Here is a 66075-nt window from a genome sequence, read left to right as displayed (position 1 = left end):
AGGTATCCCTCTTCTATTGAGCTCGGTGATCAGTTTAGGGATGGTCCAACTCCTGAGAGAAGTGACGCTGGCGTGCGCTGAGGCGAGGGTCTCTGGAATTGAAGAAGTCTCCCCCATGTTGTCCAGATGAGACATGCTGGAATTTGGAAGGATTACAGTTACTGTCTGAAGGATTTTACCCGGGAACCGTGCGAGTGCTGTGGAGCCGATGCTTGTGGAAAGAAAAAACGCCCGGAAGAAGGGAGGTGTGGGGAGCTATGTCACAGCGTGTGCCCGGGGTTTAAGAGACTGACGTACCTGGTGGTTTGGAGCTCCTGGATTTGAGACCCGTCTTGGGAAATTTCTGTTCCGTAGGAATGGACCGTGATCGAGCTTGAAGAAATCAAGACAAGTAAATGGCTGGTCGAAAGTAGAAGTAGTGAAAAAAAAAAAGGGGTGGGTGGGCCGTGCCCCGATGGAGGGGCTTCCCCTGACAGAGTGAACGGGACGAACCTGTAACCTTACAGAAAGAGGGTACGCAAGCCTGCGGGACGAGACCGGGCGAGACCTGGACCGTGAAACGGAAGACGATTTAGACAGAGGTGACCGGCGAGGTACATGAAAGACGCAGGGCCTGGTTGAGTGCGGGAATAAAACATGGACGGAAAGGAGGCCTGGGTAACGTGAACAGGCGTAAAACATGTGACAATGGAGACCTGAGTAACGTATACAGGTGGAAATCATGAACGAAAGGAGGCCTGAGTAACGTAAACAGGCGTGAAACATATACGAAATGGAGGCCTGAGAAAGGTAAACAGGCGTGAAACGTATACGAAATGGAGGCCTGAGTAACGTAAACAGGCGTGAAACATATACGAGATGGAGGCCTGAGTAACGTAAACAGGCGTGAGACATATACAGAATAGAGGCCTGAGTAACGTAAACAGGCGTGAAACATATACGAGATGGAGGCCTGAGTAACGTAAACAGGCGTGAAACATATACGGAATAGAGGCCTGAGTAACGTAAACAGGCGTGAAACATATACGAGATGGAGGCCTGAGTAACGTAAACAGGCGAGGAACATGTAGGAAAAAAGACCTGAGTAACGTAGACAGGCGAGAAACATATGCGAAGGGGAAGCCTGATTGGCGAAACAGGCGTGAGACATGTACGAACAGGAGGCCAGAGTAACGTGGACAGACATAAACATGTACAAAGGAGACCTGGTGGCGTGAATGGACGTGAGACATGTATGAACGGGAGGCCTGAGTAAATGAAACCGGGCGTGAAACAAGTACGTGGAACATGTATGAAAAGGAGGCCTGAATGACGAAAACAGGCGTGAAACATGTACAAGAAGGAGACCTGGGAAACAAACGGCGTGAAACATGTACGAAAAGGGAGGCCTGAGTAGAACATAACCAGGCGTGCAACAAGGACAACAGAAGGCCTGAGGGACGAAACAGGCGTGAAAGAGAGCTGAAGGAATGAGGAGGACGAAGGAGACAGAGGAAGGTAAGTCTACGTGAAGCGTGAAAAGAGAACGAGAAGATGAAGACAGACGTGGAAATAGAGGGCGACGGGGTCTGGAAGGAACACGTGAAGATGATGCTGCGAATCGGAGATAAGCGACTTACCGTGCTGATGGAGGAATCGATGAAGAAAACGATAGCCCGGGTAACGCCGATGGATACCGGAGGCGCTGAAATTGCCTGGTTACATGAATAATTATGAAATGACAACCGAAGTAAATAAAGTTAAATTAATAATGGAAAGGGAAAATAAAATAAAATAAATAACTTCCCCCCCCCCCCCCCCGTATATTATTATTATTAATATTTTCCTTTCCCTTCCCCTTCTCTGCCCTCCCCTCCTCCGAACTCTGTCCATGACGTGAGATGAAGATGCCGACTGGACAAAAATACGGACCTGGAAGTTGATTTTCAGGCTTCAAGCAGATGGAGGTTAGCAAGGCTGAAAAACCCGATGGCGAATGTGACGGACTGGCGACGGAATGACTGGAGTATTGGAAAGAATTTAACAACATGTGAATTATATATATATAAAAAAAAAAAATATTATTTTTTTTTTTCATTTTCCTCTGCTCTCTCCCCCCTCTGCCAGCAGATGGAGCCTCCGGCCCGGATGAAATGCCGTGAGCGTGGGGCCTGGGGCAGGAGGAGGAAGGGATCCGGAGGTGGATGTGCCCTGAAATGCTCCCAGAAGTGCTGGCAGCCGCACCGGGAGGGATGTGGGGGGTGGGGCGCGGAATGGAGATCCTGCGGGATGACAGAGGCGGCCGGGCGAAGTGGTGCCGGCAAGTACATTGTCCTGGCGACGGGTGGTGGGCGGAAGCCCTGGAGGGTAAAGAGAGCGCAGCGGCAACGGCGGCTGCGATGCCGGGGAGCGCGTGGACCTGCGGCCAGGTAGGGAGATGGCATGGTGGAAGACTTACCCAGACGGGAACCGGAAGTGACGACGTAGGACGAACGAAACGGCACCGCTAGCACCCGCAATGGGAGGGGGAGGCTCAGAGAATTTATAAGCCTCCGCCCCTCCCACAATTACAGGCTGTGAACAGCCTTAATATGTATACAATTTTTTTATTTATGTAAGTTTTACACAATTATTTCATTTTTGAAACAAAAAAAATTATGTTTGAGTGTCTCCATAGTCTGAGAGCCATAGTTTTTTTTTCAGTTTTTAGGCGATTATCTTAGGTAGGGTCTCATTTTTTGCGGGATGAGATGACGGTTTGATTGGCACTATTTTGGGGTGCATATGACTTTTTGATCGCTTGCTATTATACTTTTTGTGATGTAAGGTGACAAAAAATGGTTTATTTAGCACAGTTTTTATTTTTTACGGTGTTCATCTGAGGGGTTAGGTCATGAAATATTCTTATAGAGCCAGACGATACGGATGCGGCGATACCTAATATGTATTCTTTTTTTAATTTATGTAAGTTTTACACAATGATTTCATTTTTGAAACAAAAAAAATCATGTTTTAGTGTTTCCATAGTCTAAGAGCCATAGTTTTTTCAGTTTTTGGGCGATTATCTTAGGTAGGGTTTCATTTTTGCGGGATGAGATGATGGTTTGATTGGCACTATGTGGGGGTGCATATGACTTTTTGATCGCTTGCTATTATACTTTTTGTGATGTAAGGTGACAGAAGATGGTTTATTTAGCACAGTTTTTATTTTTTACGGTGTTCATCTGAGGGGTTAGGTCATGGAATATTTCTATAGAGCCAGACGATACGGATGCGGCGATACCTAATATGTATTCTTTTTTTAATTTACGTAAGTTTTACACAATGATTTCATTTTTGAAACAAAAAAAATCATGTTTTAGTGTTTCCATAGTCTAAGAGCCATAGTTTTTTCAGTTTTTGGGCGATTATCTTAGGTAGGGTCTCATTTTTGCGGGATGAGATGATGGTTTGATTGGCACTATGTTGGGGTGCATATGACTTTTTGATCGCTTGCTATTATACTTTTTGTGATGTAAGGTGACAGAAAATGGTTTATTTAGCACAGTTTTTATTTTTTATTTTTTACGGTGTTCACCTAAGGGGTTAGGTCATGTGATATTTTTATAGAGCCGGTCGATACGGACGCGGCGATACATAATATGTATACTTTTTTTTTATTTATGTAAGTTTTACACAATAACAGCTTTTTTAAAACAAAAAAAATTATGTTTTAGTGTCTCCATATTCTGAGCCATAGTTTTTTTATTTTTTGGGCGATTGTCTCAAGTAGGGGCTCATTTTTTGCGGGATGAGGTGACGGTTAGATTTTGCTGTTGCACTTTTTGTGATGTAAGGTGGCAATTTTATTTTAATTTAGCACAGTTTTTATTTTTTACGGTGTTCATCTGAGGGGTTAGGTCATGTGATATGTTTATAGAGCTGGTCGATACGGACGCGACTATACCTAATATGTCTATGTGTCTTTTCCCTATTTTTACAATTTTTTTTACTTTCTTTTTGGAAAAAGACGATTTTTTTATTTTATTTTTTACTTGAAACTTTTAATTTTTTTTGTAAAACTTTAATTTTATGAACCTTTTTTTTAACTTTATTATTTGTCCCACTCTGGGACTTCAACATTACAGGGTCTGCTCCCTGTTTCAATGCAGCACGATACATCTGTATTGAACTGTTAGGCCCCTTTCACACGGGCGCGATGCGTGAGTTGAACGCATTGCACCCGCACTGAATACCGACCCATTCATTTCTATGGGGCTGTTCACATGAGCGGTGATTTTCACGCATCACTTGTGCGTTGCGTGAAAATCGCAGCATGCTCTATATTCTGCGTTTTTCACGCAACGCAGGCCCCATAGAAGTGAATGGGGTTGCGTGAAAATCGCAAGCATCCGCAAGCAAGTGCGGATGCGGTGCGATTTTCACGCACGGTTGCTAGGAGACGATCGGGATGGAGACCCGATCATTATTATTTTCCCTTATAACATGGTTATAAGGGAAAATAACAGCATTCTGAATACAGAATGCATAGTAAAATAGCGCTGGAGGGGTTAAAAAAAATATATAATAATTTAACTCACCTTAATCCACTTGCTCGCGCAGCCCGGCATCTCCTTCTGTCTCCTTTGCTGAACAGGACCTGTGGTGATGTCACTCCGGTCATCACATGATCCATGACATGATCTTACAAAAGGAAGCAAGATGGATCATTAGGCCTAAATGATTTAAGTGTATTCTTATAAATGTTAATTCTATGTATGTATGTGGGGCTTGTTTTGTATTTGTACGTCTGAAAGTAGATCAACAGTAGTAACATTAGTTACTATGACTACCCCGCCATACGATATTTAAAAGCGAGCACGCAGTGGCGTGATGACGTTGGTTGGCCTGAAGAAGCACGAGAGCGTGAAACGGCCGTCGGCGCTTACCTGTCTGTATGAGAGCTGTTCCGCCCCTGCCTTTTATTGGAATGTCTTTATTGACAATAAAGAAGTGTGTTTTTCTACATTGGTGAGTGCCGACTACTATATTCTATATATCTATGGACTTTACCATGACTTCCTGGGATGGAAGACTCTCTGGCTCATATTCACCCTTAACCCAAAGAACGATTCAACAATGTGACTTGGTGTAAAGGCCGTAGCGGCAATTTATTAACAACCAATAATTACCATGAATTGTACATTTACCTTGTAACCATTGTAACATTAATACATGTAAACTTTTTCCTCACTTCCTGTCCCCGAATAGTCCTACATGACGTGAAGGTATCCTAGAAGGAAATCCAAGTAAACCATATTCGCCCCTCGCGAACCTCCACTTATGATCAAGATTTTTAATCCAACTTTACCCTTGGCCGCACTCTCCAACCCAAGGGCACCAACTCCTGCAAATTATACCCCTGCCAGGCTATTAGCCCAAACAGGATCCTCTGCCAGGCTATTAGCCCAAACAGGATCCCCCAGCTTTCCATTCACCACAACCTCCTAGATGCACGCCGAAAAAGAGATAGAGCCATGCACCTATTCCAAGTTTTGCCTCCCAGGATCCCTCTTCTACCTGCCCGCTACGACAATAGCAATATACTAAAATACCCCCCAACTATAATAAAAAACACGGGAGGGTGGGTGGGTAACTCCACGTTCTTAAAACTCACCAAGCCCCTCCCCTCACTGCCTTAAATCCCCGGCGCGAAAATGCTGCTCCACCCATCTCTCCTCCCCTACCACACTCCTTACAGCCTAAGCTTAACCCTTTACGCCACTACCTTCCACCATAGTCAAGCCGCATTTCGCTACGGCTGCGCCCCGCTCCATTGCTTTTCATATGTTTACAGTCTGAGCACCACCTTAACAAAGTGACGTGGTTTGTACAGGGATGCCTTGACAATCTTCTATTTCTTATATGACTGGACTATCCTCAGAATAGGTCATCAATATCACATCTGGTGGGGGTCCGACACCCGGGACCCCCACTGATCAGCTGTTAGAAGAGGCTGGGTGCTCCATGCTGCCTCTTCCTTACCCAGTGACTAGGGTGGCCAGACGTCCGGCTTTCAGGCTTCCTGTGCTCCATCCGACGCAGGGCCTGGAGGGACGCTGGGTGTCCTTTTCAGTGGCTCCACACTCAGACAGCAACATTGCAATACGAGTATGAGCTGCAGCGACAAATTAACTGACTGAGGCTCCTCTCATCCCCAGTCACTAGAGCCGGAGACGTGTCACGCTGAGGGTGAGAGAAGCACTCCTGGCCTCTGCGGCTCACCTTCATGTCTTCCAGTACTTTTTTTCTTTTGGTTATAAGGTCCTGCTTTTTGGGGTGAAGCAAGCGGCCACCCTACCAGTGACATCACTGTACATCGATCACGTGGCCTAGTTGCAGCTCAGCCCCATTCAAGTCAATGATTTCAATGAGGCTGAGCTGCAATACCAAGCACTGCCACTATACAATGTATGGCGCTGTCCTTGGAAAGCTTCCGGGAGCCTGCATTGCTCACCACAGCTGCTCCCTGAAACAGCTGATCAGCGGGATTCCAGGACTCAGACCCCCGCTGATGTGATAATGATTACCTATTCTGAGGGTAATTAGTCATCATTATCTTTTCCAGGTTAACCCCTTTAACTCCTTCAGGACCGGGCTCATTTTCACCTTCAGGACCAGGCCATTTTTTGCAAATCTGACCAGTGTCACTTTAGGTGGTGATAACTTTAAAATGCTTTGACTTATCCAGGCCATTCTGAGATTGTTTTTTCATCACATATTGTATTTCATGACACTGGTAAAATGGAGTCAATTTTTATTTATAAAAAAATACCAAATTTGCAAAAAATTTGGTAACATTTGCAAATTTCCAAGTTTCAATTTCTCTACTTCTATAATACATAGCAATACCTACAAAAATAGTTATTACTTTACATTCCCCATATGTCTACTTCGTGTTTGGATAATTTTGGGAATGACATTTTATTTTTTGGGGATGTTACAAGGCTTAGAAGTTTAGAAGCAAATCTTGAAATTTTTCAGAAATTTTCAAAAACCCACTTTTCAAGGACCAGTTCAGATCTGAAGTCACTTTGTGAGGCTTACATAATAGAAACCACCCAAAAATGACCCCATTCTAGAAACTGCACCCTTCAAGGTATTCAAAACTGATTTTACAAACTTTGTTAACCCTTTAGGTGTTCCACAATAATTAATTGAAAATAGATACAATTTGAAAATTTTACTTTTTTGGCAGATTTTTCCATTTTTATAATTTTTTTCCCAGTTACAAAGCAAGGGTTAACAGCCAAACCAAACTCAATATTTATGGCTCTGACTCTGTAGTTTACAGAAACACCCCATATGTGGTCGTAAACCGCTGTACGGGCACACGGTAGGGCGCAGAAGGAAAGGAATGCCATACGGTTTTTGGAAGGCAGATTTTGCTGGACTGGTTTCTTGACACCATGTCCCATTTGAAGCCCCCCTGATGCACCCCTAGAGTAGAAACTCCATAAAAGTGACCCCATCTAAGAAACTACACCCCTCAAGGTATTCAAAACTGATTTTAAAATCGTCGTTAACTTTTTAGGTGTTCCACAAGAATTAATGGAAAATAGAGATACAATTTCAAAATTTCACTTTTTTGGCAGATTTTCCATTTTAATATTTTTTTCCCAGTTACAAAGCAAGGGTTAACAGCCAAACAAAACTCAATATTTATGGCCCTGATTCTGTAGTTTACAGAAACATCCCATAAGTGGTCGTAAACTGCTGTACGGGCACACGGCAGGGTGCAGAAGGAAAGAAATGCCATACGGTTTTTGGAAGGCAGATTTTGCTGGACTGTTTTTTTGGACACCATGTCCCATTTGAAGCCCCCTTGATGTACCCCTAGAGTAGAAACCCTAAAAAAGTGACCCCATTTTAGAAACTACGGGATAGGGTGGAAGTTTTGTTGGTACTAGTTTAGGGTACATATGATTTTTGGTTGCTCTCTATTACACTTTTTGTGAGACAAGGTAACAAGAAATAGCTGTTTTGGCACCGTTTTTTTTTGTGTTATTTACAACATTCATCTGACAGGTTAGATCATGTGGTATTTTTATAGAGCAGGTTGTCATGGACACGGCGATACCTAATATGTATACAATATTTTTATTTATGTAATTTTTACACAATTATTTCATTTTTGAAACAAAAAAAATTATGTTTGAGTGTCTCCATAGTCTGAGAGCCATAGTTTTTTTTTCAGTTTTTAGGCGATTATCTTAGGTAGGGTCTCATTTTTTGCGGGATGAGATGACGGTTTGATTGGCACTATTTTGGGGTGCATATGACTTTTTGATCGCTTGCTATTATACTTTTTGTGATGTAAGGTGACAAAAAATGGTTTATTTAGCACAGTTTTTATTTTTTATTTTTTACGGTGTTCATCTGAGGGGTTAGGTCATGAAATATTCTTATAGAGCCAGACGATACGGATGCGGCGATACCTAATATGTATTCTTTTTTTAATTTATGTAAGTTTTACACAATGATTTCATTTTTGAAACAAAAAAAATCATGTTTTAGTGTTTCCATAGTCTAAGAGCCATAGTTTTTTCAGTTTTTGGGCGATTATCTTAGGTAGGGTTTCATTTTTGCGGGATGAGATGATGGTTTGATTGGCACTATGTTGGGGTGCATATGACTTTTTGATCGCTTGCTATTATACTTTTTGTGATGTAAGGTGACAGAAGATGGTTTATTTAGCACAGTTTTTATTTTTTACGGTGTTTATCTGAGGGGTTAGGTCATGGAATATTTCTATAGAGCCAGACGATACGGATGCGGCGATACCTAATATGTATTCTTTTTTTAATTTACGTAAGTTTTACACAATGATTTCATTTTTGAAACAAAAAAAATCATGTTTTAGTGTTTCCATAGTCTAAGAGCCATAGTTTTTTCAGTTTTTGGGCGATTATCTTAGGTAGGGTTTCATTTTTGCGGGATGAGATGATGGTTTGATTGGCACTATGTTGGGGTGCATATGACTTTTTGATCGCTTGCTATTATACTTTTTGTGATGTAAGGTGACAGAAAATGGTTTATTTAGCACAGTTTTTATTTTTTATTTTTTACGGTGTTCACCGTAGGTCATGTGATATTTTTATAGAGCCGGTCGATACGGACGCGGCGATACATAATATGTATACTTTTTTTTTATTAATGTAAGTTTTACACAATAACAGCTTTTTTAAAACAAAAAAAATTATGTTTTAGTGTCTCCATATTCTGAGCCATAGTTTTTTTATTTTTTGGGCGATTGTCTCAGGTAGGGGCTCATTTTTTGCGGGATGAGGTGACGGTTAGATTTTGCTGTTGCACTTTTTGTGATGTAAGGTGGCAATTTTATTTTAATTTAGCACAGTTTTTATTTTTTACGGTGTTCATCTGAGGGGTTAGGTCATGTGATATGTTTATAGAGCTGGTCGATACGGACGCGACTATACCTAATATGTCTATATGTCTTTTCCCTATTTTTACAATTTTTTTTACTTTCTTTTTGGAAAAAGACGATTTTTTTATTTTATTTTTTACTTGAAACCTTTAATTTTTTTTGTAAAACTTTAATTTTATGAACCTTTTTTTTTTCACTTTATTATTTGTCCCACTCTGGGACTTCAACATTACAGGGTCTGCTCCCTGTTTCAATGCAGCACGATACATCTGTATTGAACTGTTAGGCCCCTTTCACACGGGCGCGATGCGTGAGTTGAACGCATTGCACCCGCACTGAATACCGACCCATTCATTTCTATGGGGCTGTTCACATGAGCGGTGATTTTCACGCATCACTTGTGCGTTGCGTGAAAATCGCAGCATGCTCTATATTCTTCACGCAACGCAGGCCCCATAGAAGTGAATGGGGTTGCGTGAAAATCGCAAGCATCCGCAAGCAAGTGCGGATGCGGTGCGATTTTCACGCACGGTTGCTAGGAGACGATCGGGATGGAGACCCGATCAATATTATTTTCCCTTATAACATGGTTATAAGGGAAAATAATAGCATTCTGAATACAGAATGCATAGTAAAATAGCGCTGGAGGGGTTAAAAAAAATATATAATAATTTAACTCACCTTAATCCACTTGCTCGCGCAGCCCGGCATCTCCTTCTGTCTCCTTTGCTGAACAGGACCTGTGGTGATGTCACTCCGGTCATCACATGATCCATGACATGATCTTTTACCATGGTGATGGATCATGTAATGGATCATGTGATGACCGGAGTGACGTCACCACAGGTCCTGTTCAGCAAAGGAGACAGAAGGAGATGCCAGCCTGCGCGATCAAGTGGACTAAGGTGAGTTAAATTATTTTTATATTTTTTTTAACCCCTCCAGCGCTATTTTACTATGCATTCTGTATTCAGAATGCTATTATTTTCCCTTATAACCATGTTATAAGGGAAAATAATACAATCTACAGAACACCGATCCCAAGCCCGAACTTCTGTGAAGAAGTTCGGGTTTGGGTACCAAACATGCGTGATTTTTCTCATGCGAGTGCAAAACGCATTACAATGTTTTGCACTCGTGCGGAAAAATCGCGGGTGTTCCCGTAACGCACCCGCACATTTTCCCGCAACGCCCGTCTGAAAGAGGCCTTAGTGTCTTACACTGTAATACGCTAACAGTTGCCTAGGAGACCTCTTAGGCCTCCGTACATGCTTGGCTTGGGGCTGCCATGGCAACCATCGAGTCCCCGCCACAGCAGCGCGGGGACCGATGGATGAGGTGAGGAAGCGCAAACCTCCCATATGCCGCGGTCAGCGCTGACCACGGCATATGAGGGGTTAATCCACCGGCATCGGCGTTATCGCCGATGCTGGTGGATGCAGCAGGGATCCGGCTGTCAGTAACAGGGGGGGAGGAACGACTGCAGGACGAGAATGCTCGTCCTCTAGCGCTAAGTGCCGGCGATTTAGGACGAGCATTCTCGTCCTGGGTCATTAAAGGGGTTTTCTCATCTTGCTACTTCATCCTCAATTGCTGCCAGCTAGCTGTTCACTTCCTGTTTTTTCTGCAGCTAAGGCTGGGCGGGCTAAGGCAGCTAGACTGAAGGCCGGTGTTCCGGAATTTTCTGCTACCCAGAATATTTTGCTACCCACGTCACTTCCGGTAGTGACGTGGGAGGTGTGTCTCTCACCTCGGCTTCTCATTGGCTCTGCCGGGGGTTTGTCGGCGCAGGCGCGGAGGATTCACCCATAGCGTGAACGCGCCGAGGGTAGCAGAAAATTCCGGACCACTGCGCATGCGCGAAAGACACGGCCGAAGGTAGCAGAAATTTCCGGCCCACTGCGCATGCGCGAAGAAGACCGACAGAAGGTAGCAGAAAATTCCGGCTTCGCGCATGCGCAGTAGGCCGGAATTTTCTGCTACCTTTGGCTCCTACTGCGCCTGCACCGAGCCGTCTTGTATAGCTCGCCGAAGGTAGCAGAACATTCCGGACCACTGCACATGCGCGAAAAAGGACGGTTTGGCGCAGGCACAGTAGCGCCGAGTCAGTTAACAGTAAAGTTTAACAAAATGCAAATATCTAGACCTCTTCAGCACCTATGTGACGTTTACTTGACAGTATTTTTATTAATCGGTCACTCAGACCACATTACGTCTAGCTTGAAGTGCTGACTAATAAAATTTTTAATCTTTATTTAATTTCCTTAAAACTATCTTCCACAATATAGACATAAACTGTTTAAAAGTATGCGCGAAAAAGGGCCGAAGGTAGCAGAAGATTCCGGCCCACTGCGCATGCGTGAAAAAAGACGGCCTGGCGCAGGCGCAGTAGGAAATCGCGCCGAGTCCAGTTAACAATAAGGGGCTACGGCGCATGCACGCCTAGGGTAGGGTAGCAAATTTTTACAGGTCAGTGCGCAGTGTTTTCCGTAATTTGTTGCTACCTGTTCTGTTATTTTATGCTAACTGTAAAATTTTGCTATCCTTGTCACTTCCTGTTGTGAGGTAGCCGCACGGAAGGGTTTTGAAGGAGTTGTACCCACCGCTCTTACACCTTTCTATGGAGTCAGGGATGTCACCGCTCTTACACCTTTCTATGGAGTTAGGGATGTCACCGCTCTTACACCTCTATGAAGTCAGGGATGTCACCGCTCTTACACCTCTATGGAGTCAGGGATGTCACTGCTCTTACACCTTTCTATGGAGTCAGGGATGTCACCGCTCTTACACCTTTCTATGGAGTCAGGGATGTCACCGCTCTTACACCTTTCTATGGAGTCAGGGATGTCACCGCTCTTACACCTTTCTATGGAGTTAGGGATGTCACTGCTCTTACACCTCTATGGAGTCAGGGATGTCACCGCTCTTACACCTCTATGGAGTCAGGGATGTCACCGCTCTTACACCTTTCTATGGAGTCAGGGATGTCACCGCTCTTACACCTTTCTATGGAGTCAGGGATGTCACCGCTCTTACACCTCTATGGAGTCAGGGATGTCACCGCTCTTACACCTCTATGGAGTCAGGGATGTCACTGCTCTTACACCTTTCTATGGAGTCAGGGATGTCACCGCTCTTACACCTTTCTATGGAGTCAGGGATGTCACCGCTCTTACACCTTTCTATGGAGTCAGGGATGTCACCGCTCTTACACCTTTCTATGGAGTTAGGGATGTCACTGCTCTTACACCTCTATGGAGTCAGGGATGTCACCGCTCTTACACCTCTATGGAGTCAGGGATGTCACCGCTCTTACACCTTTCTATGGAGTCAGGGATGTCACCGCTCTTACACCTTTCTATGGAGTCAGGGATGTCACCGCTCTTACACCTCTATGGAGTCAGGGATGTCACCGCTCTTACACCTCTATGGAGTCAGGGATGTCACCGCTCTTACACCTTTCTATGGAGTCAGGGATGTCACCGCTCTTACACCTCTATGGAGTCAGGGATGTCACCGCTCTTACACCTCTATGGAGTCAGGGATGTCACCGCGCTTACACCTTTCTATGGAGTCAGGGATGTCACCGCGCTTACACCTTTCTATGGAGTCAGGGATGTCACCGCTCTTACACCTTTCTATGGAGTCAGGGATATCACCGCTCTTACACCTTTCTATGGAGTCAGGGATGTCACTGCTCTTACACCTCTATGGAGTCAGGGATGTCACCGCTCTTACACCTCTATGGAGTCAGGGATATCACCGCTCTTACACCTTTCTATGGAGTTAGGGATGTCACCGCTCTTACACCTCTATGAAGTCAGGGATGTCACCGCTCTTACACCTCTATGGAGTCAGGGATGTCACCGCTCTTACACCTTTCTATGGAGTCAGGGATGTCACCGCTCTTACACCTTTCTATGGAGTCAGGGATGTCACCGCTCTTACACCTTTCTATGGAGTCAGGGATGTCACCGCTCTTACACCTTTCTATGGAGTCAGGGATGTCACCGCTCTTACACCTTTCTATGGAGTCAGGGATGTCACCGCTCTTACACCTTTCTATGGAGTCAGGGATGTCACCGCTCTTACACCTTTCTATGGAGTCAGGGATGTCACCGCTCTTACACCTTTCTATGGAGTTAGGGATGTCACTGCTCTTACACCTCTATGGAGTCAGGGATGTCACCGCTCTTACACCTCTATGGAGTCAGGGATGTCACCGCTCTTACACCTTTCTATGGAGTCAGGGATGTCACCGCTCTTACACCTTTCTATGGAGTCAGGGATGTCACCGCTCTTACACCTCTATGGAGTCAGGGATGTCACCGCTCTTACACCTCTATGGAGTCAGGGATGTCACCGCTCTTACACCTTTCTATGGAGTCAGGGATGTCACCGCTCTTACACCTCTATGGAGTCAGGGATGTCACCGCTCTTACACCTCTATGGAGTCAGGGATGTCACCGCGCTTACACCTTTCTATGGAGTCAGGGATGTCACCGCGCTTACACCTTTCTATGGAGTCAGGGATGTCACCGCTCTTACACCTTTCTATGGAGTCAGGGATATCACCGCTCTTACACCTTTCTATGGAGTCAGGGATGTCACTGCTCTTACACCTCTATGGAGTCAGGGATGTCACCGCTCTTACACCTCTATGGAGTCAGGGATATCACCGCTCTTACACCTTTCTATGGAGTCAGGGATGTCACCGCTCTTACACCTCTATGGAGTCAGGGATGTCACCGCTTTTACACCTCTATGGAGTCAGGGATGTCACCGCTCTTACACCTTTCTATGGAGTCAGGGATGTCACCGCTCTTACACCTCTATGGAGTCAGGGATGTCACCGCTCTTACACCTCTATGGAGTCAGGGATGTCACCGCTCTTACACCTCTATGGAGTCAGGGATGTCACCGCTTTTACACCTCTATGGAGTCAGGAATGTCACCGCTCTTACACCTTTCTATGGAGTCAGGGATGTCACCGCTCTTACACCTCTATGGAGTCAGGGATGTCACCGCTTTTATACCTCTATGGAGTCAGGGATGTCACCGCTCTTACACCTTTCTATGGAGTCAGGGATGTCACCGCTCTTACACCTCTATGGAGTCAGGGATGTCACCGCTCTTACACCTCTATGGAGTCAGGGATGTCACCGCTCTTACACCTTTCTATGGAGTCAGGGATGTCACCGCGCTTACACCTTTCTATGGAGTCAGGGATGTCACCGCTCTTACACCTTTCTATGGAGTCAGGGATATCACCGCTCTTACACCTTTCTATGGAGTCAGGGATGTCACTGCTCTTACACCTCTATGGAGTCAGGAATGTCACCGCTCTTACACCTCTATGGAGTCAGGGATATCACCGCTCTTACACCTTTCTATGGAGTCAGGGATGTCACCGCTCTTACACCTCTATGGAGTCAGGGATGTCACCACTTTTACACCTCTATGGAGTCAGGGATGTCACCGCTCTTACACCTTTCTATGGAGTCAGGGATGTCACCGCTCTTACACCTCTATGGAGTCAGGGATGTCACTGCGCTTACACCTCTATGGAGTCAGGGATGTCACCGCTCTTACACCTCTATGGAGTCAGTGATGTCACCGCGAGGGTTTTTTTTTTTTTTTCTTTATTTCATGCGGTTTTTTTCGGATTTTATGTGTTTTAAGTTCAACATATATATTAAAGTGAAATATACCACATGAAATGTCAAATTGAATAATAAATTCGTCAATAGAAAGACTTTAGAACCAGAATACATGAAATACAAATCAGTTACAAAAAAGCACATGTCCCAACATTTAGATTTGATTTCCTGGTCTTCAGGATATCCCTCACTGGTCCAACCCATGGTTCAACCCATGTTCCAACCCACAGCTGTTAATCATGGACACTATATAAAAGAGGACATTACACCTCCACTGTTAAACCACTGAGGAAGGGGTCTCTTTACCCCGAAACGCGTTTGGTGATGACAGTGAGGGATTACTAAGAAGAAATATCTACAATTGTGCATCTACATTTGGATTGAAAGCAACTATCTACGCCAAAGAAATTTGAAAACCCCGCCTGGAACTACAGCTAACCTGACCGCCCAGCAAACCACGTGGGATGCCACACAGGTCCTGGAAGGTCAGATCGGTGATATTAAACGGCACCGCTATAACGAATATCCAGGAGCGTGGGGAACTTCACATACAGACTCTACCCACAGGTCCTTGCAGCTCACAACAGAGCACTACACCTGAAAACCTTGGTGTACCAATGGACCGACCACAGGAGCGGTAAAGTACCCTGTATAATTATCTATCCAAATATTGTATAATGTGGATATACTAATGACTTTCCAACAACTGTGGAATTTATAACTTCAACTGTCTCTGGACTATATTGCTTGGAGCTACTTGATAACAGCTACGGCTAATTAGCCTCTCCAAGGGCTCTAATGCTATTGAGAAATAGCTCCTCTCAGGGATTTTAGCGCTATTGAACTCCAGATTTTAGTGCTATTGATTTTTGTGCGGCATTTATATTTTTAACTGTATTTTATGAAATGTTTTTATATGTAATATTGTAGCGTGTCTACTTTTAAGCCTATAAAATTTATGTGGATACCTAACTATCGTGTGTTTGCCTAATATTGAGTGACCCCCTATCCAAATTTTACACTGACATCCCTGACTCCATAGAGGTGTAAGAGCGGTGACATCCCTGACTCCATAGAAAGGTGTAAGAGCGGTGACATCCCTGACTCCATAGAAAGGTGTAAGAGCGGTGACATCCCTGGCTCCATAGAGGTGTAAAAGCGGTGACATCCCTGACTCCATAGAGGTGTAAGAGCGGTGACATCCCTGACTCCATAGAAAGGTGTAAGAGCGGTGATATCCCTGACTCCATAGAGGTGTAAGAGCGGTGACATCCCTGACTCCATAGAGGTGTAAGAGCAGTGACATCCCTGACTCCATAGAAAGGTGTAAGAGCGGTGATATCCCTGACTCCATAGAAAGGTGTAAGAGCGGTGACATCCCTGACTCCATAGAAAGGTGTAAGCGCGGTGACATCCCTGTCTCCATAGAAAGGTGTAAGCGCGGTGACATCCCTGACTCCATAGAGGTGTAAGAGCGGTGACATCCCTGACTCCATAGAGGTGTAAGAGCGGTGACATCCCTGACTCCATAGAAAGGTGTAAGAGCGGTGACATCCCTGACTCCATAGAGGTGTAAGAGCGGTGACATCCCTGATTCCATAGAGGTGTAAGAGCGGTGACATCCCTGACTCCATAGAAAGGTGTAAGAGCGGTGACATCCCTGACTCCATAGAAAGGTGTAAGAGCGGTGACATCCCTGACTCCATAGAAAGGTGTAAGAGCGGTGACATCCCTGACTCCATAGAAAGGTGTAAGAGCAGTGACATCCCTGACTCCATAGAGGTGTAAGAGCGGTGACATCCCTGACTCCATAGAGGTGTAAGAGCGGTGACATCCCTAACTCCATAGAAAGGTGTAAGAGCGGTGGGTAAAACTCCTTCAAAACCCTTCCGTGCGGCTACCTCACAACAGGAAGTGACAAGGATAGCAAAATTTTACAGTTAGCATAAAATAACGGAACAGGTAGCAACAAATTACGGAAAACACTGCGCACTGACCTGTAAAAATGTGCTACCCTACCCTAGGCGCGCATGCGCCGTAGCCCTTTATTGTTAACTGGACTCGGCGCGATTTCCTACTGCGCCTGTGCCAGGCCGTCTTTTTTCACGCATGTGCAGTGGGCCGGAATCTTCTGCTACCTTCAGCCCTTTTTCGCGCATACTTTTAAACAGTTTATGTCTATATTGTGAAAGATAGTTTTAAGGAAATGAAATAAAGATTTAAAATTTTATTAGTCAGCACTTCAAGCTAGACGTAATGTGGTCTGAGTGACCGATTAATAAAAATACTGTCAAGTAAACGTCACAGAGGTGCTGAAGAGGTCTAGATATTTGCATTTTGTTAAACTTTATTGTTAACTGGACTCGGCGCTACTGCCCCTGGGCCAAACCGTCCTTTTTCGCGCATGCGCAGTGGTCCGGAATGTTCTGCTACCTTCGGCTCGCTATACAAGACGGCTCGGCGCAGGCGCAGTAGGAGCCGAAGGTAGCAGAAAATTCCGGCCTACTGCGCATGCGCGAAGCCGAAATTTTCTGCTACCTTCTGTCGGTCTTCTTCGCGCATGCGCAGTGGGCCGGAATTTTCTGCTACCTTCGGCCGTGTCTTTCGCGCATGCGCAGTGGTCCGGAATTTTCTGCTACCCTCGGCGCGTTCACGCTATGGGTGAATCCTCCGCGCCTGTGCCGACAAACCCCCGGCAGAGCCAATGAGAAGCCGAGGTGAGAGACACACCTCCCACGTCACTACCGGAAGTGACGTGGGTAGCAAAATATTCCGGGTAGCAGAAAATTCCGGAACACCGGCCACACCTCCTTATGACATCACACTGAAAGCTGAGTCCTGCGTGCTCGTTCATGTGAAAAGTATGACTCATCAGTCTGCAGTGTCTGTGAGGGGAATGGTCACTCAGAGAGCCATGTGAAGTGAGCTCAGTGTACAGTATTACGTGGCTGTTCTGCAGTTTTACACATAAAATATCTGTCTGATCTTTTACAAACCCATTCTGTGCATCAAAAACTATAATTCCATATTATACATTAGCCCAAAAGCTTGACCAACCCCCACCCACCAGCACTGATGCAGATTTGTTTCCATTACAGCTGTACTCCAGTTGTGTATAAACCTCACACTATGTATCTTTATAGATGCATATACAGCTCAGCTACACGTGTCTTCTCCAGTCCCCTAACATCACTTTGGCTGAATGGCTTCCTATACAGCCCTGCTACATCTTTATTCTACTCCCCCACTAGCACTGTGTCTGAAAAGCTTCATATACAGCACTGCTACAGCTGTCTGTTTATCTCTTCAACCAGCACTGTGTCAGAACAGCCGCATATTCAGCTCTACTACATCTTTTTCTCTCTTCAACCAGCACTGTATCAGAACAGCCTCATATTCAGCTCTGCTACATCTGTTTCTCTTTCACCGGCATTGATGCTGACCTGCCACATATACAGCTCTACTACATTTGTCTGTTTTTATCTTCAACCAGCACTGTGTCAGAACCCCCTGCATATTCAGCTCTGCTACATCTGTTTCTCTTTCACCAGCATTGATGCTGACCTGCCACATATACAGCTCTGCTACATCTGTTTTTATCTTCAACCAGCACTGTGTCAGAACACCCGCATATTCAGCACTGCTACATGTGTTTCTCTTTCACCATCATTGATGCTGACCTTCCACATATACAGCCTGCTACATCTGTTTTTATCTTCAACCAGCACTGTCAGAACCCCCTGCATATTCAGCACTGCTACATCTATTTCTCTTTCACCAGCATTGATGCTGACCTGTCACATATACAGCTCTGCTACATCTGTTTTTATCTTCAACCAGCACTGTGTCAGAACACCCCCATATTCAGCACTGCTACATCTGTTTCTCTTTCACCATCATTGATGCTGACCTTCTACATATACAGCCTGCTACATCTGTTTTTATCTTCAACCAGCACTGTGTCAGAACACCCTGCATATTCAGTTCTGCTACATCTGTTTCTCTTTCACCAGCATTGATGCTGACCTGCCACATATACAGCTCTACTACATCTGTTTTTATCTTCAACCAGCACTGTGTCAGAACACCCGCATATTCAGCTCTGCTACATCTGTCTATTCCCTTCCCCACTATTCCCTTCCCCATTAGAAATGTGTCTGAACAGCAGCGTATTCAGCTTTGCTACATCAGTTTCTCTCTTCCACCAGCATTGATGCTGACCCGCCACATATACAGCTCTGCTACATCTGTCTATTCCCTTCCCCGCTAGAACTATGGCTGAACAGCAGCATATTCACCTCTGGTACATCCATCAGCCCCCATATGCCTCAAACAGCCCGCATATGCCTCCATAAGCCCCCATATGCCTCTATAAGCCCCCATATGCCTCTATCAGCCCCATTGTGCCTCCATCAGCCCCCATTGTTCCTCAATCAGCCCCCATTGTGCCTCCATCTGCCCCCATTGTGCCTCCATCTGCCTCCATTGTGCCTCCATCTGCCCCGTTGTGCCTCCATCAGACCCCATTGTTCCTCCATCAGCCCCAATTGTGCCTCCATCTGCCCCCATTGTGCCTCCATCTGCCCCCATTGTGCCTCCATCTGCCCCATTGTGCTTCCATCTGCCCCCATTGTGCCTCCATCAGCCCCCATTGTGCCTCCATCAGCCCCCATTGTGCCCCCATCAGCCCCGTTGTGCCTCCATCAGCCCCCATTGTTCCTCCATCAGCCACCATTGTGCCTCCATCTGCCCCCATTGTGCCTTTATCTGCCCCCACTGTGCCTCCATCTGCCCCCATTGTGCCTCCATCTGCCCCCATTGTGCCTCCATCAGCCCCCATTGTTCCTCCATCAGCCCCCATTGTTCCTCCATCTGCCCCCATTGTTCCTCCATCAGCCCCCATTGTGCCTCCATCTGCCCCCATTGTGCCTCCATCTGCCCCCATTGTGCCTCCATCTGCCCCATTGTGCCTCCATCTGCCCCCATTGTGCCTCCATCAGCCCCCATTGTTCCTCCATCAGCCCCCATTGTTCCTCCATCTGCCCCCATTGTTCCTCCATCAGCCCCCATTGTGCCTCCATCAGCCCCATTGTGCCTCCATCTGCCCCATTGTGCCTCCATCTGCCCCCATTGTGCCTCCATCTGCCCCCATTGTGCCTCCATCAGCCCCATTGTGCCTCCATCAGCCCCATTGTGCCTCCATCAGCCCAAGTGCCTCCATCAGCCCCATTGTGCCTCCATCAGCCCCATTGTGCCTCCATCAGCCCCCATTGTGCCTCAATAAGCCCCCATTGTGCCTCCATCTGCCCCATTGTGCCTCCATCTGCCCCATTGTGCCTCCATCAGCCCCATTGTGCCTCCATCTGCCCCCATTGAGCCTCCATCTGCCCCCATTGTGCCTCCATCTGCCCCATTGTGCCTCCATCTGCCCCATTGTGCCTTCATCTGCCCCATTGTGCCTCCATCAGCCCCTATTGTGCCTCCATCAGCCCCCCAGTGCCTCCATCAGCCCCCCAGTGTCTATTCCCTTCCCCATTAGAAATGTGTCTGAACAGCAGCGTATTCAGCTTTGCTACATCAGTTTCTCTCTTCCACCAGCATTGATGCTGACCCGCCACATATACAGCTCTGCTACATCTGTCTATTCCCTTCCCCGCTAGAACTATGGCTGAACAGCAGCATATTCACCTCTGGTACATCCATCAGCCCCCCATATGCCTCAAACAGCCCGCATATGCCTCCATAAGCCCCCATATGCCTCTATAAGCCCCCATATGCCTCCATCAGCCCCCATATGCCTCCATCAGCCCCATTGTGCCTCCATCAGCCCCCATTGTTCCTCAATCAGCCCCCATTGTGCCTCCATCTGCCCCCATTGTGCCTCCATCTGCCTCCATTGTGCCTCCATCTGCCTCCATTGTGCCTCCATCAGCCCCCATTGTTCCTCCATCAGCCCCCATTGTGCCTCCATCTGCCCCCATTGTGCCTCCATCTGCCCCCATTGTGCCTCCATCTGCCCCATTGTGCTTCCATCTGCCCCCATTGTGCCTCCATCAGCCCCCATTGTGCCTCCATCAGCCCCCATTGTGCCTCCATCTGCCCCCATTGTGCCTTTATCTGCCCCCACTGTGCCTCCATCTGCCCCCATTGTGCCTCCATCTGCCCCCATTGTGCCTCCATCAGCCCCCATTGTTCCTCCATCATCCCCCATTGTTCCTCCATCTGCCCCCATTGTTCCTCCATCAGCCCCCATTGTGCCTCCATCTGCCCCCATTGTGCCTCCATCTGCCCCCATTGTGCCTCCATCTGCCCCATTGTGCCTCCATCAGCCCCATTGTGCCTACATAAGCCCCATTGTGCCTCCATCAGCCCCATTGTGCCTCCATCTGCCCCCATTGTGCCTCCATATGCCCCCATTGTGCCTCCATCTGCCCCCATTGTGCCTCCATCTGCCCCCATTGTGCCTCCATCTGCCCCCATTGTGCCTCCATCAGCCCCATTGTGCCTCCATCAGCCCCATTGTGCCTCCATCAGCCCCCATTGTGCCTCAATAAGCCCCCATTGTGCCTCCATCTGCCCCATTGTGCCTCCATCTGCCCCATTGTGCCTTCATCTGCCCCATTGTGCCTCCATCAGCCCCTATTGTGCCTCCATCAGCCCCCCAGTGCCTCCATCAGCCCCCCAAGTGCCTCCAGATACTTACCTGCGCTGTGGCCGCCCGACGCTCCTTCTTCTTGTAACTCACCGGCAGGGCCGGTGCAAGGATTTTTGCCGCCCTAGGCAAGATAAAAATTGCCGCCCCCCCCCCCCCTTCCTTATCAGACATCACATATGTTCCACCCCTTTCTCAGCTTTTAAATTAAAAGAACTGCTATGCTTCCCTTACAGTTAATCCAGCTTCTTGTAGCTGTCTCTTTTTGCGGAATGGAATTGCGGACTCATACATTTCTATGGGGCCGCAATTCCGATCCTGAAAAAAATAGAACATGTCCTATTCTTGTCCACAATAGTGGACAAGAATAGGCATATTCTCTTAGTGCCGGCAATGTGCGGTCGCAAAATGCGGAACGCACATTGCCGCTGTCCGTGTTTTGTGGATCCGCAAAACACATACGGACGTGTGAATGGACCCTAAATGTGAGGTAAATTAGTTTCCAATGTAGTATTAATAACTAAACAAGTACGTAATAAACATATTGCATTGTCTACTTACCACCAGGACAATAAGATGATCTGGTCTCTGGCTGCAGTCTGGCTCTGGAGACTCCCTTGTCACTCTCTTCTCCCCCCCCCCCTTCCTCCCTTGTCACTCTCATTCTACCCCCCCTCCCTTGTCACTCTCCTTTCCATTCCCCCCCCCTTGTCACTCTCATTTCCATTTCCCCCCCCCCCTTGTCACTCTCATTTCCATTCCCCCCCCCGTAACTCTCATTTCCATTCCCCCCCCCTTGTCACTCATTTCCACTCCACCCCTTGTCACTCATTTCCATTCCCCCCCCTTGTCACTCATTTCCATTCCCCCCCCTTGTCACTCATTTCCATTCCCCCCCCTGTCACTCATTTCCATTCCCCCCCCCTTGTCACTCATTTCCATTCCCCCCCTTGTCACTCATTTCCATTCCCCCCCTTGTCACTCATTTCCATTCCCCCCCCCGTCACTCATTTCCACCCCCCCCCCCTTGTCACTCATTTCCATTCTCCCCCTTGTCACTCATTTCCATCCCCCCCCTTGTCACTCATTTCCATTCCCCCCCTTGTCACTCATTTCCATTCCTCCCCCCCTTTTCACTCATTTCCATTCCCCCCCCCCTTGTCACTCATTTCCATTCCCCCCCCTTGTCACTCATTTCCATTCCCCCCCCTTGTCACTCATTTCCATTCCCCCCTTGTCACTCATTTCCATCCCTACCTTGTCACTCATTTCCATTCCCCCCCCTTGTCACTCATTTCCATTCCCCCCCTTGTCACTCATTCCATCCCCCCCCCCTTGTCACTCATTTCCATTCCCCCCCCCCCCTTGTCACTCATTTCCATTCCCCCCCCCTTGTCGCTCATTTCCATTCCCCTCCCCTTGTCACTCATTTCCATTCCCCCCCCCCTTGTCGCTCATTTCCATTCCCCCCCCCTTGTCACTCATTTCCATCCCCCCCCCCTTGTCACTCATTTCCATTCCTCCCCCCCTTTTCACTCATTTCCATTCCCCCCCCTTGTCACTCATTTCCATCCCCCCCTTGTCACTTATTTCCATTCCCCCCCCTTGTCACTCATTTCCATTCCCCCCCCTTGTCACTCATTTCCATTCCCCCCCCCTTGTCACTCATTTCCATTCCCCCCCCCCCTTGTCACTCATTTCCATTCCCCCCCCCCCCTTGTCACTCATTTCCATTCCATTGTCACCTCTAGTGTAGCGTGGCCGAGCTCTGTTCGGTCCGCGGTACAGGAGCATTTGTTTCCTGTACCCGGCCGGACTGAAAGGAAGTGCACACTAAGTGAGCACTTCCTGTCAGTCCGGCCGGGTACAGAAAACAAAAGCTCCTGTACCGCGGACCGAACAGAGCTCGGCCACGCTACATTAACAACAGCACAGAGCAGGCACAGCAGGCGCAGGCAGGCTGCGCAGCACTGAGCCGGCAGCCGGAGATTCTTTAGAGGAGCGGCAAGCGCTCAGCCGCTCAGGAGGAGCAGCATGAGGGGCGCCGCCGGCCGGCCGAACTTACATAACCAATTATTTTTTTTTTTTTACACCACACAGCAACGGGGGCCCCCAGCTAAATGGCGCCCTAGGCGACTGCCTAAGTCGCCTTACTGGTGGCTCCGGCCCTGCTCACCAGTCTGTGCGGTGCATTGCTTTTGCTTTATAGGAATGCGCCGCACAGACCAGTGACGAGTTACAAGAAGGAGCACGGGCGGCCACAGCGCAGGTAAGTATGCTGCAGAGTAAATGACCATGGCAGCCAAGGCTTCAGTAGCGTCCTGGCTGCCATGGTAACCGATCAGAGCCCCAGCATTACACTGCTGGGACTCCGATCAGAACTGCCACCAATGATGATTTCACCCCAAGAATTTTATTTTTAATCAATACGGCCATACTGAAATTGAAGGAGGGGGAGGGTCTGGCCGGCACAGTTATACACAGCAGCGCAGCCCCGATCTCCTCACCATTCACTGAGGAGATCCGGGCTGCGCTGCTGGACGCTGAAAGCCTGGACAGCTCCCCTCCTCCTCCGCTGATAGGACAACATCCCCCGTAAGCCTTCTCCTTCTGGCGACGTGCGCGCTCACAGAATGAGAGGCCGGCCACAGGGAAACATCTGCGCAAGCGCGGCCCATGGATGCGGCAGGCAAGAGGTGGCCGTATCCATGGGCAGCGAATATAAACAATGGAGTAGGAGAATAGAATTTTAGAGAGAACAGTAGTTTTTTTTTAATGCAATATAATTAGTCAAAAGTTCACTGGGGGGTGTATAATTAAATACAATATGATCATGAAGATGAGAATACCCCTTTAAGGGGTTAAAACACTGTTGCACAATAAAAAATGTGGTAGACAAAATTTGCGTGTCATCCTTGCGCAGGGGCCATGCTAATCTTCTCTGTATCGTTCCAATTTTAGTATATGTGCTGCCAAAGCAAGCACAAACCTGAAGGTGGCGCACTACCTATATATAGTCCCTCACAGTGTATAATTTTATATTAGGGCGACAAGGTAATGTTTTCCTCTGTTAATCTCTACGGGATTTCTTGTTTATTACACTGTGCGAAATGTTTTATGTAATTCACTTTTACTACGGTACTAAAGATGCCATACGTTCCGTGTGCTGTCTTTCCTGCAATGCATCATGGGAACTAGTGATATGCAAAATTCTCTGAGGTCATCGGGAAGCGACGCCACTCAGCCTCAGGCTGCTGGTTGGTACCTTCGTGGGATCATTGCCGGGGTCCAAAAATCCTAAAGTTCGGTTCGCTCAACCCTGCCCTTAACCCAAAGAACGATTCAACAATGTGACTTGGTGTAAAGGCCGTAGCGGCAAATTATTAACAACCAATAATTACCATGAATTGTACATTTACCTTGTAACCATTGTAACATTAATACATGTAAACTTTTTCCTTACTTCCTGTCCCCGAATAGTCCTACATGAACGTGAAGGGATCCTAGAAGGCAATCCAAGTAAACCATATTCGCCCCTCACGAACCTCCACTTATAATCCAGATTTTTAATCCAACTCTGCGACCCAAGGGCACCAACTCCTGGAAATTATACCCCTGCCAGGCTATTAGCCCAAACAGGATCCCCCAGTTTTCCATTCACCACAACCTCCTAGATGCACGCCGAAAAAGAGATAGAGCCATGCACCTATTCCAAGTTTTGCCTCCCAGGATCCCTCTTCTACCTGCCCGCTACGACGATAGCAATATACTAAAATACCCCCCAACTATAATAAAAAACACGGGAGGGTGGGTGGGTAACTCCACGTTCTTAAAACTCACCAAGTTCCTCCCCTCACTGCCTTAAATCCCCGGCGCGAAAATGTCGCTTCACCCATCTCTCCTCCCCTACCACACTCCTTGCAACCTAAGCTTGACCCTTTACGCCACTACCTTCCACCATAGTCAAGCCGCATTTCGCTACGGCTGCGCCCCGCTCCATTGCTTTTCATATGTTTACAGTCTGAGCACCACCTTAACAAAGTGACGTGGTTTATACAGGGACGCCTTGACAATTCTTTGATGGGAAACACGCTATGCCGCCCGCTTCTATTTCTTATATGACTGGACTATCCTCAGAATAGGTCATCAATGCCCAGTGGAACAGATGCTTCCTTCTAGCACACAAATCTACGGTCTCGGCCAAAGCTCAGGAAACGAGCTACAAAATTATATCTAGATGGTACAGGGTACCTGCGCTACTTCATAGATGGTTCCCGACGGTATCGGACCGTTGTTGGAGATGTCTTACAGAGGAAGGCACGATGATTCATGTGTGGTGGAACTGCAGCGGCTTAAGGCCTTTCTGGAATTTCGTTCATAAAATTATTAAAGAGGTCACGGGTATCCCTATCCAAAACTCCCCAGAAGCTCTCCTACTTTTTGATAGTGTCCTGAATGTCCCAGCATATAAGAAATCCCTCCTAAAATACATGGTTCAGGCAGCAAAGGCGGTGATTCCCAGGCATTGGAAATCCCCTTCTCCCCCTTCATCTGAGGAGTGGTTTGACGAAATTGCCTTGTATCAGAGGTTGGAAGATCTCATTAGTATTACGCCCGCAGACATCACACGATATGTGCAGACTTGGGGCCCCTGGGAAATCTTTCGCTCTTCAATCGCATTTCGTGATGCGCAGGTCTAACCGCTTCAGTAGAATTGTACCCGTTCCCCTTCCTTTCCTTCCCCCTACTCCCTTGTCCAATGTCTTGTCTGTCTATATGTTACTGAGATTTCACATGTCCATTTAGATATGTCTAACTCATATTCTCCCATGAGCCATACTATGTGATAATGGGTATTTACCCAACACAGTTTTGTGGACATGATGTTTAAATTGTTAAACGCTTTTTACATTTGCATATGTCTTTATTTTGGCTGTACCGAAAAATTTCAATAAAAATCTTAATTGGAAAAGAATAGGTCATCAATATCACATCTGGTAGGGGTCCGACATCCGGGACCCCCACTGATCAGCTGTTAGAAGAGGCTGGGTGCTCCACGCTGCCTCTTCCTTACCCAGTGACTAGGGTGGCCAGACGTCCGGCTTTCAGGCTCCCTGTGCTCCATCCGACGCAGAACCTGGACGGAGGCTGGGGTGTCCTTTTCAGTGGCTCCACGATCGGACAGCAACATTGCAATATGAGTATGAGCTGCAGCGACAAATTAACTGACTGAGGCTCCTCTCATCCCCAGTCACTAGAGCCGGAGACGTGTCACGCTGAGGGTGAGAGAAGCACTCCTGGCCTGTGCGGCTCACCTTCAGGTCTTCCAATACTTGTTTTCTTTTGGTTATAAGGTCCTGCTTTTTGGGGTGAAGCAAGTGGCCACCCTACCAGTGACATCACTGTACATCGATCACGTGGCCTAGTTGCAGCTCAGCACCATTCAAGTCAATGATTTGAATGAGGCTGAGCTGCAGTACCAAGCACTGCCACTATACAATGTATGGCGCTGTCCTTGGAAAGCTTCCGGGAGCCTGCATTGCTCACCACAGCTGCTCCCTGAAACAGCTGATCAGCGGGGTTCCAGGACTCCGACCCCCGCTGATGTGATAATGATGACCTATTCTGAGGGTAATTAGTCATCATTATCTTTTCCAGGATAACCCCTAAGGGGGGAAGCTGTCAATGAGACCACCTGCAACAGGGCGCATTTCACGAATACATTGGACTTCTTCACAGCACTCGCATCAAGTTGCAACTATTAAGCCCCTTTCACACAAGCAACTTTTTGTGTAAGCCCTGTTCCGTGCAAAAAGTTTCCACAGTGCCCTCTGGAGGACCCACACCCAGGGCTGACGTGTTGTGCATGTCCGTCCTGCGGTGTCTAGTAATGTAGATCAACCCTCTTCCAGTGACTGGCATTTATGTACATTGCCAGATATACTTGTGTGGGTAGGACTGGCACTGTGCAGGTCTGGTACTGCATGCCCTTCTTTCTGTTACAGGTGGGGGGTAGTGATGGTCAGACCCTCACCAATCGCACATTGCTAGCCTATCCTAAAACATATAAACTTGATGTAAACAATAGCTCTCTTTCTGATGATGCACTGACATTTCCTTTAAGACAGCAGTTATTTTTAAGATAAGCGGCATCAAAGATGACAGGCAGCTGCTTATCACCCCCTGTCTAGGGCGATAAACATGCTAGTCTGCAGGCTTATATTATCTAGAATGTATGAAATGTCTGACAAAAGTGACATAAAGTGAATCGACATTAAAACACTGCTGCGCAATAAAAAAATCTGCCTAAAAGAAAAGAAGATATAAGTTGCGGGAAACAAAATATGGAACGCTTCACGAATTTGCGTGTCATCCTTGCGCAGGGGCCATGCTAATCTTCTCTGTATCGTTCCAATTTTAGTATATGTGCTGCCGAAGCAAGCACAAACCTGAAGGTGGCGCACTACCTATATATAGTCCCTCACAGTGTATAATTTTAAATTAGGGCGACAAGGTAATGTTTTCCTCTGTTAATCTCTACGGGATTTCTTGTTTATTACACTGTGCGAAATGCTTTATGTAATTCACTTTTACTACGGTACTAAAGATGCCATACGTTCCGTGTGCTGTCTTTCCTGCAATGAATCATGGGAACTAGTGATATGCAAAATTCTCTGAGGTCATCGGGAAGCGACGCCGCTCAGCCTCAGGCTGCTGGTTGGTACGTTACATCACAAAAATTGTAATAGCAGGCGATCAAATAGTCATATGCCCACCAAAATAGTGCCAATAAAACCGTCCTCTCATCCCGCAAAAAATGAGCCCCTACCTAAGATAATCGGCTAAAAACTAAAAAAAAAATGACTCTTAGACTATGGAGATACTAAAATGTTTTTTTTTTTGTTTATAAAAAGATAATATAGTGTAAAACATAAATAAATAAAAAAGTAGACATATTAGGTATTGCCGTGTCCGTAAGAATCTGCTCTATAAAAATACCCCCACCCTAACCCCTCAGATGAACACGGTAAAAAAAAAAAAAAGCGGTGTAAAAAAAAAGATTTTTGCGCAAATTTTCCATTTTAATCCGTTTTTTTCCAATAACAAAGTAAGGATTAACAGCCAAACAAAACTTAATATTTATTACCCTCATACTGCAGTTTACAGAAACACCCCATATGTGGTCGTAAACTGCTGTATGACCAAACGGCAGGGTGCAGAAAGAAAGGAACGCCGTATGGTTTCTGGAAGGGAGATTTTGATGGCCTTTTTTTTTTGGCACCATGTCCCATTTGAAGCCCCCCTGATGCACCCCTAGATTAAAAACTCCATAAAAGCGACCCCATCTAAGAAACTACACCCCTCAAGGTATCCAAAACTTATTTCACAAACGTCGTTAACCCTTTAGGTGTTCCACAAGAGTTATTGGCAAATGGAGATAAAATTTCAGAATTTCTATTTATGGTAACCTTGCCTCACAAAAATGTAATATAGATAAACCAAAAATCATATGTACCCTAAAAATAGTCCGAACAAAACTGCCACCTAATCCCGTAGTTTCCAAAATGGGGTCACTATTATGGAGTTTCTACTCTAGGGGTGCATCAGGGCGGCTTCAAATGGGACATGGTGTAAATAAACCAGTCCAGCAAAATCTGCCTTCCAAAAACCACACGGAGCACCTTTCCCTCTACGCCCCAACTGTGTGCCCAAACAGTAGTTTACGGCCACATATGGGGTGTTTCTGCAAACTACAGAATCGGGGCAATAAATATAGCATTTTGTTTGGCTGTTAACCCTTGCTTTGTTACTGGAAAAAATTGATTAATATGGAAAATTTGCCCAAAAATTTAAATTCTCAAATTTCATCCCCATTTGCCAATAACTCTTGTGCAACACCTAAAGGGTTAACAAAGTTTGCAAAATCAGTTTTGAATACCTTAAGGGGTATAGTTTCTTAGATGGGGTCACTTTTATGGAGTTTCTACTCTAGGGGTGCATCAGGGGGGCTTCAAATGGGAAATGGTGTAAATAAACCAGTCCAGCAAAATCTGCCTTCCAAAAACCACACGGAGCACCTTTCCCTCTACGCCCCAACTGTGTGCCCGTACAGTAGTTTACGGCCACATATGGGGTGTTTTTGCAAACTACAGAATCGGGGCAATAAATATAGCATTTTGTTTGGCTGTTAACCCTTCCTTTGTTACTGGAAAAAATTGATTAAAATGGAAAATTTGCCCAAAAATTTCAATTCTCAAATTTCATCCCCATTTGCCAATAACTCTTGTGCAACACCTAAAGGGTTAACAAAGTTTGTAAAATCAGTTTTGAATACCTTAAGGGGTATAGTTTCTTAGATGGGGTTACTTTTATGGAGTTTCTACTCTAGGGGTGCATCAGGGGGGCTTCAAATGGGAAATGGTGTAAATAAACCAGTCCAGCAAAATCTGCCTTCCAAAAACCATACGACGCACCTTTCCCTCTACGCCCTACTGTGTTGCTGTACAGTAGTTTACGGCCACATATGGGGTGTTTCTGCAAACTACAGAATCGGGGCAATAAATATACCATTTTGTTTGGCTGTTAACCCTTGCTTTGTTACTGGAAAAAATGAATTAAAATGGAAAATTTACCAAAAAAAATCGAAATTTTATCTCCATTTGCCATTAACTCTTGTGGAACACCTAGAGGGTTAACAACGTTTTTAAAATCAGTTTTGAATACCTTGAGGGGTGTAGTTTCTAGAATGGGTGATTTCTATTATATAAGCCTCACAAAGTGACTTCAGACCTAAACTGGTCCCTAAAAATTGGGTTTTTGAAAATTTCTGAAAAATTTAAAGATTTGCTTCTAAACTTCTAAGCCTTGTAACATCCCCAAAAAATAAAATATCATTCCCAAAATGATCCAAACATGAAGTAGACATATGGGGAATGTAAAGTAATAACTGTTTTTGAAGGTATTACTATGTATTATAGAAGTAGAGAAATTGAAACTTGGAAATTTGCAATTTTTTACAAATTTTTGGTAAATTTGGTATTTTTTTATAAATAAAAATTTTGGGACTTCGTTTTACCAGTCTCATACAATATGTGACGAAAAAAACAATCTCAGAATGGCCTGGATAAGTCAAAGCGTTTTAAAGTTATCACCACTTAAAGTGACACTAGTCTTATTTGCAAAAAATGGCCTGGTCCTTAACCCCTTAAGGACGCAGGGCGTATCGGTACGCCCTATTTCCCGAGTCCTTAAGGACTCAGGGCGTACCGGTACGTCCTAACTTGAAATCGGCATTCCGGCGCCCCAGGGGTTAATCGGAACGGGATTTCGGCTGAAATCATTCAGCCGGCATCCCGTAACAATGCAGGGGGGGGGGGTCATTTGACCCCCCCACATCGACGATCGCAGAAAACCGCAGTTCAATTCAGACCTGCGGTTTTCTCCGTTTCCGGTCCATTCGGGTGTCCTGTGACCCGATGAACCGGAAAAAGACTGCGATCGGTGGCGTAATTATACACCACCTATCGCAGTCCGAGGATTTGAAGAGGCGGTGCTGGCCCTGGTGCTGATGCCTGCTGTCCAGGGTGCTGATTGGTGCAGGGGAAAGAGGCGCGAGATTCAAACTTCCTGCGCTCCTCTCTCCCCTCCTCTTCCTGTCCAGCACCCTGACCGTGCAGCACCGTCCAGAACGAGCTCCTGTGTCCCCACAATCGGCATCCATCACCCTCCTGCACCCATCGCCACCCAGGTAGGTTAGGGTCAGTGAGGGAGAGGCACCGTTAGGCAGGGAAAGAAGGGAAAAGTTAGTTAGGAAAAAAACAAAAACTTTTATTTCCAAACTTTCTTTGATCCATCCATCAGACCCCAGATCCCCCCCTGCCACTTGCCCCCCCCCCCCACCAGACCCCCCCACCACCAGACCCCCACCCCACCCCCCTTCCCCCTCCCCTGACCACCAGCCCCCTTACCACCACTTTTTTTTTTTCTGCGTGCGCTGACTGGCCGGCACTTTTTAGTGTCCGTCCAGTGTTAGCGCATCGCCCGCCCCACCACCCCACCGACCGCTGATCAGCGTTGTACCGCTGATCAGCAAGTTTGAACTTTTTTTTTCCTAACACTTGCCCTTTCTTTTTTTGCCTTTTTTAGTACGCGAACACCCGTTGCCCCCACACACACGCACATATAATAAAGGTTTCCACACACGCACACATACACGCACACACACCCATGGCCCGCCGGATGTTCTCGGCCGAGGAGGCATACGCCCAGATTGCCTCCGACTCTGAGAGCCCCAGTGAGGATGAGGATGACCCCACGTTCCTTTTATCATCCGCATCCTCCTCATCATCATCTGATGACGATGAGCCACCAAGGCGGCGGAGCCAGGGGCCCCACATGCTAGGGATCCTGTGGCCCACCCTAGTACGAGCCGCCCTGGGGTTCGTACTGGTTTCCCGGCCCACCAAATAAGTCCACCGGAGCCCCCTGCCGATGAACTTAGCTGGTGTCCCCCAGTGGACTTTGAGCCTGAGAGTCCGGATTTTGCTGGCAATCCTGGAATCCAGATTCCCACAGTGGGGTTTACTGAAATAGACTATTTTAGTTTTTTTTTCAGTAACCCACTAGTGAATCTGATGGTGGAGCAGACGAATCTGTATGCCCAACAGTTCGTCGCTCAAAACCCAGGCTCATTTTTGGCTAGACCCGGTGGCTGGACGCCGGTCAGTGCAGCCGAGATGAGGACATTTTGGGGCCTCGTGCTGCATATGGGTCTAGTCCAAAAACCCAGTGTCAGGCAATACTGGAGTGGGGACGTCCTATACCAGACCCCACTGTACAGTATGGTCATGACACGTCCCCGGTTTGAGGCCATCCGGAAATGTCTGCATTATTCCGATAATGCAGCATGTCCCCCCCGAAGTGATCCTGCCTATGACCGGCTGTACAAGATACGGCCGGTCATCGATCACTTTGGGGCCACATTTCAGCAGGCCTACGTAACTGGAAGGGAGGTCGCGGTTGATGAGTCTCTCGTTGCGCTCAAGGGGAGACTCAGTTTCCGCCAATATATTCCCACAAAGCGGGCGAGGTATGGCGTGAAGCTATACAAAATTTGTGAGAGTACCTCAGGGTACACTTACAAATTTCGTGTGTACGAGGGGCGAGATTCCCGGATTCAACCCCCAGAATGTCCCCCCACTCTGGGTGTTACCGTGGGACCTTATGTACCCACTGCTGGATAAGGGTTACCACTTGTACGTGGACAACTTTTATACCAGCATTCCCTTGTTCAGGTCCCTTGCCGCCAGATCCACGTTCGCTTGTGGGACCGTGCGGAAAAATCAACGCGGCCTCCCTGCCTACCCCCTCCAGGTACCTATCCCCAGGGGTGAGACCCGTGCACTTACCAGTGGAAACCTGTTGCTGGTCAGGTATAAGGACAAGAGGGATGTCCTTATGCTGTCCACAATCCACGGTAACAGCACCACCCCTGTCCCTGTGCGAGGTACCGCAGCAACGGTCCTCAAGCCCGATTGTATCGTCGCCTACAATCGGTATATGGGAGGAGTTGATCTCTCGGATCAAGTCCTCAAGCCATATAACGCCATGCGCAAAACCCGGGCATGGTACAAAAAAGTTGCGGTCTACTTGGTGCAGGTTGCCATGTACAACTCTTTTGTACTATCCCGAAGCGCTGGCAGCACAGGGACATTCCTCCAATTCTATGAGGCAGTCCTCAAGGACCTGATCTTTTCGGACCGGGAAGGAGCAGGCCGGAGTACCTCGGGAATTGGAGGCACCCGGATCGCCCCTGGCCAACACTTTCCAGGTGTGGTCCCCCATACTGGAAAGAAGGGACGAACCCAAAAAAAAGTGCAGAGTGTGTCGCAGGAGGGGGATACGGAAGGACACCACCACTCAGTGCGACACTTGCCCCGATCATCCGGGCCTCTGTGTTATCGATTGCTTCAGGGAGTATCACACTTCCATGGAGTACTAAATTTTTATAATCCCCAACAGTCCACTAGAGAACATAAAAAACTATGGCTCTCAGACTTTGGAGACACGGAAACATTTTTTTTTTCCCAAAAAAATATTAGTTTTAGTGCAGGCATCCTCAAACTGCGGCCCTCCAGATGTTGTAAAACTATAACTCCCAGCATGCCCAGACAACCTACAGCCATCAGCAGGGCATGGTGGGAATTGTAGTTTTACAACATCTGGAGGGCCGCAGTTTTTAGGATGCCTGCTTAGTGTCTCCAAAGTCTGAGAACCATACATATCGGGCATCGTCGAGTGCGTAAAAGTCGTCGCTATAAAAATAACTTTTGCCCAAACGCCTCGGATGAACGGTGTTAAAAATATAAAATAAAAACGGTCCCAAAACACCCATTTTTGGGCAAAATTTCCATTTGAATCCTTTTTGCCGGTAATAAAGCAAGGGTTAACCGCCAAACAAAACTCAATATTTATGGCCCTGATTCTGTAGTTTGCAGAAACACCCCATATGTGGTCGTAAATGGCTATATAGCCGCACGGCAGGGCATAGAACGAAGGGAACTCCATATGGTTTCTAGAAGGCAGATTTTGATGGACAGTTTTTTTTTTGACACCATGTCCCATTAGAAGCCCCCCTGATGTAGCCTAGACTAGAAACTCCAAAAAAGTGACCACATCTAAGAAACTACACCCCTCAAGGTATTCAAAAGTTACTTTACAAACTATGTTAACCCTTTAGGTGTTCCACAAAACTAAATAGCGAATGTAGAAACAATTTTAGAATTTTTTTTTTGTTACATTGCCTCAAAAAAGAGTAATATAGAGCAACCAAAAATCATATTTACCCCTAAAATAGTCCCAAAACAACAACCACCTTATCCCGTAGTTTCCTAGATGGGGTCACTTTTGTGGAGTTTCTACTCTAGGGGTGCATCAGGGGGCTTGAAAGGGTACATGGTGTAAATAAACCAGTCCAGCAAAATCTGCCTGCCAAAAACCATATGACGTTCCCCTTCTTCTATGTCCTGCCGTTTAGCCAAATAGTAGTTTACGACCACATATGGGGTGTTTCTGAAAACTACAGCATCGGGGCAACCCATTTTGAGTTTTGTTTGGCAGTTAACCCTTGTTTTACTCCTGGAAAAAATTGATTATATAGGAAAATTTTCCAAAAAATAGAAATTTCAAAATTGTTTCTCCATCTGCCATCAACTCTTGTGGAACACCTAAAGGGTTAACAAAGTTTGTAAACCCAGTTTTGAATACTTTGAGGGGTGTACTTTCTTAGATGGAGTCACTTTTTTGAAATTTCTATTCTAGGGGTGCAACAGGGGGCTTCAAATGGGACATGGTATAAACAAATCCAGTCCTGCAAAATCTGCCTTCCAAAACCCATATGGTGTTCCCCTCCTTCTATGTGCTCCCGTTCGGCCAAACAGTAGTTTACGACCACATATGGGGTGTTTCTGCAAACTACAGAATCGGGGCAACCCATTTTGAGTTTTGTTTGGCAGTTAACCCTTGTTTTACTCCTGGAAAAAATTGATTATATTGGAAAATTTTCCAAAAAATAGAAATTTCAAAATTGTTTCTCCATCTTCCATCAACTCTTGTGGAACACCTAAAGGGTTAACAAAGTTTGTAAACCCAGTTTTGAATACCTTGAGGGGTGTACTTTCTTAGATGGAGTCACTTTTTTGAAATTTCTATTCTAGGGGTGCAACAGGGGGCTTCAAATGGGACATGGTATAAACAAAACCAGTCCTACAAAATCTGCCTTCCAAAACCCATATGGTGTTCCCGTCCTTATATGTGCTCCCGTTTGGCCAAACAGTAGTTTACGACCACATATGGGGTGTTTCTGCAAACTACAGAATCGGGGAAACCCATTTTGAGTTTTGTTAGGCAGTTAACCCTTGTTTTACTACTGGAAAAAATTGATTATATTGGAAAATTTTCCAAAAAATATAAATTTCAAAATTGTTTCTCCATCTGCCATTAACTCTTGTGGAAGACCTAAAGGGTTAATAAAGTTTGAAAAAACAGTTTTGAATACTTTGAGGGGTGTAGTTTCTATAATGGGGTCATTTTTGGGAGGTTTCTATTATCTAAGCCTCACAATATGACTTCAAACCTGAACTGGTCCATAAAAAGTGGGATTTTGAAGATTTCTGAAAATTTCGAAATTTGCTTCTAAACTTCTAAGCCTTGTAACATCCCCAAAAAATAAAATATCATTCCCAAAATGCTACAAACATGAAGTAGACATATGGGGAATGTAAAGTCATCACAATTTTTGGGGGTATTACTATGTATTACAGAGGTAGAGAAACTGAAACTTTGAAATTTGCTAATTTTTCAAAATTTTCGGTAAAAATTGTATTTTTTTATGCAAAAAAATTAACTTTATTGACCCAATTTTAGCAGTGTCATGAAGTACAATATGTGACGAAAAAACAATCTCAGAACGGCCTGGGTAAGTCAAAGCGTTTTAAAGTTATGAGCACTTAAAGTGACAGTGGTCAGATTTGCAAAAAATGGCCAAGTCCTTAAGGTGAAATAGGGCCGAGTCCTTAAGGGGTTAAGGTGAAATAAGGCTGTGTCCTAAGGAGTTAAGTTTCCTAGACTCTGGCATAAGGTGTTATTTTCTGTCTGATAACCTAGCTGCCAGCCCTTACCTTGGACTTCATTCTTCGATATGTGTGTATGCAGTCAGCCCTGACCTCGGCCTGTCTCCTGATTATTACCTGATACCTTGGTGCATTGCACTGGTGTCTCTGACTCCTGTGGGTCAGCTGCCAATTACACCGAGACTACTCCAGGAGGTAGCAGCATCGAGGGAGGCGCTAAGGAGGCTTGTCCACGTTGAGGCCTTGTATTGGATGCCCCCCACCCTATGTTTTGATCCGCTCAACGGGGGGATGCAGCAGCGGCCGTGCGGGGATCAGGGTAAGTAGTGCGCAGGCATTAGTGGGGACATTATAGGGGTTGGATAACCCCTTTAAGTTTCACCCAAAGCCAAAGTGGTTAGTTGGCACAGTTCGTCCACGCCTGTCCCGATAACACAACTCCTCCAACAACTTGTCATAGACCTCTATTGAATATATACGTCCTTAGCGTATACCTTGAAGAGAAGCCGGGATTCTATCAAGCTTGTATGACAGTTTTCCGGTGTACAAAAGTTGCAACTTCTTGTGTAAGCCCTGTTCCGTGCAAAAAGTTTCCACAGTGACCTCTGGAGGACCCACACCCAGGGCTGACGTGTTGTGCATGTCCGTCCTGCGGTGTCTTGTAATGCAGATCAGCCCTCTTCCAGTGACTGGCATTTATGTACAGTGGCAGATATACTTGTGTGGGTAGGACTGGCACTGTGCAGGTCTGGTACTGCATGCCCTTCTTTCTGTTACAGGTGGGGGGTAGTGATGGTCAGACCCTCACCAATCGCACATTGCTAGCTTATCTTAAAACATAAAAACTTGATGTAAACAATAGCTCTCTTTCTGATGATGCACTGAGATTTCCTTTAAGACAGCAGTTGTTTTTCAGATAAGCGGCATCAAAGATGACAGGCAGCTGCTTATCACCCCTGTCTAGGGCGATAAACATGCTAGTCTGCAGGCTTATATTATCTAGAATGTATGAAATGTCTGACAAAAGTGACATAAAGTGAATCGACATTAAAACACTGCTGCGCAATAAAAAAATCTGCCTAAAAGAAAAGAAGATATAAGTTGCGGGAAACAAAATATGTAACGCTTCACGAATTTGCGTGTCATCCTTGCGCAGGGGCCATGCTAATCTTCTCTGTATCGTTCCAATTTTAGTATATGTGCTGCCGAAGCAAGCACAAACCTGAAGGTGGCGCACTACCTATATATAGTCCCTCACAGTGTATAATTTTAAATTAGGGCGACAAGGTAATGTTTTCCTCTGTTAATCTCTACGGGATTTCTTGTTTATTACACTGTGCGAAATGTTTTATGTAATTCACTTTTACTACGGTACTAAAGATGCCATACGTTCCGTGTGCTGTCTTTCCTGCAATGAATCATGTGAACTAATGATATGCAAAATTCTCTGAGGTCATCGGGAAGCGACGCCGCTCAGCCTCAGGCTGCTGGTTGGTACGTTACATCACAAAAATTGTAATAGCAGGCGATCAAAAAGTCATATGCCCACCAAAATAGTGCCAATAAAACCGTCCTCTCATCCCGCAAAAAATGAGCCCCTACCTAGGATAATCGGCTAAAAAAAAAAAAAAAAAAAGACTCTTAGACTATGGAGATACTAAAATATTTTTTTTTTGTTTATAAAAAGATAATATAGTGTAAAACATAAATAAATAAATAAAAAAGTAGACATATTAGGTATTGCCGTGTCCGTAAGAATCTGCTCTATAAAAATACCCCCACCCTAACCCCTCAGATGAACACGGTAAAAAAAAAAAACAACGGTGACAAAAAAACTATTTTTGCGCAAATTTTCCATTTTAATCAGTTTTTTACCAATAACAAAGTAAGGATTAACAGCCAAACAATACTTAATATTTATTACCCTCATACTGCAGTTTACAGAAACACCCCATATGTGGTCGTAAACTGCTGTATGACCAAACGGCAGGGTGCAGAAGGAAAGGAACGCCGTATGGTTTCTGGAAGGGAGATTTTGATGGCCTTTTTTTTTTGGCACCATGTCCCATTTGAAGCCCCCCTGATGCACCCCTAGATTAAAAACTCCATAAAAGCGACCCCATCTAAGAAACTACACCCCTCAAGGTATCCAAAACTTATTTCACAAACGTCGTTAACCCTTTAGGTGTTCCACAAGGGTTATTGGCAAATGGAGATAAAATTTCAGAATTTCTATTTCTGGTAACCTTGCCTCACAAAAATTTAATATAGGTAAACCAAAAATCATATGTAGCCTAAAAATAGTCCCAACAAAACTGCCACCGAATCCCGTAGTTTCCAAAATGGGATCACTTTTATGGAATTTCTACTCTAGGGGTGCATCAGGGCGGCTTCAAATGGGACATGGTGTAAATAAACCAGTCCAGCAAAATCTGCCTTCCAAAAACCACACGGAGCACCTTTCCCCCTACGCCCCAACTGTGTGCCCGTACAGTAGTTTACGGCCACATATGGGGTGTATCTGCAAACTACAGAATCGGGGCAATAAATATAGCATTTTTTTTGGCTGTTAACCCTTCCTTTGTTACTGGAAAAAATTTATTAAAATGGAAAATTTGCCCAAAAATTTAAATTCTCAAATTTCATCCCCATTTGCCAATAACTCTTGTGCAACACCTAAATGGTTAACAAAGTTTGTAAAATCAGTTTTGAATACCTTAAGGGGTATAGTTTCTTAGATGGGGTCACTTTTATGGAGTTTCTACTCTAGGGGTGCATCAGGGGGGCTTCAAATGGGAAATGGTGTAAATAAACCAGTCCAGCAAAATCTGCCTTCCAAAAACCATACGACGCACCTTTCCCTCTACGCCCTACTGTGTTGCTGTACAGTAGTTTACGGCCACATATGGGGTGTTTCTGCAAACTACAGAATCGGGGGCAATAAATATACCATTTTGTTTGGCTGTTAACCCTTCCTTTGTTACTGAAAAAAATGGATTAAAATGGAAAATTTGCCAAAAAATTTTAATTCGCAAATTTCATTCCCATTTGCCAATAACTCTTGTGCAACACCTAAAGGGTTAACAAAGTTTGTAAAATCAGTTTTGAATACCTTAAGGGGTATAGTTTCTTAGATGGGGTCACTTTTATGGAGTTTCTACTCTAGGGGTGCATCAGGGGGGCTTCAAATGGGAAATGGTGTAAATAAACCAGTCCAGCAAAATCTGCCTTCCAAAAACCATACGACGCACCTTTCCCTCTACGCCCTACTGTGTGCCCGTACAGTAGTTTACGGCCACATATGGGGTGTTTCTGCAAACTACAGAATCGGGGCAATAAATATAGCATTTTGTTTGGCTGTTAACCCTTGCTTTGTTACTGGAAAAAATGAATTAAAATGGAAAATTTACCAAAAAAAATCAAAATTTTATCTCCATTTGCCATTAACTCTTGTGGAACACCTAGAGGGTTAACAACATTTTTAAAATCAGTTTTGAATACCTTGAGGGGTGTAGTTTCTAGAATGGGTGATTTCTATTATATAAGCCTCACAAAGTGACTTCAGACCTAAACTGGTCCCTAAAAATTGGGTTTTTGAAAATTTCTGAAAAATTTAAAGATTTGCTTCTAAACTTCTAAGCCTTGTAACATCCCCAAAAATTAAAATATCATTCCCAAAATGATCCAAACATGAAGTAGACATATGGGGAATGTAAAGTAATAACTGTTTTTGGAGGTATTACTATGTATTATAGAAGTAGAGAAATTGAAACTTGGAAATTTGCAATTTTTTACAAATTTTTGGTAAATTTGGTATTTTTTTATAAATAAAAATTTTGGGACTTCGTTTTACCAGTCTCATACAATATGTGACGAAAAAAACAATCTCAGAATGGCCTGGATAAGTCAAAGCGTTTTAAAGTTATCACCACTTAAAGTGACACTAGTCATATTTGCAAAAAATGGCCTGGTCCTTAAGGTGAAATAAGGCTGTGTCCTAAGGAGTTAAGTTTCCTAGACTCTGGCATAAGGTGTTATTTTCTGTCTGATAACCTAGCTGCCAGCCCTTACCTTGGACTTCATTCTTCGATATGTGTGTATGCAGTCAGCCCTGACCTCGGCCTGTCTCCTGATTATTACCTGACCCCTTGGTGCATTGCACTGGTGTCTCTGACTCCTGTGGGTCAGCTGCCAAATTCACAGAGACTACTCCAGGAGGTAGCAGCATCGAGGGAGGCGCTAAGGAGGCTTGTCCACGTTGAGGCCTTGTATTGGATGCCCCCCACCCTATGTTTTGATCCGCTCAACGGGGGGATGCAGCAGCGGCCGTGCGGGGATCAGGGTAAGTAGTGCGCAGGCATTAGGGGGGACATTATAGGGGTTGGATAACCCCTTTAAGTTTCACCCAAAGCCAAAGTGGTTAGTTGGCACAGTTCGTCCACGCCTGTCCCGATAACACAACTCCTCCAACAACTTGTCATAGACCTCTATTGAATATATACGTCCTTAGCGTATACCTTGAAGAGAAGCCGGGATTCTATCAAGCTTGTATGACAGTTTTCCGGTGTACAAAAGTTGCAACTTCTTGTGTAAGCCCTGTTCCGTGCAAAAAGTTTCCACAGTGCCCTCTGGAGGACCCACACCCAGGGCTGACGTGTTGTGCATGTCCGTCCTGCGGTGTCTAGTAATGTAGATCAGCCCTCTTCCAGTGACTGGCATTTATGTACAGTGCCAGATATACTTGTGTGGGTAGGACTGGCACTGTGCAGGTCTGGTACTGCATGCCCTTCTTTCTGTTACAGGTGGGGGGTAGTGATGGTCAGACCCTCACCAATCGCACATTGCTAGCTTATCTTAAAACATAAAAACTTGATGTAAACAATAGCTCTCTTTCTGATGATGCACTGAGATTTCCTTTAAGACAGCAGTTGTTTTTCAGATAAGCGGCATCAAAGATGACAGGCAGCTGCTTATCACCCCCTGTCTAGGGCGATAAACATGCTAGTCTGCAGGCTTATATTATCTAGAATGTATGAAATGTCTGACAAAAGTGACATAAAGTGAATCGACATTAAAACACTGCTGCGCAATAAAAAAATCTGCCTAAAAGAAAAGAAGATATAAGTTGCGGGAAACAAAATATGGAACGCTTCACGAATTTGCGTGTCATCCTTGCGCAGGGGCCATGCTAATCTTCTCTGTATCGTTCCAATTTTAGTATATGTGCTGCCGAAGCGAGCACAAACCTGAAGGTGGCGCACTACCTATATATAGTCCCTCACAGTGTATAATTTTAAATTAGGGCGACAAGGTAATGTTTTCCTCTGTTAATCTCTACGGGATTTCTTGTTTATTACACTGTGCGAAATGTTTTATGTAATTCACTTTTACTACGGTACTAAAGATGCCATACGTTCCGTGTGCTGTCTTTCCTGCAATGCATCATGGGAACTAGTGATATGCAAAATTCTCTGAGGTCATCGGGAAGCGCCGGCGCTCAGCCTCAGGCTGCTGGTTGGTACGTTACATCACAAAAATTATAATAGCAGGCGATCAAAAAGTCATATGCCCACCAAAATAGTGCCAATAAAACCGTCCTCTCATCCCGCAAAAAATGAGCCCCTACCTAGGATAATCGGCTAAAAACAAAAAAAAAAAAAATGACTCTTAGACTATGGAGATACTAAAATATTTTTTTTTTGTTTATAAAAAGATAATATAGTGTAAAACATAAATAAATAAATAAATAAAAAAGTAGACATATTAGGTATTGCCGTGTCCGTAAGAATCTGCTCTATAAAAATACCCCCACCCTAACCCCTCAGATGAACACGGTAAAAAAAAAAAAAAACTGTGACAAAAAAACTATTTTTGCGCAAATTTTCCATTTTAATCCGTTTTTTACCAATAACAAAGTAAGGATTAACAGCCAAACAATACTTAATATTTATTACCCTCATACTGCAGTTTACAGAAACACCCCATATGTGGTCGTAAACTGCTGTATGACCAAACGGCAGGGTGCAGAAGGAAAGGAACGCCGTATGGTTTCTGGAAGGGAGATTTTGATGGCCTTTTTTTTTGGCACCATGTCCCATTTGAAGCCCCCCTGATGCACCCCTAGATTAAAAACTCCATAAAAGCGACCCCATCTAAGAAACTACACCCCTCAAGGTATCCAAAACTTATTTCACAAACGTCGTTAACCCTTTAGGTGTTCCACAAGAGTTATTGGCAAATGGAGATAAAATTTCTGAGTTTCTATTTCTGGTAACCTTGCCTCACAAAAATTTAATATAGATAAACCAAAAATCATATGTAGCCTAAAAATAGTCCCAACAAAACTGCCACCGAATCCCGTAGTTTCCAAAATGGGGTCACTTTTATGGAGTTTCTACTCTAGGGGTGCATCAGGGCGGCTTCAAATGGGACATGGTGTAAATAAACCAGTCCAGCAAAATCTGCCTTCCAAAAACCACACGGAGCACCTTTCCCCCTACGCCCCAACTGTGTGCCCGTACAGTAGTTTACGGCCACATATGGGGTGTTTCTGCAAACTACAGAATCGGGGCAATAAATATAGCATTTTTTTGGGCTGTTAACCCTTCCTTTGTTACTGGAAAAAATTGATTAAAATGGAAAATTTGCCCAAAAATTTAAATTCTCAAATTTCATCCCCATTTGCCAATAACTCTTGTGCAACACCTAAAGGGTTAACAAAGTTTGTAAAATCAGTTTTTAATACCTTAAGGGGTATAGTTTCTTAGATGGGGTCACTTTTATAGAGTTTCTACTCTAGGGGTGCATCAGGGGGGCTTCAAATGGGAAATGGTGTAAATAAACCAGTCCAGCAAAATCTGCCTTCCAAAAACCATACGACGCACCTTTCCCTCTACGCCCTACTGTGTTGCTGTACAGTAGTTTACGGCCACATATGGGGTGTTTCTGCAAACTACAGAATCGGGGCAATAAATATACCATTTTGTTTGGCTGTTAACCCTTGCTTTGTTACTGGAAAAAATGAATTAAAATGGAAAATTTACCAAAAAATCAAAATTTTATCTCCATTTGCCATTAACTCTTGTGGAACACCTAGAGGGTTAACAACGTTTTTAAAATCAGTTTTGAATACCTTGAGGGGTGTAGTTTCTAGAATGGGTGATTTCTATTATATAAGCCTCACAAAGTGACTTCAGACCTAAACTGGTCCCTAAAAATTGGGTTTTTGAAAATTTCTGAAAAATTTAAAGATTTGCTTCTAAACTTCTAAGCCTTGTAACATCCCCAAAAAATAAAATATCATTCCCAAAATGATCCAAACATGAAGTAGACATATGGGGAATGTAAAGTAATAACTGTTTTTGGAGGTATTACTATGTATTATAGAAGTAGAGAAATTGAAACTTGGAAATTTGCAATTTTTTACAAATTTTTGGTAAATTTGGTATTTTTTTATAAATAAAAATTTTGGGACTTCGTTTTACCAGTCTCATACAATATGTGACGAAAAAAACAATCTCAGAATGGCCTGGATAAGTCAAAGCGTTTTAAAGTTATCACCACTTAAAGTGACACTAGTCATATTTGCAAAAAATGGCCTGGTCCTTAAGGTGAAATAAGGCTGTGTCCTAAGGAGTTAAGTTTCCTAGACTCTGGCATAAGGTGTTATTTTCTGTCTGATAACCTAGCTGCCAGCCCTTACCTTGGACTTCATTCTTCGATATGTGTGTATGCAGTCAGCCCCGACCTCGGCCTGTCTCCTGATTATTACCTGACCCCTTGGTGCATTGCACTGGTGTCTCTGACTCCTGTGGGTCAGCTGCCAATTACACCGAGACTACTCCAGGAGGTAGCAGCATCGAGGGAGGCGCTAAGGAGGCTTGTCCACGTTGAGGCCTTGTATTGGATGCCCCCCACCCTATGTTTTGATCCGCTCAACGGGGGGATGCAGCAGCGGCCGTGCGGGGATCAGGGTAAGTAGTGCGCAGGCATTAGGGGGGACATTATAGGGGTTGGATAACCCCTTTAAGTTTCACCCAAAGCCAAAGTGGTTAGTTGGCACAGTTCGTCCACGCCTGTCCCGATAACACAACTCCTCCAACAACTTGTCATAGACCTCTATTGAATATATACGTCCTTAGCGTATACCTTGAAGAGAAGCCGGGATTCTATCAAGCTTGTATGACAGTTTTCCGGTGTACAAAAGTTGCAACTTCTTGTGTAAGCCCTGTTCCGTGCAAAAAGTTTCCACAGTGCCCTCTGGAGGACCCACACCCAGGGCTGACGTGTTGTGCATGTCCGTCCTGCGGTGTCTAGTAATGTAGATCAGCCCTCTTCCAGTGACTGGCATTTATGTACAGTGCCAGATATACTTGTGTGGGTAGGACTGGCACTGTGCAGGTCTGGTACTGCATGCCCTTCTTTCTGTTACAGGTGGGGGGTAGTGATGGTCAGACCCTCACCAATCGCACATTGCTAGCTTATCTTAAAACATAAAAACTTGATGTAAACAATAGCTCTCTTTCTGATGATGCACTGAGATTTCCTTTAAGACAGCAGTTGTTTTTCAGATAAGCGGCATCAAAGATGACAGGCAGCTGCTTATCACCCCCTGTCTAGGGCGATAAACATGCTAGTCTGCAGGCTTATATTATCTAGAATGTATGAAATGTCTGACAAAAGTGACATAAAGTGAATCGACATTAAAACACTGCTGCGCAATAAAAAAATCTGCCTAAAAGAAAAGAAGATATAAGTTGCGGGAAACAAAATATGGAACGCTTCACGAATTTGCGTGTCATCCTTGCGCAGGGGCCATGCTAATCTTCTCTGTATCGTTCCAATTTTAGTATATGTGCTGCCGAAGCGAGCACAAACCTGAAGGTGGCGCACTACCTATATATAGTCCCTCACAGTGTATAATTTTAAATTAGGGCGACAAGGTAATGTTTTCCTCTGTTAATCTCTACGGGATTTCTTGTTTATTACACTGTGCGAAATGTTTTATGTAATTCACTTTTACTACGGTACTAAAGATGCCATACGTTCCGTGTGCTGTCTTTCCTGCAATGCATCATGGGAACTAGTGATATGCAAAATTCTCTGAGGTCATCGGGAAGCGACGCCGCTCAGCCTCAGGCTGCTGGTTGGTACGTTACATCACAAAAATTATAATAGCAGGCGATCAAAAAGTCATATGCCCACCAAAATAGTGCCAATAAAACCGTCCTCTCATCCCGCAAAAAATGAGCCCCTACCTAGGATAATCGGCAATAAATATACCATTTTGTTTGGCTGTTAACCCTTGCTTTGTTACTGGAAAAAATGAATTAAAATTGAAAATTTACCAAAAAATCGAAATTTTATCTCCATTTGCCATTAACTCTTGTGGAACACCTAGAGGGTTAACAACGTTTTTAAAATCAGTTTTGAATACCTTGAGGGGTGTAGTTTCTAGAATGGGTGATTTCTATTATATAAGCCTCACAAAGTGACTTCAGACCTAAACTGGTCCCTAAAAATTGGGTTTTTGAAAATTTCTGAAAAATTTAAAGATTTGCTTCTAAACTTCTAAGCCTTGTAACATCCCCAAAAAATAAAATATCATTCCCAAAATGATCCAAACATGAAGTAGACATATGGGGAATGTAAAGTAATAACTGTTTTTGGAGGTATTACTATGTATTATAGAAGTAGAGAAATTGAAACTTGGAAATTTGCAATTTTTTACAAATTTTTGGTAAATTTGGTATTTTTTTATAAATAAAAATTTTGGGACTTCGTTTTACCAGTCTCATACAATATGTGACGAAAAAAACAATCTCAGAATGGCCTGGATAAGTCAAAGCGTTTTAAAGTTATCACCACTTAAAGTGACACTAGTCATATTTGCAAAAAATGGCCTGGTCCTTAAGGTGAAATAAGGCTGTGTCCTAAGGAGTTAAGTTTCCTAGACTCTGGCATAAGGTGTTATTTTCTGTCTGATAACCTAGCTGCCAGCCCTTACCTTGGACTTCATTCTTCGATATGTGTGTATGCAGTCAGCCCCGACCTCGGCCTGTCTCCTGATTATTACCTGACCCCTTGGTGCATTGCACTGGTGTCTCTGACTCCTGTGGGTCAGCTGCCAATTACACCGAGACTACTCCAGGAGGTAGCAGCATCGAGGGAGGCGCTAAGGAGGCTTGTCCACGTTGAGGCCTTGTATTGGATGCCCCCCACCCTATGTTTTGATCCGCTCAACGGGGGGATGCAGCAGCGGCCGTGCGGGGATCAGGGTAAGTAGTGCGCAGGCATTAGGGGGGACATTATAGGGGTTGGATAACCCCTTTAAGTTTCACCCAAAGCCAAAGTGGTTAGTTGGCACAGTTCGTCCACGCCTGTCCCGATAACACAACTCCTCCAACAACTTGTCATAGACCTCTATTGAATATATACGTCCTTAGCGTATACCTTGAAGAGAAGCCGGGATTCTATCAAGCTTGTATGACAGTTTTCCGGTGTACAAAAGTTGCAACTTCTTGTGTAAGCCCTGTTCCGTGCAAAAAGTTTCCACAGTGCCCTCTGGAGGACCCACACCCAGGGCTGACGTGTTGTGCATGTCCGTCCTGCGGTGTCTAGTAATGTAGATCAGCCCTCTTCCAGTGACTGGCATTTATGTACAGTGCCAGATATACTTGTGTGGGTAGGACTGGCACTGTGCAGGTCTGGTACTGCATGCCCTTCTTTCTGTTACAGGTGGGGGGTAGTGATGGTCAGACCCTCACCAATCGCACATTGCTAGCTTATCTTAAAACATAAAAACTTGATGTAAACAATAGCTCTCTTTCTGATGATGCACTGAGATTTCCTTTAAGACAGCAGTTGTTTTTCAGATAAGCGGCATCAAAGATGACAGGCAGCTGCTTATCACCCCCTGTCTAGGGCGATAAACATGCTAGTCTGCAGGCTTATATTATCTAGAATGTATGAAATGTCTGACAAAAGTGACATAAAGTGAATCGACATTAAAACACTGCTGCGCAATAAAAAAATCTGCCTAAAAGAAAAGAAGATATAAGTTGCGGGAAACAAAATATGGAACGCTTCACGAATTTGCGTGTCATCCTTGCGCAGGGGCCATGCTAATCTTCTCTGTATCGTTCCAATTTTAGTATATGTGCTGCCGAAGCGAGCACAAACCTGAAGGTGGCGCACTACCTATATATAGTCCCTCACAGTGTATAATTTTAAATTAGGGCGACAAGGTAATGTTTTCCTCTGTTAATCTCTACGGGATTTCTTGTTTATTACACTGTGCGAAATGTTTTATGTAATTCACTTTTACTACGGTACTAAAGATGCCATACGTTCCGTGTGCTGTCTTTCCTGCAATGCATCATGGGAACTAGTGATATGCAAAATTCTCTGAGGTCATCGGGAAGCGACGCCGCTCAGCCTCAGGCTGCTGGTTGGTACGTTACATCACAAAAATTATAATAGCAGGCGATCAAAAAGTCATATGCCCACCAAAATAGTGCCAATAAAACCGTCCTCTCATCCCGCAAAAAATGAGCCCCTACCTAGGATAATCGGCTAAAAACAAAAAAAAAAAAATGACTCTTAGACTATGGAGATACTAAAATATTTTTTTTTGTTTATAAAAAGATAATATAGTGTAAAACATAAATAAATAAATAAAAAAGTAGACATATTAGGTATTGCCGTGTCCGTAAGAATCTGCTCTATAAAAATACCCCCACCCTAACCCCTCAGATGAACACGGTAAAAAAAAAAAAAAACTGTGACAAAAAAACTATTTTTGCGCAAATTTTCCATTTTAATCCGTTTTTTACCAATAACAAAGTAAGGATTAACAGCCAAACAATACTTAATATTTATTACCCTCATACTGCAGTTTACAGAAACACCCCATATGTGGTCGTAAACTGCTGTATGACCAAACGGCAGGGTGCAGAAGGAAAGGAACGCCGTATGGTTTCTGGAAGGGAGATTTTGATGGCCTTTTTTTTTGGCACCATGTCCCATTTGAAGCCCCCCTGATGCACCCCTAGATTAAAAACTCCATAAAAGCGACCCCATCTAAGAAACTACACCCCTCAAGGTATCCAAAACTTATTTCACAAACGTCGTTAACCCTTTAGGTGTTCCACAAGAGTTATTGGCAAATGGAGATAAAATTTCAGAGTTTCTATTTCTGGTAACCTTGCCTCACAAAAATTTAATATAGATAAACCAAAAATCATATGTAGCCTAAAAATAGTCCCAACAAAACTGCCACCGAATCCCGTAGTTTCCAAAATGGGGTCACTTTTATGGAGTTTCTACTCTAGGGGTGCATCAGGGCGGCTTCAAATGGGACATGGTGTAAATAAACCAGTCCAGCAAAATCTGCCTTCCAAAAACCACACGGACGCACCTTTCCCCCTACGCCCTACTGTGTTGCTGTACAGTAGTTTACGGCCACATATGGGGTGTTTCTGCAAACTACAGAATCGGGGCAATAAATATAGCATTTTTTTTGGCTGTTAACCCTTCCTTTGTTACTGGAAAAAATTGATTAAAATGGAAAATTTGCCCAAAAATTTAAATTCTCAAATTTCATCCCCATTTGCCAATAACTCTTGTGCAACACCTAAAGGGTTAACAAAGTTTGTAAAATCAGTTTTGAATACCTTAAGGGGTATAGTTTCTTAGATGGGGTCACTTTTATAGAGTTTCTACTCTAGGGGTGCATCAGGGGGGCTTCAAATGGGAAATGGTGTAAATAAACCAGTCCAGCAAAATCTGCCTTCCAAAAACCATACGACGCACCTTTCCCTCTACGCCCTACTGTGTTGCTGTACAGTAGTTTACGGCCACATATGGGGTGTTTCTGCAAACTACAGAATCGGGGCAATAAATATACCATTTTGTTTGGCTGTTAACCCTTGCTTTGTTACTGGAAAAAATGAATTAAAATGGAAAATTTACCAAAAAATCGAAATTTTATCTCCATTTGCCATTAACTCTTGTGGAACACCTAGAGGGTTAACAACGTTTTTAAAATCAGTTTTGAATACCTTGAGGGGTGTAGTTTCTAGAATGGGTGATTTCTATTATATAAGCCTCACAAAGTGACTTCAGACCTAAACTGGTCCCTAAAAATTGGGTTTTTGAAAATTTCTGAAAAATTTAAAGATTTGCTTCTAAACTTCTAAGCCTTGTAACATCCCCAAAAAATAAAATATCATTCCCAAAATGATCCAAACATGAAGTAGACATATGGGGAATGTAAAGTAATAACTGTTTTTGGAGGTATTACTATGTATTATAGAAGTAGAGAAATTGAAACTTGGAAATTTGCAATTTTTTACAAATTTTTGGTAAATTTGGTATTTTTTTATAAATAAAAATTTTGGGACTTCGTTTTACCAGTCTCATACAATATGTGACGAAAAAAACAATCTCAGAATGGCCTGGATAAGTCAAAGCGTTTTAAAGTTATCACCACTTAAAGTGACACTAGTCATATTTGCAAAAAATGGCCTGGTCCTTAAGGTGAAATAAGGCTGTGTCCTAAGGAGTTAAGTTTCCTAGACTCTGGCATAAGGTGTTATTTTCTGTCTGATAACCTAGCTGCCAGCCCTTACCTTGGACTTCATTCTTCGATATGTGTGTATGCAGTCAGCCCCGACCTCGGCCTGTCTCCTGATTATTACCTGACCCCTTGGTGCATTGCACTGGTGTCTCTGACTCCTGTGGGTCAGCTGCCAATTACACCGAGACTACTCCAGGAGGTAGCAGCATCGAGGGAGGCGCTAAGGAGGCTTGTCCACGTTGAGGCCTTGTATTGGATGCCCCCCACCCTATGTTTTGATCCGCTCAACGGGGGGATGCAGCAGCGGCCGTGCGGGGATCAGGGTAAGTAGTGCGCAGGCATTAGGGGGGACATTATAGGGGTTGGATAACCCCTTTAAGTTTCACCCAAAGCCAAAGTGGTTAGTTGGCACAGTTCGTCCACGCCTGTCCCGATAACACAACTCCTCCAACAACTTGTCATAGACCTCTATTGAATATATACGTCCTTAGCGTATACCTTGAAGAGAAGCCGGGATTCTATCAAGCTTGTATGACAGTTTTCCGGTGTACAAAAGTTGCAACTTCTTGTGTAAGCCCTGTTCCGTGCAAAAAGTTTCCACAGTGCCCTCTGGAGGACCCACACCCAGGGCTGACGTGTTGTGCATGTCCGTCCTGCGGTGTCTAGTAATGTAGATCAGCCCTCTTCCAGTGACTGGCATTTATGTACAGTGCCAGATATACTTGTGTGGGTAGGACTGGCACTGTGCAGGTCTGGTACTGCATGCCCTTCTTTCTGTTACAGGTGGGGGGTAGTGATGGTCAGACCCTCACCAATCGCACATTGCTAGCTTATCTTAAAACATAAAAACTTGATGTAAACAATAGCTCTCTTTCTGATGATGCACTGAGATTTCCTTTAAGACAGCAGTTGTTTTTCAGATAAGCGGCATCAAAGATGACAGGCAGCTGCTTATCACCCCCTGTCTAGGGCGATAAACATGCTAGTCTGCAGGCTTATATTATCTAGAATGTATGAAATGTCTGACAAAAGTGACATAAAGTGAATCGACATTAAAACACTGCTGCGCAATAAAAAAATCTGCCTAAAAGAAAAGAAGATATAAGTTGCGGGAAACAAAATATGGAACGCTTCACGAATTTGCGTGTCATCCTTGCGCAGGGGCCATGCTAATCTTCTCTGTATCGTTCCAATTTTAGTATATGTGCTGCCGAAGCGAGCACAAACCTGAAGGTGGCGCACTACCTATATATAGTCCCTCACAGTGTATAATTTTAAATTAGGGCGACAAGGTAATGTTTTCCTCTGTTAATCTCTACGGGATTTCTTGTTTATTACACTGTGCGAAATGTTTTATGTAATTCACTTTTACTACGGTACTAAAGATGCCATACGTTCCGTGTGCTGTCTTTCCTGCAATGCATCATGGGAACTAGTGATATGCAAAATTCTCTGAGGTCATCGGGAAGCGACGCCGCTCAGCCTCAGGCTGCTGGTTGGTACGTTACATCACAAAAATTATAATAGCAGGCGATCAAAAAGTCATATGCCCACCAAAATAGTGCCAATAAAACCGTCCTCTCATCCCGCAAAAAATGAGCCCCTACCTAGGATAATCGGCTAAAAACAAAAAAAAAAAAAATGACTCTTAGACTATGGAGATACTAAAATATTTTTTTTTTGTTTATAAAAAGATAATATAGTGTAAAACATAAATAAATAAATAAAAAAGTAGACATATTAGGTATTGCCGTGTCCGTAAGAATCTGCTCTATAAAAATACCCCCACCCTAACCCCTCAGATGAACACGGTAAAAAAAAAAAAAACTGTGACAAAAAAACTATTTTTGCGCAAATTTTCCATTTTAATCCGTTTTTTACCAATAACAAAGTAAGGATTAACAGCCAAACAATACTTAATATTTATTACCCTCATACTGCAGTTTACAGAAACACCCCATATGTGGTCGTAAACTGCTGTATGACCAAACGGCAGGGTGCAGAAGGAAAGGAACGCCGTATGGTTTCTGGAAGGGAGATTTTGATGGCCTTTTTTTTTGGCACCATGTCCCATTTGAAGCCCCCCTGATGCACCCCTAGATTAAAAACTCCATAAAAGCGACCCCATCTAAGAAACTACACCCCTCAAGGTATCCAAAACTTATTTCACAAACGTCGTTAACCCTTTAGGTGTTCCACAAGAGTTATTGGCAAATGGAGATAAAATTTCAGAGTTTCTATTTCTGGTAACCTTGCCTCACAAAAATTTAATATAGATAAACCAAAAATCATATGTAGCCTAAAAATAGTCCCAACAAAACTGCCACCGAATCCCGTAGTTTCCAAAATGGGGTCACTTTTATGGAGTTTCTACTCTAGGGGTGCATCAGGGCGGCTTCAAATGGGACATGGTGTAAATAAACCAGTCCAGCAAAATCTGCCTTCCAAAAACCACACGGAGCACCTTTCCCCCTACGCCCCAACTGTGTGCCCGTACAGTAGTTTACGGCCACATATGGGGTGTTTCTGCAAACTACAGAATCGGGGCAATAAATATAGCATTTTTTTTGGCTGTTAACCCTTCCTTTGTTACTGGAAAAAATTGATTAAAATGGAAAATTTGCCCAAAAATTTAAATTCTCAAATTTCATCCCCATTTGCCAATAACTCTTGTGCAACACCTAAAGGGTTAACAAAGTTTGTAAAATCAGTTTTGAATACCTTAAGGGGTATAGTTTCTTAGATGGGGTCACTTTTATAGAGTTTCTACTCTAGGGGTGCATCAGGGGGGCTTCAAATGGGAAATGGTGTAAATAAACCAGTCCAGCAAAATCTGCCTTCCAAAAACCATACGACGCACCTTTCCCTCTACGCCCTACTGTGTTGCTGTACAGTAGTTTACGGCCACATATGGGGTGTTTCTGCAAACTACAGAATCGGGGCAATAAATATACCATTTTGTTTGGCTGTTAACCCTTGCTTTGTTACTGGAAAAAATGAATTAAAATGGAAAATTTACCAAAAAATCGAAATTTTATCTCCATTTGCCATTAACTCTTGTGGAACACCTAGAGGGTTAACAACGTTTTTAAAATCAGTTTTGAATACCTTGAGGGGTGTAGTTTCTAGAATGGGTGATTTCTATTATATAAGCCTCACAAAGTGACTTCAGACCTAAACTGGTCCCTAAAAATTGGGTTTTTGAAAATTTCTGAAAAATTTAAAGATTTGCTTCTAAACTTCTAAGCCTTGTAACATCCCCAAAAAATAAAATATCATTCCCAAAATGATCCAAACATGAAGTAGACATATGGGGAATGTAAAGTAATAACTGTTTTTGGAGGTATTACTATGTATTATAGAAGTAGAGAAATTGAAACTTGGAAATTTGCAATTTTTTACAAATTTTTGGTAAATTTGGTATTTTTTTATAAATAAAAATTTTGGGACTTCGTTTTACCAGTCTCATACAATATGTGACGAAAAAAACAATCTCAGAATGGCCTGGATAAGTCAAAGCGTTTTAAAGTTATCACCACTTAAAGTGACACTAGTCATATTTGCAAAAAATGGCCTGGTCCTTAAGGTGAAATAAGGCTGTGTCCTAAGGAGTTAAGTTTCCTAGACTCTGGCATAAGGTGTTATTTTCTGTCTGATAACCTAGCTGCCAGCCCTTACCTTGGACTTCATTCTTCGATATGTGTGTATGCAGTCAGCCCCGACCTCGGCCTGTCTCCTGATTATTACCTGACCCCTTGGTGCATTGCACTGGTGTCTCTGACTCCTGTGGGTCAGCTGCCAATTACACCGAGACTACTCCAGGAGGTAGCAGCATCGAGGGAGGCGCTAAGGAGGCTTGTCCACGTTGAGGCCTTGTATTGGATGCCCCCCACCCTATGTTTTGATCCGCTCAACGGGGGGATGCAGCAGCGGCCGTGCGGGGATCAGGGTAAGTAGTGCGCAGGCATTAGGGGGGACATTATAGGGGTTGGATAACCCCTTTAAGTTTCACCCAAAGCCAAAGTGGTTAGTTGGCACAGTTCGTCCACGCCTGTCCCGATAACACAACTCCTCCAACAACTTGTCATAGACCTCTATTGAATATATACGTCCTTAGCGTATACCTTGAAGAGAAGCCGGGATTCTATCAAGCTTGTATGACAGTTTTCCGGTGTACAAAAGTTGCAACTTCTTGTGTAAGCCCTGTTCCGTGCAAAAAGTTTCCACAGTGCCCTCTGGAGGACCCACACCCAGGGCTGACGTGTTGTGCATGTCCGTCCTGCGGTGTCTAGTAATGTAGATCAGCCCTCTTCCAGTGACTGGCATTTATGTACAGTGCCAGATATACTTGTGTGGGTAGGACTGGCACTGTGCAGGTCTGGTACTGCATGCCCTTCTTTCTGTTACAGGTGGGGGGTAGTGATGGTCAGACCCTCACCAATCGCACATTGCTAGCTTATCTTAAAACATAAAAACTTGATGTAAACAATAGCTCTCTTTCTGATGATGCACTGAGATTTCCTTTAAGACAGCAGTTGTTTTTCAGATAAGCGGCATCAAAGATGACAGGCAGCTGCTTATCACCCCCTGTCTAGGGCGATAAACATGCTAGTCTGCAGGCTTATATTATCTAGAATGTATGAAATGTCTGACAAAAGTGACATAAAGTGAATCGACATTAAAACACTGCTGCGCAATAAAAAAATCTGCCTAAAAGAAAAGAAGATATAAGTTGCGGGAAACAAAATATGGAACGCTTCACGAATTTGCGTGTCATCCTTGCGCAGGGGCCATGCTAATCTTCTCTGTATCGTTCCAATTTTAGTATATGTGCTGCCGAAGCAAGCACAAACCTGAAGGTGGCGCACTACCTATATATAGTCCCTCACAGTGTATAATTTTAAATTAGGGCGACAAGGTAATGTTTTCCTCTGTTAATCTCTACGGGATTTCTTGTTTATTACACTGTGCGAAATGTTTTATGTAATTCACTTTTACTACGGTACTAAAGATGCCATACGTTCCGTGTGCTGTCTTTCCTGCAATGCATCATGGGAACTAGTGATATGCAAAATTCTCTGAGGTCATCGGGAAGCGACGCCGCTCAGCCTCAGGCTGCTGGTTGGTACGTTACATCACAAAAATTATAATAGCAGGCGATCAAAAAGTCATATGCCCACCAAAATAGTGCCAATAAAACCGTCCTCTCATCCCGCAAAAAATGAGCCCCTACCTAGGATAATCGGCTAAAAACAAAAAAAAAAAAATGACTCTTAGACTATGGAGATACTAAAATATTTTTTTTTTGTTTATAAAAAGATAATATAGTGTAAAACATAAATAAATAAATAAATAAATAAAAAAGTAGACATATTAGGTATTGCCGTGTCCGTAAGAATCTGCTCTATAAAAATACCCCCACCCTAACCCCTCAGATGAACACGGTAAAAAAAAAAAAAACTGTGACAAAAAAACTATTTTTGCGCAAATTTTCCATTTTAATCCGTTTTTTACCAATAACAAAGTAAGGATTAACAGCCAAACAATACTTAATATTTATTACCCTCATACTGCAGTTTACAGAAACACCCCATATGTGGTCGTAAACTGCTGTATGACCAAACGGCAGGGTGCAGAAGGAAAGGAACGCCGTATGGTTTCTGGAAGGGAGATTTTGATGGCCTTTTTTTTTGGCACCATGTCCCATTTGAAGCCCCCCTGATGCACCCCTAGATTAAAAACTCCATAAAAGCGACCCCATCTAAGAAACTACACCCCTCAAGGTATCCAAAACTTATTTCACAAACGTCGTTAACCCTTTAGGTGTTCCACAAGAGTTATTGGCAAATGGAGATAAAATTTCAGAGTTTCTATTTCTGGTAACCTTGCCTCACAAAAATTTAATATAGATAAACCAAAAATCATATGTAGCCTAAAAATAGTCCCAACAAAACTGCCACCGAATCCCGTAGTTTCCAAAATGGGGTCACTTTTATGGAGTTTCTACTCTAGGGGTGCATCAGGGCGGCTTCAAATGGGACATGGTGTAAATAAACCAGTCCAGCAAAATCTGCCTTCCAAAAACCACACGGAGCACCTTTCCCCCTACGCCCCAACTGTGTGCCCGTACAGTAGTTTACGGCCACATATGGGGTGTTTCTGCAAACTACAGAATCGGGGCAATAAATATAGCATTTTTTTTGGCTGTTAACCCTTCCTTTGTTACTGGAAAAAATTGATTAAAATGGAAAATTTGCCCAAAAATTTAAATTCTCAAATTTCATCCCCATTTGCCAATAACTCTTGTGCAACACCTAAAGGGTTAACAAAGTTTGTAAAATCAGTTTTGAATACCTTAAGGGGTATAGTTTCTTAGATGGGGTCACTTTTATAGAGTTTCTACTCTAGGGGTGCATCAGGGGGGCTTCAAATGGGAAATGGTGTAAATAAACCAGTCCAGCAAAATCTGCCTTCCAAAAACCATACGACGCACCTTTCCCTCTACGCCCTACTGTGTTGCTGTACAGTAGTTTACGGCCACATATGGGGTGTTTCTGCAAACTACAGAATCGGGGCAATAAATATACCATTTTGTTTGGCTGTTAACCCTTGCTTTGTTACTGGAAAAAATGAATTAAAATGGAAAATTTACCAAAAAATCGAAATTTTATCTCCATTTGCCATTAACTCTTGTGGAACACCTAGAGGGTTAACAACGTTTTTAAAATCAGTTTTGAATACCTTGAGGGGTGTAGTTTCTAGAATGGGTGATTTCTATTATATAAGCCTCACAAAGTGACTTCAGACCTAAACTGGTCCCTAAAAATTGGGTTTTTGAAAATTTCTGAAAAATTTAAAGATTTGCTTCTAAACTTCTAAGCCTTGTAACATCCCCAAAAAATAAAATATCATTCCCAAAATGATCCAAACATGAAGTAGACATATGGGGAATGTAAAGTAATAACTGTTTTTGGAGGTATTACTATGTATTATAGAAGTAGAGAAATTGAAACTTGGAAATTTGCAATTTTTTACAAATTTTTGGTAAATTTGGTATTTTTTTATAAATAAAAATTTTGGGACTTCGTTTTACCAGTCTCATACAATATGTGACGAAAAAAACAATCTCAGAATGGCCTGGATAAGTCAAAGCGTTTTAAAGTTATCACCACTTAAAGTGACACTAGTCATATTTGCAAAAAATGGCCTGGTCCTTAAGGTGAAATAAGGCTGTGTCCTAAGGAGTTAAGTTTCCTAGACTCTGGCATAAGGTGTTATTTTCTGTCTGATAACCTAGCTGCCAGCCCTTACCTTGGACTTCATTCTTCGATATGTGTGTATGCAGTCAGCCCCGACCTCGGCCTGTCTCCTGATTATTACCTGACCCCTTGGTGCATTGCACTGGTGTCTCTGACTCCTGTGGGTCAGCTGCCAATTACACCGAGACTACTCCAGGAGGTAGCAGCATCGAGGGAGGCGCTAAGGAGGCTTGTCCACGTTGAGGCCTTGTATTGGATGCCCCCCACCCTATGTTTTGATCCGCTCAACGGGGGGATGCAGCAGCGGCCGTGCGGGGATCAGGGTAAGTAGTGCGCAGGCATTAGGGGGGACATTATAGGGGTTGGATAACCCCTTTAAGTTTCACCCAAAGCCAAAGTGGTTAGTTGGCACAGTTCGTCCACGCCTGTCCCGATAACACAACTCCTCCAACAACTTGTCATAGACCTCTATTGAATATATACGTCCTTAGCGTATACCTTGAAGAGAAGCCGGGATTCTATCAAGCTTGTATGACAGTTTTCCGGTGTACAAAAGTTGCAACTTCTTGTGTAAGCCCTGTTCCGTGCAAAAAGTTTCCACAGTGCCCTCTGGAGGACCCACACCCAGGGCTGACGTGTTGTGCATGTCCGTCCTGCGGTGTCTAGTAATGTAGATCAGCCCTCTTCCAGTGACTGGCATTTATGTACAGTGCCAGATATACTTGTGTGGGTAGGACTGGCACTGTGCAGGTCTGGTACTGCATGCCCTTCTTTCTGTTACAGGTGGGGGGTAGTGATGGTCAGACCCTCACCAATCGCACATTGCTAGCTTATCTTAAAACATAAAAACTTGATGTAAACAATAGCTCTCTTTCTGATGATGCACTGAGATTTCCTTTAAGACAGCAGTTGTTTTTCAGATAAGCGGCATCAAAGATGACAGGCAGCTGCTTATCACCCCCTGTCTAGGGCGATAAACATGCTAGTCTGCAGGCTTATATTATCTAGAATGTATGAAATGTCTGACAAAAGTGACATAAAGTGAATCGACATTAACCCCTTAAGGACCTAGGACGTACCGGTACGCCCTATTTCCCGAGTCCTTAAGGACCTAGGACGTACCGGTACGCCCTATTTCCCGAGTCCTTAAGGACCGAGGACGTACCGGTACGTCCTGACTTAAAATCGGAACTCCGGCGCCGCAGGGGTTAATCGGAACGGGATTTCGGCTGAAATCATTCAGCCGGCATCCCGTAACAATGCAGGGGGGGGGTCATTTGACCCCCCCGTATCGGCGATCGCAGAAAACCGCAGGTCAATTCAGACCTGCGGTTTTCTGCGTTTCCGGTCCATTCGGGTGTCCTGTGACCCGATGAACCGGAAAAAGACTGCGATCGGTGGCGTAATTATACACCACCTATCGCAGTCCGAGGATTTGGAGAGGCGGTGCTGGCCCTGGTGCTGAATGCCGCTGTCCAGGGTGCTGATTGGTGCAGGAGAGAGCGGCGCGAGATTCAAACTTCCTGCGCTCCTCTCTCCCCTCCTCTTCCTGTCCAGCACCCTGACCGTGCAGCATCGTCCAGCACCAGCTCCTGTGTCCCCCTAATCGGAATCCATCACCCTCCTGCACCCATCGCCACCCAGGTAGGTTAGGGTCAGTGAGGGAGAGGCACCGTTAGGCAAGGAAAGAAGGGAAAAGTAAGTTAGAAAAAAAAAAAAAAAAGTACTTTTATTCCAAACTTCCAAACTTCCATCTAACCCTAACCCAGACCCCTCCTGCCACTTGCCCCCCCACCCACCCCCCACCAGCCACTTCCCCCCCCCCCACCTGCCACCCACCCCCCACCAGCCCCCCCCACCCCCCACTCACCACCACTTTTTTTTTTCTGCGTGCGCTGACTGGCCGGCACTTTTTAGCGTCCGTCCACTGTTAGCGCATCGCCCGCCCCACCACCCCACCGACCGCTGATCAGCGTTGTACCGCTGATCAGCAAGTTTTAACTTTTTTTTTTTCTAACACTTGCCCATTTTTTTGCCTGGACTTTTTAGTACGCGAACACCCGTTGCCCCCACACACACGCACATATAATAAAGTTTGCCACACACGCACACCTACACGCACACACACCCATGGCCCACCGGATGTTCTCGGCCGAGAGGCATACGCCCAGATTGCCTCCGACTCTGAGAGCCCCAGTGAGGATGAGGATGACCCCACATTCCTTTTGTCATCCGCATCCTCCTCATCATCATCTGATGACGATGAGCCACCAAGGCGGCGGAGACGCCGCCAGGCGGAGCCAGGGGCCCCACATGCTAGGGATCCTGTGGCCCACCCTAGTACGAGCCGCCCTGGGGTTCGTACTGGTTTCCCGGCCCACCAAATAAGTCCACCGGAGCCCCCTGCCGATGAACTTAGCTGGTGTCCCCCAGTGGACTTTGAGCCTGAGATTCCGGATTTTGCTGGCAATCCTGGAATCCAGATTCCCACAGTGGGGTTTACTGAAATAGACTATTTTAGTTTTTTTTTCAGTAACTCACTGGTGAATTTGATGGTGGAGCAGACGAATCTGTACGCCCAACAGTTCGTCGCTCAAAACCCAGGCTCAGTTTTGGCTAGACCCGGTGGCTGGACGCCGGTCAGTGCAGCCGAAATGAGGACATTTTGGGGCCTCGTGCTGCATATGGGTCTAGTCCAAAAACCCAGTGTCAGGCAATACTGGAGTGGGGACGTCCTATACCAGACCCCACTGTACAGTATGGTCATGATACGTCACCGGTTTGAGGCCATCCGGAAATGTCTGCATTATTCCGATAATGCAGCATGTCCCCCCCGAAGTGATCCTGCCTATGACCGGCTGTATAAGATACGGCCGGTCATCGATCACTTTGGGGCCACATTTCAGCAGGCCTACGTACCTGGAAGGGAGGTCGCGGTTGATGAGTCTCTCGTTGCGTTCAAGGGGAGACTCAGTTTCCGCCAATACATTCCCACAAAGCGGGCGAGGTATGGCGTGAAGCTATACAAAATTTGTGAGAGTGCCTCAGGGTACACTTACAAATTTCGTGTGTACGAGGGGCGAGATTCCCGTATTGAACCCCCAGAATGTCCCCCCACTCTGGGTGTTAGCGGGAAACTCGTGTGGGACCTTATGTACCCACTGCTGGATAATGGTTACCACTTGTACGTGGATAACTTTTATACCAGCATTCCCTTGTTCAGGTCCCTTGCCGCCAGATCCACGTTCGCTTGTGGGACAGTGCGGAAAAATCAACGCGGCCTCCCTGCCTACCCCCTCCAGGTACCTATCCCCAGGGGTGAGACCCGTGCCCTTACCAGTGGAAACCTGTTGCTGGTCAGGTATAAGGACAAGAGGGATGTCCTTATGCTGTCCACAATCCACGGTAACGGCACCACCCCTGTCCCTGTGCGAGGTACCGCGGCAACGGTCCTCAAGCCCGATTGTATCGTCGACTATAATCGGTATATGGGAGGAGTTGATCTCTCTGATCAAGTCCTCACGCCATATAACGCCATGCGCAAAACCTGGGCATGGTACAAAAAAGTTGCGGTCTACTTGGTACAGGTTGCCATGTACAACTCTTTTGTACTATCCCGAAGCGCTGGCAGCACAGGGACATTCCTCCAGTTCTATGAGGCAGTCCTCAAAGACCTGATCTTTTCGGACCGGGAAAGAGCAGGCCGGAGTACCTCGGGAATTGGAGGCGCCCGGATCGTCCCTGGCCAACACTTTCCAGGTGTGGTCCCCCATACTGGAAAGAAGGGACGAACCCAAAAAAAGTGCAGAGTGTGTCACAAGAGGGGGATACGGAAGGACACCACTACTCAATGTGACACTTGCCCCGATCATCCGGGCCTCTGCATTATCAATTGCTTCAGGGAGTATCACACTTCCATGGAGTACTAAATTTTTATAATCCTCAACAGTCCACTAGAGAACATAAAACACTATGGCTCTCAGACTTTGGAGACACGGAAACAATTTTTCTTTCCCCAAAAAATATTAGTTTTAGAGCAGGCATCCTCAAACTGCGGCCCTCCAGATGTTGTAAAACTATAACTCCCAGCATGCCCAGACAACCTACAGCCATCAGCAGGGCATGGTGGGAATTGTAGTTTTACAATATCTGGAGGGCCGCAGTTTTAGGATGCCTGCTTAGTGTCTCCAAAGTCTGAGAGCCATACATATTGGGCATCGTCGCGTGCGTAAAAGTCGTCGCTATAAAAATAACTTTTGACCAAACGCCTCGGATGAACGGTGTTAAAAATATAAAATAAAAACTGTGCCAAAACACCAATTTTTGGGCAAAATTTCAATTTGAATCCATTTTGCCGGTAATAAAGCAAGGGTTAACAGCCAAACAAAACTAAATATTTATTGCCCCGATTCTGTAGTTTGCAGAAACACCCCATATGTGGTCGTAAATGGTTATATAGCCGCACGGCAGGGCATAGAACGAAGGGAACTCCATATGGTTTCTGGAAGGCAGATTTTGATGGACAGTTTTTTTTTTGACACCATGTCCCATTAGAAGCCCCCCCTGATGTAGCCTAGACTAGAAACTCCAAAAAAGTGACCCCATCTAAGAAACTACACCCCTCAAGGTATTCAAAAGTTACTTTACAAACTATGTTAACCCTTTAGGTGTTCCACAAAACCAAATAGTGAATGTAGAAACAATTTTAGAATTACATTTTTTTGTTACATTGCCTCAAAAAAGACTAATATAGAGCAACCAAAAATCAAATTTACCCCAAAAATAGTCCCAAAACAACAACCACCTTATCCCGTAGTTTCCTAGATGGGGTCACTTTTATGGAGTTTCTACTCTAGGGGTGCATCAGGGGGCTTGAAAGGGTACATGGTGTCAATAAACCAGTCCAGCAAAATCTGCCTTCCAAAAATGACGTTCCCCTTCTTCTATGTCCTGCCGTTTAGCCAAATAGTAGTTTACGACCACATATGGGGTGTTTTTGCAAACTACAGAATCAGGGCAACCCATTTTGAGTGTTGTTTGGCAGTTAACCCTTGTTTTACTCCTGGAAAAAATTGATTATATTGGAAAATTTTCCAAAAAATAGAAATTTCAAAATTGTTTCTCCATCTGCCATTAACTCTTGTGGAACACCTAAAGGGTTAACAAAGTTTGTAAACCCAGTTTTGAATACCTTGAGGGGTGTACTTTCTTAGATGGAGTCACTTTTTTGAAATTTCTATTCTAGGGGTGCAACAGGGGGCTTCAAATGGGACATGGTATAAACAAAACCAGTCCTGCCAAATCTGCCTTCCAAAACCCATATGGTGTTCCCCTCCTTCTATGTGCTACCGTTCGGCCAAACAGTAGTTTACAACCACATATGGGGTGTTTATGAAAACTACAGAATCAGGGCAACCCATTTTGAGTGTTGTTTGGCAGTTAACCCTTGTTTTACTCCTGGAAAAAATTGATTATATTGGAAAATTTTCCAAAAAATATAAATTTCAAAATTGTTTCTCCATCTGCCATTAACTCTTGTGGAACACCTAAAGGGTTAACAAAGTTTGTAAACCCAGTTTTGAATACCTTGAGGGGTGTACTTTCTTAGATGGAGTCACTTTTTTGAAATTTCTATTCTAGGGGTGCAACAGGGGGCTTCAAATGGGACATGGTATAAACAAAACCAGTCCTGCCAAATCTGCCTTCCAAAACCCATATGGTGTTCCCCTCCTTCTATGTGCTACCGTTCGGCCAAACAGTAGTTTACGACCACATATGGGGTGTTTTTGCAAACTACAGAATCAGGGCAACCCATTTTGAGTGTTGTTTGGCAGTTAACCCTTGTTTTACTCCTGGAAAAAATTGATTATATTGGAAAATTTTCCAAAAAATAGAAATTTCAAAATTGTTTCTCCATCTGCCATTAACTCTTGTGGAACACCTAAAGGGTTAACAAAGTTTGTAAACCCAGTTTTGAATACCTTGAGGGGTGTACTTTCTTAGATGGAGTCACTTTTTTGAAATTTCTATTCTAGGGGTGCAACAGGGGGCTTCAAATGGGACATGGTATAAACAAAACCAGTCCTACCAAATCTGCCTTCCAAAACCCATATGGTGTTCCCCTCCTTCTATGTGCTACCGTTCGGCCAAACAGTAGTTTACGACCACATATGGGGTGTTTTTGCAAACTACAGAATCAGGGCAACCCATTTTGAGTGTTGTTTGGCAGTTAACCCTTGTTTTACTCCTGGAAAAAATTGATTATATTGGAAAATTTTCCAAAAAATAGAAATTTCAAAATTGTTTCTCCATCTGCCATTAACTCTTGTGGAACACCTAAAGGGTTAACAAAGTTTGTAAACCCAGTTTTGAATACCTTGAGGGGTGTACTTTCTTAGATGGAGTCACTTTTTTGAAATTTCTATTCTAGGGGTGCAACAGGGGGCTTCAAATGGGACATGGTATAAACAAAACCAGTCCTACCAAATCTGCCTTCCAAAACCCATATGGTGTTCCCCTCCTTCTATGTGCTACCGTTCGGCCAAACAGTAGTTTACGACCACATATGGGGTGTTTTTGCAAACTACAGAATCAGGGCAACCCATTTTGAGTGTTGTTTGGCAGTTAACCCTTGTTTTACTCCTGGAAAAAATTGATTATATTGGAAAATTTTCCAAAAAATATAAATTTCAAAATTGTTTCTCCATCTGCCATTAACTCTTGTGGAACACCTAAAGGGTTAACAAAGTTTGTAAACCCAGTTTTGAATACCTTGAGGGGTGTACTTTCTTAGATGGAGTCACTTTTTTGAAATTTCTATTCTAGGGGTGCAACAGGGGGCTTCAAATGGGACATGGTATAAACAAAACCAGTCCTGCCAAATCTGCCTTCCAAAACCCATATGGTGTTCCCCTCCTTCTATGTGCTACCGTTCGGCCAAACAGTAGTTTACGACCACATATGGGGTGTTTTTGCAAACTACAGAATCAGGGCAACCCATTTTGAGTGTTGTTTGGCAGTTAACCCTTGTTTTACTCCTGGAAAAAATTGATTATATTGGAAAATTTTCCAAAAAATATAAATTTCAAAATTGTTTCTCCATCTGCCATTAACTCTTGTGGAACACCTAAAGGGTTAACAAAGTTTGAAAAAACAGTTTTGAATACCTTGAGGGGTGTAGTTTCTAGAATGGGGTCATTTTTGGGAGGTTTCTATTATCTAAGCCTCACAATATGACTTCAAACCTGAACTGGTCCATAAAAAGTGGGATTTTGAAGATTTCTGAAAATTTCAAAATTTGCTTCTAAACTTCTAAGCCTTGTAACATCCCCAAAAAATAAAATATCATTCCCAAAACAATTCAAGCATGAAGTAGACATATGGGGAATGTAAAGTCATCACAATTTTTGGGGGTATTACTATGTATTACAGAGGTAGAGAAACTGAAAATTTGAAATTTGCTAATTTTTCAAAATTTACGGTAAAAATTGTATTTTTTTATGCAAAAAAATTAACTTTTTTGACCCAATTTTAGCAGTGTCATGAAGTACAATATGTGACGAAAAAACAATCTCAGAACGGCCTGGGTAAGTCAAAGCGTTTTAAAGTTATGAGCACTTAAAGTGACACTGGTCAGATTTGCAAAAAATGGCCTGGTCCTTAAGGTGAAAATGAGCCTGGTCCTTAAGGTGAAAATGAGCCCGGTCCTTAAGGGGTTAAAACACTGCTGCGCAATAAAAAAATCTGCCTAAAAGAAAAGAAGATATAAGTTGCGGGAAACAAAATATGGAACGCTTCACGAATTTGCGTGTCATCCTTGCGCAGGGGCCATGCTAATCTTCTCTGTATCGTTCCAATTTTAGTATATGTGCTGCCGAAGCGAGCACAAACCTGAAGGTGGCGCACTACCTATATATAGTCCCTCACAGTGTATAATTTTAAATTAGGGCGACAAGGTAATGTTTTCCTCTGTTAATCTCTACGGGATTTCTTGTTTATTACACTGTGCGAAATGTTTTATGTAATTCACTTTTACTACGGTACTAAAGATGCCATACGTTCCGTGTGCTGTCTTTCCTGCAATGCATCATGGGAACTAGTGATATGCAAAATTCTCTGAGGTCATCGGGAAGCGACGCCGCTCAGCCTCAGGCTGCTGGTTGGTACGTTCCGTACCTTCGCGGGGTCGTTATTGTCACGTGATCATTGGTGTCTCTGTTCCAGCCTTCCACCCCGGAGCCCTGGCGGGCAGGCAGCCATCATGGACGTGGCATACATCTGTGAGTGGGACAGAAAACCACGGACCAGCCACTGCCCCTCCATCCCCCTAGTATGTGCCTGGTCTTGCCGCAACCTCATTGCCTTCACCACAGACCAGCGCAATGAAGAGGAGAAAGGTAATTCCCTGACAGGGGTGGATGTGGAGTGAGGCATGCATTTTCCCTGTGTGTCATACATTTATGGTTTAAAGGTAAAATAAAAGTTTCTTCCAGTTTGGATGTTCTATAAAGTGCAGTTATCTGATCCTAGATGGCTGGTTTTGGGGGGAAGGGACTGCTGCCGTTGTTTGCAGGGGCTTGTCTATATGGAAGGGATGTCCCCCAGTTATTGACCAGCCCATAATTTTCTAAAAGGGGTTATCCTGAAACCGGATCAATCTGTGAAAAGGAGTCACTGGGGGAGGGGAGCCACTCTAGGGTCAATTCACATGTCCGTAAGTGTTTTCCAGTCCGCAAATTGCGGATCAGCAAAACACTGATATCGACCGTGGGCCAAACATGGAAATTCACTGTTGTGGACAAGAATAGGACACCTATCTTTTTTGCAGGGCTGCGGAACGGAAGTACTGATGTGGACAACACGCAGTGCGCTGTCGGCATCTTTTGCGGC

The 66075-nt window shown here is 44.5% G+C and overlaps 1 protein-coding gene and 9 non-coding genes across 10 annotated transcripts in view; 1 reads left to right on the top strand and 9 right to left on the bottom strand.

The window, feature by feature from the left end:
* Positions 1-24600: 24600 nt before the first annotated feature.
* LOC120992626 lies at positions 24601-24703 on the bottom strand. Its single transcript, XR_005777029.1, has one exon. It is a non-coding gene; the product is annotated as a U6 spliceosomal RNA (small nuclear RNA).
* Positions 24704-28056: 3353 nt separating this feature from the next.
* On the bottom strand, positions 28057-28163 carry LOC120992618. The gene has a single exon (XR_005777022.1). It is a non-coding gene; the product is annotated as a U6 spliceosomal RNA (small nuclear RNA).
* A 9296-nt stretch (positions 28164-37459) lies between these two features.
* On the bottom strand, positions 37460-37566 carry LOC120992620. The gene has a single exon (XR_005777023.1). It is a non-coding gene; the product is annotated as a U6 spliceosomal RNA (small nuclear RNA).
* Positions 37567-41483: 3917 nt separating this feature from the next.
* Positions 41484-41590, bottom strand: LOC120992615. Its single transcript, XR_005777019.1, has one exon. It is a non-coding gene; the product is annotated as a U6 spliceosomal RNA (small nuclear RNA).
* Positions 41591-45114: 3524 nt separating this feature from the next.
* Positions 45115-45221, bottom strand: LOC120992614. The gene has a single exon (XR_005777018.1). It is a non-coding gene; the product is annotated as a U6 spliceosomal RNA (small nuclear RNA).
* Positions 45222-47418: 2197 nt separating this feature from the next.
* LOC120992613 lies at positions 47419-47525 on the bottom strand. Its single transcript, XR_005777017.1, has one exon. It is a non-coding gene; the product is annotated as a U6 spliceosomal RNA (small nuclear RNA).
* A 3518-nt stretch (positions 47526-51043) lies between these two features.
* LOC120992612 lies at positions 51044-51150 on the bottom strand. Its single transcript, XR_005777016.1, has one exon. It is a non-coding gene; the product is annotated as a U6 spliceosomal RNA (small nuclear RNA).
* Positions 51151-54669: 3519 nt separating this feature from the next.
* On the bottom strand, positions 54670-54776 carry LOC120992617. The gene has a single exon (XR_005777021.1). It is a non-coding gene; the product is annotated as a U6 spliceosomal RNA (small nuclear RNA).
* Positions 54777-64965: 10189 nt separating this feature from the next.
* Positions 64966-65072, bottom strand: LOC120992611. The gene has a single exon (XR_005777015.1). It is a non-coding gene; the product is annotated as a U6 spliceosomal RNA (small nuclear RNA).
* Positions 65073-65324: 252 nt separating this feature from the next.
* LOC120990915 (mediator of RNA polymerase II transcription subunit 16) overlaps positions 65325-66075 on the top strand; it is a 16520-nt gene continuing 15769 nt past the window's right edge. The window contains exon 1 of the mRNA XM_040419804.1: positions 65325-65582. Coding sequence (XP_040275738.1) covers positions 65447-65582 — 136 coding nt within the window. The 5' untranslated portion in view covers positions 65325-65446. The remainder of the gene's footprint in view (positions 65583-66075) is intronic.

Source organism: Bufo bufo, chromosome 2, assembly GCF_905171765.1.
Source record: "Bufo bufo chromosome 2, aBufBuf1.1, whole genome shotgun sequence".
In the NCBI taxonomy this organism is placed as follows: Eukaryota; Metazoa; Chordata; class Amphibia; order Anura; family Bufonidae; genus Bufo; species Bufo bufo.
This window is presented reverse-complemented; position numbering and strand designations above follow the sequence as displayed.